This window comes from Aphis gossypii, chromosome 1 (genome assembly GCF_020184175.1).
Source record: "Aphis gossypii isolate Hap1 chromosome 1, ASM2018417v2, whole genome shotgun sequence".
NCBI classification, from domain to species: Eukaryota; Metazoa; Arthropoda; class Insecta; order Hemiptera; family Aphididae; genus Aphis; species Aphis gossypii.
In genome coordinates, this window is record NC_065530.1 from 89217334 (window position 1) to 89285339 (window position 68006).

Genomic DNA, 68006 nt, shown 5'->3' on the forward strand with positions numbered 1-68006 from the left:
AGCCGTCGCACGAAAAACATTTAAATCTACAAAGACAAAGTTCCGAGAATAGTAAACATTCCGAAAAAAGGCGGTGCATTACCACTTATTCCGAATTTCCCTGGCTTATCAGCTCTAGGCGCTCTGACTGGTGGAGTTGCCAACGTTGTTAAGGTGGCTAATGAATTTAAGAGGAACGTTCCATCACATTTGGGAAATGGTTTATACCTGACGCCATATAAAGGCAACTCGTACAAAATAGGCGATGGTCTATATATCACACCATATAAAAAAAATGGTGGTGGGAGAGTAAAGACGAAAAAAAACTAATATCTACGTTACCCAAGAGAGCGTTGTACGATTTCGAACTTGTTGAAAATACCACATTTCATCGGCGTGTTTACTAGAGATAAGTTGCCCGTTCGTCCTAAACGATTTGAATCGGCGATTGTTAACTTGGACACTGAAAACGGTACAGGTACGCATTGGGTAGCGTATAAAAAAATCGGAAAAAAAGTAAAATATTACGACAGCTTTGGAAATTTAGCACCTCCGCTAGAAGTACAGAAATATTTTCAAGGATGCGATATTAATTACAATTACAACACAGAGCAGAGATTTAATACATCAAACTGTGGACACTTGTGTATACAATTTTATCATGTACACGATAACGTTAAACGGGAACTCGAGTGAACTGTCATGCGATATTTTTCCGCCCATAGAGGTAGAAAATACAGCACAAATATGTCTTTTGAGCTTGCTAACAAATAATTCAATTCCAAACATAGAACCTGGTTGCAATACCATAGGTTTTCGGAATATGATTGGACAAGTTGAAAACGTAATTATACCTACTGGACAGGGCTGGATCAAGGGGGGGGCTAGGGGGGGCTATAGCCCCGGGCCGCAAGTTTAAAGGGGCCACAGTGTGTCAACTCATTTTTTTTTTCAAAATATTATTATAACTTAATTTTTAATTTATGTCATATGAAAATGGACTATGGACTTGGATACTTCATTACCGACACACAAGACCCAATTTTATTGTAGGTATAATGGTCGTCGCTTCTTATTGTAACTCGTTATCGTCGTTATCGAACGTGATTCCGGCCGATCCGTCAACGCGATAAATATAATCAGTTAAATTTATTTTAAAAACCTAGTACATTACACGTTCGATGAACGACAAACACGTACTTTTGCAGCCCGTAGGTGCAGTACTGATTATGTTAGCTTAGACCGCAGACGCTAGCTTGAGATTTCCGATTGTTATTACTTTATTATCATATAATATTTAAAGCCCCTTTTAAAACGTTATAAAATTATTGAATTTATCTATCAAGTGTGATTTAATAATCATGTCTTTCCGAAAACATGAATCTGGTGCTTCAAAACGAAGAGCCCTGAAAATTAGAAATGAGTACGAAGCCAAAATTCCTAAATTGTCAAATTTCTTTCGACCAATTGAAAATCCTGCATTTGAGCAAAAAATGAAAAACACCGTCATCGAAATTGATACAAACACTGATAAAGTAAATTTAACATAATTAAATTAAAATATTTATTTTAAATATTAATACTATTTAATATCTTGTAAATAGAACATATTGACGGAGTTGGAAATAAATAAAGATGCTTCTTTGGAGCCAGAAATGAATGAAACCGTCGGCGAAATTGATATAAACACTGATAAAGTAAATTTAACATAATTAAATTAAAATATTTATTTTAAATATTAATACTATTTAATATCATATAAATAGAAAATATTGATAGAGTTGGAAAAAAATAATGATGCTTCTTTGGAGCCAGAAATGGATGAAACCGTCGGCGAAATTGATATAAACACTGATAAAGTAAATTTAACATAATTAAATTAAAATATTTATTTTAAGTATTAATAGTTAATACTATTTTATATCATATAAATAGAAAATATTGACGGAGTTGGAAATAAATAATGATCCTGCATTGTGGCCGTCAATGAGTGAAACCGTCCGAGAAAAATGTATACAATTAGGACCGGCATTTTTCCAAAATAAAAACAACGGATTTTCAGCTTCCTTACGAGATTATAAAAACCAAAAAAGGTATTTTTCCTGTAATTTTTTTATACGAACTTTGGTGAATGGAGAGAAACACGAACGATTATGGTTGATGTACTCTGAATCAACAGGGAACGTATTTTGTTTTGTCTGTATGTTATTCAATAGTAATAGTTCAATGAATCCTTTTGTAAAAAATGGATTTTCAAATTGGAAGAAGGGCGATGAAAGAATTAGTGGTCATGAAAACAGTTCTGTACACCAGGTATGCACGATGAAATGGCTTCATCGTTTGAATAATAAAACAAATATTAATAAACAGTTAACGAAACAATTAGAAGTAGAAGAAAATTATTGGATCGATATTTTAAAACGCGTTGTTGAAGCTATTCGTTTTCTTTCGACACGAGGTCTTGCATTTCGAGGTAGTCATGAAGTGATTGGAGTTACGGATAATGGTAATTATTTAGGAATACTTGAGTTGATTGCTAAATTTGATCCTGTATTGAAAGCACACATAGAAAATTATGGTAACAAAGGCAGGGGCAGTGTGTCTTACATATCAAAAACTATCTGTGAGGAACTTATTGGTATCATGTCTTTAAAAGTGTTTGATCACATTGTCGATGAAATTATTAAATCTAAGTATTTTGGTATTGTCGTTGATTCAACTCCAGATCTTGCCCATATTGATCAGCTGTCGATAATCATACGTTATTGTTTGAATGGTATGGTACATGAAAGATTTCTTGGCTTTGTCTCTTTTCATAGCCATACTGGCGAAGCTCTAGCTACGACTGTCTTAGAATTTCTCAAACGAAGTGGTATCGATATTGCCAACTGTCGTGCGCAAACGTATGATAATGCTGCCAACATGTCTGGAAGATATCATGGACTACAGGCTCAAATTAAAGATCTAAATGATTTAGCATTTTATGTCCCATGTGTCGCACATTCTTTAAATTTAGTTGGAGATTGCAGTGCAAAAGAATGTTTAGAAGCAATCAATTATTTTTCAATTCTTCAAAAATTATATGCGTTTTTTGCAGCCTCTACGCACAGATGGGATGTATTATTAAGAAACAGTAAAAAAAGTAGTAAGACTTTAAAAAGTCTCTCCAGTACACGGTGGTCTTGTCGTAATGATGCTATTGAAGCATTAGCTGGTAATTATGATGTGATATAATACGTTATCTGACATTTCTAAAGATATGAATGAAAATGCTGACACTCGTCATGATGCCAATTCAATTAAGAAAAAGTTAATAAAATTAGAAATAGCTTTTATGACTATTTTTTGGAAACGTGTTCTAGGCAGATTCAATGCTACAAGTGTTTATTTACAAAGAATTGAAATTGATATGGTTACTGGTAATAGTATGCTACAATCGTTGATAACATTTGTTGATGAACTCAGAAATGATTTTGACGCGATTGAAGATGAAGCAAAAATATTGAGTATCTCAGTTAATAAAGAATGGTCTAATGGAGGAAAAAACAAACGTAAAATTATTAAAAAATATTCGGATGGTACTACAGGTCATGAGAGTTTAAAAGGTAGAGATACGTTTAGAGTCAACACTTTTTTTGTTATCATAGATAAATTGCAAACCGAATTAAAAAAACGTAGCTCAGCTTATGACAATATAACAAACCTTTTTGGATTTTTGACTCGCTTGGACGTGATTGATGATAATTTATTGAAAAAATCCGTAAATAATTTAGTCAAAGTTTACTCTCGTGATTTAGAAGAAAGTCTATACGACGAATTGAAACAATTCATTGGTATGGTTAAAGTCAAGGAAGATAATAAATTAATAAAAAACCCAATTAACATGTTACAAATGATTGTTGAAGATAATCTCTCGGGCGTTTTTCCACATATTTATGTAGCGTTCCGAATTTTTTTAAGTATACCAGTTACTAACTGTGAAAGTGAACGATCTTTTTCTGCACTAACAATAATTAAAAATAAATATCGTTGTATGATGGGTGAATCAAGACTGACATCTCTATCTATTCTTTCAATAGAGTGTGAATTGACTATGAATATTTCATTTGAAAATATTATAAGACAATTTGCCCAGGAAAAATCCAGGAAAAAGTTTTTCAAACATAATATTATATAATATTAAAATATATGTGTATATTTTTTTATTGTATATGCCGAAAAATGTATAATATGATATAAGAATAAAATGTTATACTTATAAACAATGCTATACTTATTTTAATTTATATTTATTACAAATTAATAAATTGTTTTAGGTGAAAAGGCCTCAATAAAAGTAATAGCCCCCCTTAAATTATGACCATAATCCGGCCCTGCTACTGGAACGTATGAGTTGGAAGATTTAGAGTTTGTTATAAACAAGTTGAAGCCCGACTATATAACTTTTTTCGAATTAAAATCAGATGGTAACACGTTAAAGTGTATGATATCCTGTAGCCATGAGATTGACTTTTCAATCGAAAACAGTATAGCAACATTATTAGGATTTAGAAATGTTGTATATACTACTGGTACTACACACGAATCTGAAAATACAGTCAACATAATGAAAATAAACTGTATAAAAATAGAGTGCAACTTAATAACCGACTCATTTTGTGACGGATCGCCGAGCCAGATTATACATGAATTTTATCCGACTGTTGCTGTGGGTTATAAAATTGTTGAAGTGCCTAGACATTTAGTTTTTTATGGTCTTAATACTACTTCTATAAGTAAAGTTGAAATCATACTAAAAGATCATAAAGATCGATTGATAAATTTACGTGGTGAACCAATTACGATTCGATTACAAATAACACACGGATAAGATGGCGCTCAAGTTAATATAAATACTACTGTAATAAAAAAACCCGTCATTAAAGTGACTGCAGTTAAGAAGTCAACACCTATATCTAAACCGAAAAACAACGAGTTCAAGCTCACGAAAAATAACTTGGATTTTCTTCGTTCACTACAATAATGGATGATACATATTTAGATGTAACTGCCGGTTATGTCGACGATTGTAAAATAACTCAAATGCAATATCATTCGTTCACGCCGTATTCAAACACGTCTTTTTCATACAATGATGAAATTAGAATAAATATTCAAAATATGGAATCTTACACTCTACCGTGTGAAAGTTATATTTACATTGAAGAAAAGCTAAGAAAACCTTTAGATTCTGAAGGAGACGTACGTTTTTCGAATAATGGTTTGGCATTTTTATTCTCCGAAATGCGATATGAAATAAATGGAATAGAAATACAAAAATTGAAATCACCCGGAGTGTCGTCTTGCCTGAAAGCATACTGTTCATATACACCAAGTGACTTGAATACGTTAGACAATTGTGCTTGGGACTCGGGCTTGGACGGCGAAGATAATAAAAATTTTATGAGCAATGATGTATTTACCGGTTGTATACCTCTAAAACATTTATTCGGATTTTGCGAAGATTATAAAAAATATTACTAAATTGCAATCAACAACTGATTTTAAATCGCTCGTCTAACGATTTAGACGCATTACGTATGACGCAAACCATAACCCCCGAAAACGTTGAAAAAAATAAAAAAATTACGATTGAATTGATTAAAGTGATATGGAAGATGCCTATAATCAGAGTTAATGATAAAGAAAAATTAAAACTATTGAAAGTGATAGATTCACGTAAAACGTTATCATGTGCGTTCAGAACCTGGGATCTATGTGAATATCCTGTACTACCTAGAAATACTTCAATTCATGGACGATTAAGTCTAGCAGCTTGCTTGAAAAACCTAGATTTATTTTGTTTGGATTACAAACAGATAGAAAAAAAAATATAGAAAACGACGCTGGGCGCTTTGACCACTGCCAACTAAAAAATCTTAAGGTACACTTAAATTCTGAAGTGTTTCCATATGAAGACTTTCGTGCTGATTTTAAAAATAATACCATCAGTTTACTGTATAAAGCCTATACAGACTTTCAAAAATCGTATTACGAGAGAGATTATTCTGAACCATTGTTATCAAAAAATGTTTTTCAAACATATGTTCCAATCGTCGTTGTCGATTTATCGCATCAGAATGATAACGTAAAAGCATCGACCATAGACCTACGAGTAGAATTTGAAACGGATACGGTTATTCCTGAGAAAACTGCAGCTTATTGTTTAATTTTACATGATCAGATTATAACTTATAACCCGTTTAGCGGTGATGTTAGAAAACTGTAATTTTTATACATAAATATGTATATTATTTCTATTTGTAATTATTTTTTTTATACCTTGTAAATATATTATTTTTACTTTGTAATATTTTTATTACCTTATTATTAATAAATAAATTTTTTTTTTTTTAAAAATAACTGAGTTGTTTTTATTTTACACAAATACTATACAAATTTTATACAAAAATATTTTTACACAAAAGTACATTAAACAGTGTGTCGTCTTTTGGGTAGTGAGTTGGTAGTATTGTATTGCGGTCCGTATGGTCCATCATTTTCGTCTGTACAGCTTGTCTGTGATGGAGGGGAGATATCAGAAAGAATTTCCTAAAACATGAAATATTAAAATATTTGTTTTTTATAAAGTAGGTTTTGTTATATTACCTCATTAAATATAGTGTAAAATGATGGCGGTGAAAAAGGTTTCTCGTATCCCTATAAAATATAATATATTAATATTGGTATGAGAAAAATAAAAAAATATTTTTTTTCTTACCTCATCTTTTTCTAATTCGTCCAACCATCTTTGTGCGACATGTTCAGCTGCATGTAATTGAAGCTGACTTGTGAAATTGTAGTCATTTACATGTGTTGCAATGCAAATGTTGTTAATGCTTTTCACGCGAATTGTCATATCTTCAAGCGTTCTAGTTTCAACCTTGGTATTTGTTTTTAAGTATGATGCGATTTGATTAATTTGCTGTATTACGAGCGGTTTAACGATTTTGGTTTTTCTCTCGATGATCTCGAAAATTGACCACTCTAAATCTTGTAACTTTAATAAGTCGTTACGATTTAACAGTATGCGACATCCGTCTTGAATTTTAGATTCTATAATGAGCATATTCTCTCCTTGGTACACCATACTAGATATTGTAATTGAATCGGAATCCAAAAATAAATTACGCTTATACTTTTGTGGTTGTTCAAGTATAAATGATAAAATGTTTCCCATAAGTCGGAAAATACGTTTGAGAAAATCGGAGGAAATATTTACAAAACGTGATGGTGTTATAATGTGAATCACGGTGTTGAATTCATCTGTCGGATCGAGTCCGATGTTTAAAAACTTGCGAGATGAAAAATCAAGGAAAAAATTACTGCAATCGATTAGGTTAGCCGGTGGTGACGGAGGCACATATGTAAAAACATTCTTCTTGTAAACAGCACGCATGTTTTCAATCGAACCAGCCATATTCAAAAATTTAATCACAAAACAACGCACTTAATCGAACGAAGAGTGGTGATAGACTGATTTCATTTCAGATTTTGAAACCCTCACATGTATATTTTATGGTAGGGATTTCTTCTACAGGTTTAAAGTATGCATGTTAGAACATGTTAGATTATTGAATAATACTATTGTTTGTAATGCAGACAAGACTCTACATGCTTGTTATACTATAATTTTTCAAATGGTAATATGCCGGTAATATGTGATAACAACAGGGCTAGATAGCGTTATCTGTTGAATATATGATAAAATAGTTCTGTGTATGATAACTGTTGAATATATATTAATATGTGTACGGTAATATAGTATGGTAATATAGTACGGTAATATGTGTACGGTAATATAGTACGTGTACAATAATATGATAACCATGGTAGTGGCGGGGCGCGGTGGCGACGGGGGCGGGGGTGTCTCAGCTACGGCGGCGGCTCAGCAAGGCTCAGCGGCTCAGAAGCTCAGGTTCCAGAACTCTCATTTTACACCTACTGTCTCGTTTGAAAAACCAAAGTTAGTATCTCCACAGGATACTCCTTAAATGTTGTGAAAAATCTAAGTACTTTAAAATATTGTCTTTAATTACATTTAAAAATTCCAAAAATCAGAATTTGAATATATGCATAATTTAAGCATAAAAATGGAGGGAGCATGCTTAAAAAATCACCCTGTATATAAACGATCATGTTTTATAATATTAAAGAACACCAAAAGTGTCAAAACCTATTTAACAATTAATAATATTAATTCACCGGCCAAGGTGTGGGTGTATGTGTGTTGTATGCACAACATTAAGAAAATTATATTACCATCTTCTGTGCCGTTAAGCATCGTCCCGAAAACGCCCTCGGCGATTTTATTCTTTGCTACTCTGCCATGCTGTTGCCCGTTGAAGCGAAGAAAAAGTAATGAACAAGAGATGGCCGTGGCCGGTTGGGTTATTCACCGAACAGCGTTGTATAATTTTTTTGCATAATTTGGTTAAAAATATGTTTGGCCGGTGTACTTTACACATTTATTTTATTATATGCCGTTAATGAGGTGTTAATATTATACAGTGTCGGCCGGTCATCCAAACCACGGGTACTAGGCATACGTGACTGTGTGTGTGTGTGTGTGTTAAACTCGGTGTTGCCTATGAGCGGTGTCCGAGGGGACCGTGGGACGGAGAGCGCTGTCGCATAATGGTTAATAATTATTACTACTAACTACAATTTAAATCGTTACAATAGTTATTTGGGAACTAAAATTAATCAGTAGATAATAATAATAATATGTGTTAGGAGTTGTGCATTGTGGAACAAGATGAAGAGTTCTGCTCTATTTTAATTAGCTGAAATATCTTATCAGTGATAATGACAATGTTATTACCACAGAACAATCTCAATTATAAATAGATTTTATTTTCTATGTCCACTATTATAAATTATTTAACACTTTAAACTGCAATTCTGTAATATATTATTATAATAATATTATATTATAATATTATTCATCCATTAATCATTATACATTATGTCATAAAGTAAAAGGATTAGAGCTAATAATTTTTCCTTTGAAGAAAAAGAGTTATTACTTAAATATGCAATTGAAAATAGATACGTACTAGAAAATAAAGTGTCCAACACTGTGTCCTGAAAGGACAAAACCGGTGTTGGTTAAAGATTAGTGAGGCGTACAACTCGACCACATCAGGCTGTGTAAGTACTAAGTAAAAACTATAAACAATATAAAATATTATTTAATTACTATGAACTATTAATTATTTTTTTTATAAATATCAGCCCAGAGATGCTAAAAGTTTGCGACTAAAGTATGAAGGAATAAAAAAATTATTGAGAGGTATTTATTTTATTTATTCTAAATCTAACTTTAAAGTCTTCATCATTCTAAAACTCCATATGATTAATTCGTACTCGAATTGTGTACGAACGTCGTTGGTAATTCAAAAACTCGACAATTTCATCGTTGTCGTCTTCGACAAAAGCCAATATTGGCAATATCATTAATTCTCCCATTGTAATTACGAATTAGGTATCGATAATAGTGACGAACACTCGGAAAGTCGGAACACTGGACAGAATAGAATACGTGACGAATTTAGATTAAATATTAAATATTATTAAAGAAAACTATAATCATTGAAAATTGTAATTATTGCTGTTATCAATATTTATTGTTATTTTCAGTAGTTATTAGGCAAATAAGTTCTTATTCGGTGGAAAAAGTTCCCAATAGGTTATTTGTAATTTATCCTTCGAATAAGACTTATTCTGACATTGAAAAACCGGGAAATAACATATTTTTCTTATTCGTCGAATAACTCATCTTATTCGACGAATAAATATGATTGAAAAACCGGACCTTAAAGTTTTAACTATGAAAATGTGTGAAAATATTAATTAAAACTGCTTTGGTATTGAAATAATTATTTATTAAAAAATAATTATTGATAATGTTATAATTATTATATAAATAATAATTATACAGTATTATAAACATATTATTTTAATGTTATTAGGAATACGAGTATATTATACTACAGATATTATCAATATATTATTTTATTGTTACACACAAAAATATTACCTACATTAATGTTACAAAATATATTATTTGATTGATAATATAAAAAAATATTTTAAAATATTATTTTTGTAATATTATATTAATGTAACTCTTATGGCCAAAAAATATTTAAAAAACATTATTTAAACATTTTTCAAATCAAAAAATAGGTTTAAAAAAACATTTATCATATCATATTATTACAAAAATGATATTTTTAAAACATAAAAAATAATTCATTGCTATCTGGGTCGGAGGCCAGCACGGGTAGGCATGTGTGGTATAAATAAAAATAAAAATAAATATTAAATAATGATAATATAATGATAATAATAATAATAATGTACGGTACGACCCGTCGCTAATGAAGCTACGGGAAACCCATCCATACTCGAATATAAAATGGTAAAATACAAATAAAAAATGTAATTTTATGTACCTAATAAAAATATAATATCGAACATTTATATAATACTAGCTGTCCCACCCGGCTTTGCCCTCGCAAAAGTCACCTCAGGTGAAAACCGAGATTTTTTTATATTATATTAATAATAATAATAGCTGACCCGACAGACTTCGTATTGCTTACTTCATTTTGCACTTCGTTGCCCGTTAATAATGCCAATTCTATATGACTCAGACTTTGTTCAATACGTTATTTAATATTCGATGGATGATGTTCTAGATTTATCTTAAGTTTTCTGTTGCCCGGAATAAAAACTCTGATTCGCAGCAGTATATTATTAGGTAGGCAATCTCGGACCGAGATCGCGGACCTAGTGCTGTTTGTACGTAAGTGTATGATTTAACTCTAATAAAGTATCAAAGTTATACTAAGTTTGACATAATACGGTAGATTAATATAATCAATTAATACATAATCCTAACCTTGGCTTTGATTCTCCTACTATAACTTTTATTTTATCAGTTTTTATATTTATTACAGTCTGATTTTAGATGTTATGTTTATCCTTGGTTGCCCATGTATTGTAATATTGTAATTTGTCGGCAAAAAATTACTTTACATTATGGTTTTAAAAAAAAATATTTATATTAAAATATTTTATTCACCTCAATAACTCTTTATAAACAGTATTTTTAGTACTGCCTTTTGGGGCTAAAATAACCAAACTACTGGCAGAGCTAACTTTAGAACATGTGATATAGAACTGTCCATGTGAAAAACATTTTTCTCTCAAGTCAATCCCTGTCATGCTCAATGATTGTCCTTGAGACTTATTAATAGTCACAACAAAGCAAACTTTGAGTGGGAATTGTATTCTTTTTAATTCAAAGGGATAATCAGTTGGAATCAACGTTATTCTCGGGATTAAAACTATATCTCCTTTAGCGCTCCCAGTGATAACTATAGCGTCTATTACATTTTTGTGCAGAGCTTTAACTTGCAATCTTGGTTCCTTTCTGATCCAAATTTTTCATACAGTTCATCATTGAGGTACACCTCAATAAATACCAAAAATAATTGTCCGGCTGCCACCATCATACATTCGACAACCATATTTATTAGTTTTTATTAATTTGTAAGAATTTAAACAATTTTAAATAAGAATTAGAAATAACCGTACATAAACTGAGGTGCGTAAACGGAGATGCATTAATCTCTATGTATGAAGGAAAGTGTATTTTACCAATAATAAACGCAGAGCCGAACAAGGTATTTTACGATTTCATGTTATCATGTTTTTATACATAATAATTAGCTGAAATAATAAAGTGATAAATGTGTTAATACATAAATCAGGTTGTTATAGCAACCATTTATAAACAATAATTATAAACAAAATTTCCATCGTAAATTTCAAAATTCACGTTTGAGCAACCCTTTAAAATGCGGATCTCGAAAAATCCTTTCTTATTGCACGGTGAAAATATGAGAAGAACCTCTATTCCAAATTTCAAGTCTGTACGTTGAGTAGTTTTTGAGATACAGTGATCAGTGAGTGAGTGGTATTTGGATTTTATAAGTATAGATTACCACTCTATGATTTTACAAAAATTAAAAACATAAAAAATGTACATGCAATGTAGGTTATTTATAAAATATCAAAAAAATATAATTATTATTTATTATTGATTATCCACAAAACATATTTTCATATCTCCAAGAAAACATAAATAATCTTACCAGGACCTCTAAAAGGTTGCCTTTTATTGAACAGACGTACAAGGATATCTCAACAGAAATTTATCCAGTCACAAATAGTATTTTTTGATCGCCCCGTAAATTTTATTATTTGAAAAAGTTGATTGTCCATAACCCAGAAGTACACAAACTCCATTACTTCACTGATACTCAATCCACTATTTTTTCGACCTGTTTTGTCTACATAAGTAAAAAATAAATTTTCATTACGTACCGATTGGGTAGTTTGGCAACATTTTTTTTTACACCGGAAAACTTCTCTAACTTTTCCTCTCTGGTAAAGCTTTACGTCACTACCACATTTATGACATTGTTTCGCACAAAGTAACAGGCCATAATCTTGCAAGTATTTAACACTTGAGGCCTTAGTTAAAAAAAATGTTCAATTCAAATTTTAAAAAAAGTTGTTTCGCCACAAACGACACTAAACCGACTAATAACATATTAGCTGTTATATGATAAAATATAGGTATATATCATTATGAAAAAATAAGATTAAAGTGATAAAACATAATACATTAAATTAGTAGGTAATAAACTAATAAATAATAATGATGCGGGATTTTCTACCCAACTACAGGCAGGTATAACACATAACATTGGTAGACCACATACTATACTCTATACTCATATTAATTATAGTTAAGTAGTACGCAAAAAACAGGTAGACCGCATATTTGGAGACAGCCTTAAAATGTTTACGAAATTTAGGAACGATAACGATTTATCCAACAAACGATTTTAAAAATTTGTTAATATTCAAAAAGTATAAGTCATAAATACTTGGAAATTACACCAGTTATGATTTTAGATTGACATTTTCTTTAAATAACTTATTTTTCAATATATTTCGCTTATTTTAAGACTATTAAAAGGCATTTGAAATATACGATTATTTTATGTTTTAACTTAGTCAAAATACTTAAAATTAAATTTATTTTATTATATTAAATTTAATACATATAATGGTTGCTTATTAGTTAGTCTTATAGTGATTCAAAAGTCATAAAAATATATAGGCACAATTTTATTAGCGTTTGAAGTAACACAAGTACTCGAAAATTATTTTGTAGTAAAAAATGTAAAAATGTATTAAATATTTTAAGTTTGTAAGAGTAATGATAAGTACTTATAAGACTTACATATTGAAATCTTTAGGAAATATGAGGAAAATGACTCGTCTTGATGTTAATATGTAATTGTTAAATGTTACATAAGGAATCAGTTAAAAATTTGTAAAAAATATTGTATATTTAAGTAGCTAAGATTTGAAAATTGAATACAAGAATTTCCATAACTTCAGCTAACAATAAATATAAAATAAGTTGAGCGTTGGCCAATTACAAAAAAAAAATAAAAATCCAAAATGTATTTATAAAATAACGATTTACTATCAAATAACTTGAGATTTTTGTTATAGTAAAATATTATTTATTCATAATATTATTAAAGATCAAAGAAGTCTTTGCTGAGCCTACTCCAATCATACTTTCACCAAACTCTAAATATTTTCCTGAAGTAATGTTTAAGAAAATATTTGAAAACCCTACTATAGTTACCCTTCCAGAAGGTTGGGAATACAAAAAAAAAAATGGTGATAAATATCGTTTTGTTAGATATTATTTTGTGTCACCATATAATGATATCAGTTTTGGAGTCTTAGTTGAAAAACAGGTAAGGTTTGGAAAAGATATGGTCATTACTTGTAAGATACACAACAAATTATTTGATTTAGAACAATTTGGTATCCCTATACCCTGTTTACCATTAGTTACAAATATAACAGATTTGATACATTTACTCGATGGTTATAATTTTTGTATTGGTGGCCCATTAGAAGATATATATCCAGATATTCAGAATAACTTGACAAGTATAGGACTAAATCAGCGTTTGAGAAACAATAATTGCCTTTATTTATTAAATAGCAATGTACAAAAAAAAAGAGTTGTTTGCATTGCCTTCAATTGAATAGTGTATTCAGCATGAAAAAAAACGAATGACAGATGGCAAAAAAAATACGTTATCATCAAAAAAAACAGGAAATTATCGCATTAAGAAAAGACAAGCATAAAATCCAAAAAAGTGTGTTAAGAGCTAAATTTAGGATAAAAAAGTTAGAAGTTGAATTGAACACAGCAAAAGAACATTTAAGTACCATGTCTTAATTAAAACGATTTAATTAATAAACATAAAATAAATGATTCACAATCAACAATGATAAAAGAAATAATAGCGGCCAGCAATACAAATAAAAGTAAATTCAATATTTTTGTAAAATAACAATGATATGATAATCTTCAGAAAAATGCATTTTATAACAGCATGTATCTTTTAGTTAGAAAAATGTTTAATACGTACTGTAAATTTAATGTAAAATGGTATGGTGTGTTTTACATTAGAAGGTATACAAAAATATTTAAAAGGCCATATCATTAATATTGTGTGTCTAAATTGTTTATTAATTTTAGGTATTCAGTCACTCCATGGCTGGTGGGATCGAATTTTATCGACAGAGGAAGGTTTCAAGTTTGGAAAATAGTGAAGATACTCAACAATTTACAGTGCTAAATAATTTGTTTAGACAAAGGCGTAAAAGAATTTGGTCATGATTTAAAAGTAAATTAATACAATTAGGTAGTGATAGTATATTTTATTTATTTAACTATATCTTTAATTGTAGATAATGGAAGATGCAGAGATATGGTTGAACAATTGGGAAAATTGTGTACATAATCAACACATTCATCAAAATGAATTTTTAACTATGACGACAGCCGAAGGATTAAGATTAGAGTTTAAGATCAACAATTGAGTTAACAACATATATACTATCCGAATGTGGATTCGATTACGTGCTCACTGGGAAAATGAATCAATACCCTTTAAAAGTAGTTTAAATCCTTATATATAGACTTAAATAATAATTAATTAATACTTGGGTGAAATTGTACGTATCTTTCAAAAATTCTTTGGAATGATTCGCCAAACCGCTGGACCTAATGACCATCTGACTGGTCCTACCTTTTTATATCTTTACAGAATTCTATCATTATACTCCTTAATAAAGCCGGCCTAAATATGGTAATTGCTGGTATCCCGACAAAATATCGCCGGTAAAATATCGCGTGACCAAAATATCGCAACTAGAATATCGTGAAACCATTTATCGTAAAGAAATAATACATCGTGCGTACATTATTATCGCGTCTGTAAATTGCATTTGACTTAATCTTATCTAATCGTATTCACCTTTTAGCTAGCAATGCATTGAAGTATACTGGTTTTTCATTTTATAATTTCTATTTAGTAATACTTTGTACTGTCACTGTGTCACTGTGACTGACGATTTTACAGTTTTACAGAGTTTTTTTTTATTTATTTTAATTTTAAATGGAGTTGAATTTTTTAAAAACTGCAAAAGGCAAAAATGTATTAGTTCATAACGGATATACTTTTACAAAAGAAAAAGATGGTGTTGATTCCAAGGTAAGATAAATAATATGACTGTTTATAACATTCTATGGTCGTGTCTATAATAGTGGGTACCCGGAATAACACGGCCGCCGTAATTAGTCGTCCGTCGTTTTCGAGCCGGGGTGGTCCGTGTTAGAATAATCTGTGTTGTCCGTTAATTATAAAGACCGGATTTATATGCATTTAAAATTTTAATTTTAATTTTGCAGTGATAGTTATTTATTGATTTTATTAAAATTTTTATAAACAAAATGTAAGATGTATTACATATAACAAATATGCACTATAAAATGTTGATATTTAATGAATTTGTAATAATTTGTGGACACTAATTGACTGCATATATAATAGCAACATGCATTTTATGCAAAATCTGGTCTTTAATTATTATTATATCAATTTTTATTTTTATTTTTATTTGTGTGTTGCCACATTTATTTACAATTATTTATTAATTTCAGATTATTTGGAAGTGCAGTCAATATGCCAGTAAAAAATGCCGTGGAAGGTGTCATACACAATCAAATAACGTTGTTTGGTACTCTGACAATCACACTCATTTACCAGAGGCATCCAGATTGACTGCAATCCAATTTATCTCAGAAATAAAAAAAAATGCAATAACTTCTTCTAGTACTTCAGCGTCGGTTTTAGCTTCAGCTTCAAAAGAACTTAATAATTTCTTATATTCCAAAAATTGACTCCTTAAAAAGAACAATTCAACGAGTACGGAAGAAGCAATTTCCAACTTTACGCCCTAATTGTGTAGAAGAACTAAAAATTCCTGATATATATCGAATAACAGATAAAAAAGAAAAATTTTTATATTTTGACTCTGGAAGTAAAAACATGCTTGTTTTAGTATTTTGTACTGAGGATAATTTGAAAATATTAAAAAAATGTTCACAATGGTATGCGGATGGAACATTTAAATCTGCTCCGCCACTTTTTAATCAGTTTTTTGTAATTCACGGAAAATTAAATGACGGATCCATATTCCCATTGATATACAGTATAATGACTCACAGAACAGAACAAGCTTACGATATTTTGTTTAATTTTCTAGCCGATGAACTTGGAGAGTTCGAACCAGAATCTATCATGACAGATTTTGAAATAGCTTCTAGAAAATCATACAATAAGTGTTTTCCATCTACAAAACAACGGGGTTGCTACTTTCATCTAATGAAAGCTATTTGGAAAAAAATACAAACAATTTCAGAAATGCAAAAGTTGTACAAGGAAAATATAATTTTCTCTTCGAAAATTCGTTATTTTGCTTCTCTGGCTTTTATACCACCATCAGATGTTTGTGATGCTTATGAAAAAATATTAAAATTAGATTTTTTTGTTAAAAATAATCAAATTATTTTTCCTTTCCTAACATACTTTGAGGAGACTTGGATTGGTACTAAAAAACGAGGGCGAAGATATCCTCCGTTATTTCCTATACCTCCATGGAATGTATATGTGGCAATACAAAGTGACTGGGATAAAATAAACAATATATGTGAAGGATTTAACAACGGATTTGCTCATTTACATTCTGCTCAACATCCTTCAATCTATAAATTTATACATGGTTTGAGCCATCAACAAAATCTAACGGAAATGAATATAAGTCAAAATATAGTAGGAAATCCAAATACGCCAAATAAAAAAAACAAGACAGTCAGTTGGGCTGAACGAGTAAAGAAAGTTGTAGCAGATTATCATAATCGAGAGTTTGAAGATTATCTTCAAGGTATTTCATTGAATATATACTAAATACTTCCATTAATATACATAGGTACTTACCTATTTATTATATATATCAATTTTATTAAATAATACATATTTTTATCATTTTTATCAATTCTACTATATATTAATCTAATAATATTATATGCTTGAAGTATATTATTTATTTATAATTAAATTACTGCTTTATTTCATGCTGGCGATATATATACTGGCGATATTTATTTCATGCAATATAATGATTTCGCGATATTTTGGTCACGCGATATTTTGTCGGTGATTCGTAATTGCTTAATATAGGATAAGCATGCGCCAAAATTTTCGGTTTCAGAAATTTTTCAAGGTAATGAGGAAGGTGTTGGGACAAGTAAACTAAATTCTTTGCAATCAAAGATCGATATGCTAGTTAAAGATGGCCAATGAGAAGCTGATAACATATTTGAAGATCACAACTACAATAGTTCCACAGCACTAGATTGCATAGTTAATTATGCATGAGGGTATATTTCAAAAAAGTTGTCTAAAAACAATACATGCTTACACTGCCTGAATGCTTTAAAATCTTCTAGCACTTATGTCGATGTACCAGTAGCTGAACTTGTTGACTTAAAAACTAAAGATGGCTTAACCCATCCTAATATTCATTTATTTTATTTATTAAGTAGTGTAAAACAATCATTCACAAAATATTGTGGGAAAAAGCATGATTTTGATTTAGTTATAGAAGATATTTATGAGAAACATAAATGTACATTTCCATGTATACTTCATAAAAATAATATTCTAATGTCTATTATTACTAATTATCTAGTCATGCGCATGTGACATTTCTCAGTAAAAGATAATAGGAAAGAAAATATAGCACAAAAGAAAAAGAAATTGTCCAAAGTATTGCATGTTTAACTTAGCTTTTGTAATGTAGTATGAAGACGTGAAATATTTTCTTAATTTTTGCTAATAAATACTTAAAATTATCTTGGTTTTACTTTTCAAAAAAATTGAAGCTTATGAATTTTTGCTTTTCAGTTCATTGGTTAGGTTAAAAAAAAGGGTAAAAAAAATTGTGTTTGAATCCTAAACATTTTATTTATTTTTTTCTCTTGATGATTTGATTGATTCGAATTTGTTGTACTGAATTTATTTAGTTATAATTTATAATTTATGTAATGCAACTTTAGCAAATAAAACACCAGAAGAGACGAGAATTTTAAGGCAAACTCTGAAGGATCAGGCCTTAGAAATTTATATAAATGGGTTAAAAATGGATTTACAAACGATATTACGGGCTAGGAATCCAGAAACGTTGGAACTGGCAATGCAAATGGCTAGGCAGTTAGAAATAGAATTTAGCTTTAATAAAGAATTACAGAATAATGAAAATAAAATAAATCAGAACGGAAATACAAATAATTATCAGGGAAATAATCCAAACGGACAAAACTTTGATTATAAGCAAAATTTTAACCGTGGTCAGAATAGACAAAATCCGAATTATTATAATAATTTTAATCGTTATAATAATAGTCAATATAATAATAATAATTATTATAACAGTAACGTAAAGCCGATAACTTGTAGTTATTACAATAAGATAGGACACGATAGTGTTAGCTGTTATAGTAAGCAACGGGATGAACGTAATAATGTAAATTGGACGAGAAATGGTCAAGTGTCGAACGGGAACGGCGTCCGTTCGATCAACCAGATAACGGCCGTAACGGAGGAGTTGTCACTCAACGATGTTTCACAATCGTATCAGTAATTAGTAAAAATCACATTACATTACAATCACCTAGTTTTAAAAAAAATACAATAGATCTTCTTTTAGATATCGGTAGTGAAATCAATTTAATAAAAATAAATAAATTAACAGGCGAAACATTAGTAAACGAAAAAGGAAAAATAAATTTAAAAAGGCATTAACGATAAAATAGTAACTACCATGGGTAAAATTACAATAATATTAATATTAATAATAATAAAATAAAAGCAGAATTGCATGTGATCGATAAAGAATTTCCAATACTGCGAGATGGAATTCTAGATCACCACTTCCTGTTACAGAATAACGCGATAATAGATGTTGCGAATAATATATTAACAATAAATGATGACACTCGTCGCGAATTAAATAAAAATAAAATATGTTTTACATTTAAACCACGAACGGAAACGATAATATCCATACCAATAGCTGATCCGATAATGAAAAATAAAAATATTTTAATACAGAAACAAGAATTAATAAATAAGATAAAATAATAATAAACATAGACATAAAGTATATCTTATAATCTCCTTATATAATAAAGCGTGAACAATAGTTCGTTTCACTATGAAAAGATTGCGCCTCGGTCGCCGTTTTTTTCTTCCATGGCCCGCCGCCGTCGTTATCGCGAAAACATACGGTTCTCCAACGCCGCCGTCTCGATAACGCGTTTTTCTTAGGTTAGGTTCGATTATTACGCGGGTTTTCGACGATTTTAACAATTTTTTTTTTTTTTATCGGCTGTTTGTTATATTATAATATGTTGTTGTATTTTCAACCCGTTTTACTTAAATACCTATAGGTATGAGGGTTTCAACTTTCAAGTGTACGTTGCTTTGGGAAACGTTATATTTAATAGACGATTAATATTAATATAAGCTTTATTACACACGAATTATACGGAATTATACAGGTATATATGATGGCATACTCTTCATTTTTTACACACACACATATATATAAAATTGATATGTTTCATTAATAAAAGCCCCTGAAAGAGTTAGGTACAGGTATAGTTAAGTAAGTCAAAGTTGTAATTGCAAATATTCTTAATCATACCTAATAGTTTCTGTAGGAAATGTTTATGACACTTTTGTTATATTATTTTATATATATATATATAGTATATAACGCATTTTCGATTTCCGCTCGATTATTATGCGGTTTTTCGAAAAATGTTCGATTTTTATTACGATTTTCATACTTTTCCGAACGTTTTCCGTTCCGTTCCGTGCGTTTTGGAGTCTTCCGAGTACGACGACGTTTTCCTTCGAATTTTTTTTTATTCGACTGTTTTTTCCGATCTGTCTGATAATTTGTATATTATAATACAAAATGATGTTGTTTTATATTCAACCGTTGGTTGTTTTTTTTGCTGTGTGTTTCTAGACGACATTTCACCAAACAATGCAATGTTCGTGTACATGATTATAATATGTTATAAAAATACCTATAGATATGAGTATTTCAACTGTACGTTGCTTTGAGAAACGTTAACGGCTTATTTTGTAGATTTATTATTAAATACGTTAAATAGATGTATGATTAAGGTATTTAAGTAGGTAGTGTTACAGATATACATTAAATAGATAATTAATAAGAATAATTAAGCTTTATTACACACGAATTATACGAATTAAAACTGAGCTGAACGAAAAATTCGTTGCAACACAGAAACGGTTTAAGTGCTCGAGATTCGGCATTAGTATCTAGCTTAAACTGTAGTCGATAGGATAAGGCGTAAGTTCCCCGTGGTAGGTAATAGGAGGTAGCGGGTAAGATTCCCTCTCTGGCTGTGCCTTTGGCGCATTTTTACGGCGACGCTCTAATTAACGTCTCTTCCGCCCGTATCCAACAATTTTTTGCATTTTTTTTTCGAGTTAGTTTTTGATTTTTTAATTTGAATTTTGAAAATTAAAGTTATTGCTTTCTCTTATACGATAAATACATACGTCTACGATTTTTTTCAATACCATATTATTACGATTATTATAAGTATATATACATATAAAGTGTAGACGTGTAGTACGCTACAACGCGTTTAGGGAGTACATTTTGAATTGATATGTTTTATAAATTAAAAATATTTATCTTTTACTTAATACTTAAAAAAATGATATATGTTTTATAGTTTCTTACACTTACATATCAAAAACAATATCTGAATTTTGACATTAGGAGGTATGAAACTTATGGATTTAACTTTCGGACATAGATTTACATCATATTATAATTATAATGACTGATAGCTAGACACTCAATTACCATTTTTCGTATTTATTTCTCGACTTCAATACTTTTCTTACTTTTTTAGTGTATGATTTCTTTTCTAGACACCCGATTACAATTTCCGACCGAATTCCTGATAACACGATTTTTACACAACCCCCTCGAAGGCGCCGAAGGCGGCTTCCACCAGCCCAGAAATCGAGGCACACCGACCCCCTTGAAGGTTAAGTTAGGACCCCCTCGGCTTCTTCCAAACCACCGGAGGTTAGATTAACTAAAATTGTGACTACTATATTTTTTACGATATTTTCTTTACAGTCCCGACTCCGACCTAGGGTATTCACTTAGACCGAATTTCACAGTAGAGCGAGGCACACTTACACCGAGGCACATCGACCGCTATTATTATAAGTATATATACATATTATTAAGTGTATTACTATAACGCGTTAAGGGAGTACATTTTGAATTGTTATGTTTTCAATTTTTATGACATCTGATATGTTTTATAGTTTCTTATATATCAAAAACAACATCTGAACTTTGACATTAGGAAGTATGACAATTATGGATTTAACTTTCGGACATCGATTTACATCATATTATGATGACTGATAGCTAGACATTCAATTACCATTTTCACTAAATAAATTTTATAATATAAAAACCAGGCATGCGACGGGACACGGTATGAGATTGTTCATATACATATATATTATACATATTGGTATCATAACCTACTATTCACACATTGTCCGCGATCCGACGCAGTAGGATTGCCTACGTGGTGGGTGGGTTTAATGGCGTTTAATTCGATTTTTCCCAATGATAACTGACAACTCGACTTGAATACTCAAAATATGTGTTATTCGACTTTATACTTATTATCCTATAATACAACATTAGACTTTCGACGTCGGGGCGCAGGTGGATTGTATTGTCAGATATAGATTTAGGATACAGATTTAGTTACGTGATGTGATGATTAATAGCTAGACACTCAACTACCATTTAAGCTAAATACATTTTTTTATATACAAAAAGACAGGGCATGCAATGGGAAACAGTATTACACCAGTTTAGGACTGATAGCTAGACACTTAATTCTTTTCTAGACACCCGATTACAATTTCCCATCGAATTCCTGATAACACGATTTTCACCCGACCCCCTCGAAGGCGCCAAAGGCGGGTTCCACCAGCCCAAAAATCAAGGCACACCGACCCCTTCGAAGGTTAGGTTAGGACCCCATCGGCTCCTCCCAAACCACCGGAGGTTAGGTTAACTAAAATTGTGACTACTAGACTTTTTACGATATTTTCTTTACAGTCCCGTCTCCGACCTAGGGTACTCACTTAGAGCGAATATCACTTAGATCGAATTTCACTTAGACCGAATTTCACAGCAGAGCGAGGCACATCTAGTCCAACCATAATATCATAACATGTATTTAGTATTTATTATATAATATGAATGTAATACATTATACTTTCAAGAAATAATCAACAAAACAAATAAATATAAATTCATGAATAGATATTAAAATACATATAATAATATCGTTTATTATAAGCACTAAGTCCTGTTTTATTTATTTTATTTTACTTAATAAGAAACCGGTAAAATAATGAAAGTGTGTTTAACCAATTAAAAAAAAAAATTACGCTGACAAATAAGACCAGTATGATGCTCAATCATTTTAAATTTAAGCATATACTATGTATAATGTATAAGTATACTGTATTTATAACAATAGAAAATATTTTAATACAGAAACAAGAATTAATAAATAAGATAAAATAATAATAAACATAGACATAAAGTATATTAAGTAATAAAATAATAAAATAATATAGAGTAATAATTGATAATTTATAGGTTAATCGCTGATATTGAGGGGAGTATTGTGCGATGAAGAAACAATAATATTTTACAGACTAAACAATAACAGTATCGAACTATAAAAAACGACTTGGGGCACAACCGAAAACATAACTCTAAACGATGAAAATGACACTTGCGTTACTTTAACCATAGGATGCGTATTTGCTATAAGACCAACAATTATCGTATTAAATAAAAATTCAACAAAATGTACACTTATAAAAACATGTGATATACAATTGAAAACAGTAGGAGTCGATAATAATAAACTAATAGAAATGCCCGATCGAATTAAACAATTAAATTTTATGCATACAAAAGAACCATATATCACGAAACTAAACAAATACAAATCGTCAACAACTACAACAAACAAAACAATTACAATGAAAGAAATAACCGATAATATAACAATAAATGCAGACAATTTTGATCACCTCGACACAATGAATGATAGAATAAAAAGTGACAATGGAACAGAGTACTTAATTACTAACGCAACTGATACTCCACCTCTGTCAAATTCGGGAAGTAATAAATCTAAAGTACAATATTATAATTTTGTAATAAGTGTAGTGATGAGTACCTTAATAGTGACTATAATGTTAGTAACGATAGGCGTACTCTATAATTTTAAATGTGTAAACCGACACCGATACAAATATATAGGAAATTTAATACAGGAGCAGGGTATAGAATTAAATGTAATAAAAGAAAGTGATTTATAAAAAAAAAAAAACAAAAAAAATATAAATACAATTTTTAAATACTACAAGACACGTATATAGAAGTAATAATTAAGATAAAACAGACAATATTAAGTAGAATTAGTAAATTAACCTTATGTTTAAGTAAATGAGAAGAATAACGTATAAGTAACCTATTGAATAATTTAAGGTTTTGTGTATAATGACGATACAAAGACAATCGCCATACACTATAGAAAAATTTAAAAAATGAGACCAGTATAAAATAAAATTGTTTAAATTATACAAAAAAGAGACATATCAATTCATAATAATGAATTTCGAGTTTTCATTGGTGAGCAAGACAAGCATGGTAGTCATTTTCGGTGCTATATAAAATAGCCTAGACCGATTTAAAATTAGGAAACTTGAAGGACGACTTTTATTGTTACCACTTAATGTAGAAGCTCAACCTATGGGTGAGAAGGAGCTTCAGGTAGCAGTGAGAGAGATAAAAAGAGTTTTTAGGGTTAAAACCTATCTGAGAGATGCTTGTCTAGACCAATAGAAACAAAGTAAAAAAAAAAGCGGGAGATGGGTACCGTTCTGCTGTACATTAGGGGGTGGGGTTGACCTCAGACTAGGGTAGGTTAAATTCGAATGCAATGATAGGTATCATTACGCGTGTGAAGTTGGGGTACCAAAGCTAGGGTACCAAAATCTAGTGATAAGAAACCTTGTAAGCACGGTTGCTTTTTATTATAATCAGGGCGCATGCCATCTATATTGCCGTTAACCACAAGATGGAGCCATGAAAATCACCTTAAACATAGTAATAACCATGACAAATTAGATAGGTATCATCACAGTTTAGCGATACGCAGCCCCCGTTCAAATATCACTTCACTTCGCCTACATCGTAGTTCACCACTTCTTATTGGCTGACATTATTATTGCCGCGTAAATACAAAATGTTATCAGTTTATCAATTAATTGTACATCTAAGAAAATGTATTTCATCATTATAATTCGTGAATTGTTACCGAATTTATTCTGTGTTACAGGCTGCAGCTATTGTGTTTTTTGCCTTTTATGGTGAACAAGTAGACAAAGTTTTTGGAAAAATGCCCTTGTGTATTTTGGAAAACCGTATGAGTGGTGCTAATTTTCGTAAAAATTACAGTCGGAACCCCACCGTGATTTTACATAGGTTTCCGAGGGACACTCAAATGCGCGAAATGTGGATCAACGAAAAACATCAAATATGATTCAGGTTTTTATTTAATTTATAAATTTATTATTGCAACTAATTTATTTTATCTTAAAATTAGCTGTTGTTTGTTCACTGCATTTCAATATCGACCAATATAAAGGAAAATTTCAGAAGAAGCGTCAACTTAAAAGTGATGCTATTCCTAAGTAATTATATACTAAACTAGAATACTTTTATTCAACATTGTTACAATTATATTTTGTTCAGTGCTCCTATTATAGATGTCAATGATCCTGAAAATTCTGTAAAAATAATAACTCCATCAGGAAAATTTTCAGTGTATGAAGTTTTTTGTAAAAATATATAAATACATTTTATTATAATTTGCCATTTAAATTAATTTAATATCATTTTTATTGGTTTATATTAAAGAGAACCATATAAAGGTTTCACTGAAAACATAATGGATAAATTATTGAATACCAGTAACAATGACACAGATTTAACACTCATTTAAAGTCCTGTAGGTACTTTTTTAGTTGAAGATTCTACAGAGAGGTATTTATTTTAAGTATAACTGTATCTATGTTGACTATAAATTTGTAGTATACTAATTAAAACTAATTAAATACTTATTAATTTAAAAATTGTGTGCAGATTTCCTGTAAAATGTTGTACTAAACTATTTAGCTCAGATGAATCTATAGAGTTGGGAGTTCAACCACTAATTGAACCAAATTCCAATGAATTGGTAGAAAAGTAATACATGTACTTATATTTTTATTTATGTTAGATTTATGCTATCAGTCTGTCAAGTACTTCCTTATTAGAAATGTTGCAAATTACTTACAATTTAATTTAATTTCATAACAATTCAAATTTTCAATTAATTATTATATTATTATGTGTGTTTTTATTATAGTTATATGTGTAGAAGTATTTGCTCATTAAAAAAAATAATTTGTTATTTTGGTGTATTGTTAGTTAAATGTCTTTAGTTTCATAATCAAAATTGTAATAATATTATAGTAACTTTTTTGTAAAAAAATTAACTAAAGGTTTGGTTAGTTAATCTTAATAAATAAGATATTTTAAAAATTATTCATTTTATAATCAATAATGAGTTGGTACGTTGGACAAAGAAATGTGTTATTTTATATGTTATTCTATGTTTGTTTAGTTAATACAATATGGTTAGCTTGCAACTTGTAACCAAGACTCTTCCTAAACATTAGTATATATTTTTGAAATCAACAGCTTAACAATATATTACATTTAAGACATAAGTTTATCATAATATTAAATTTGTAGTGAAATATTCAGTTTAAGGGATACAATTGATACATTAAGAAATAAAAACCAAAAGTTGCTTCTAATAAACTTCAGTTAAAAGCACAAATTGATTATTATAAAAATGAAATGAACCAAGAAGAGTTAAGATTTGAAAGACGTTTCAGTAAAATATTATCAGATTTGTTTACTCCAACACAAATCCAATTGCTCCTTCATCCTAGACTCAAGTGTCCAAAACGGCAGCCTGAAGATATAGCTTCAGCTATTTCTCTGAAGAGTGCCAGTTCCAAAGGATATAAGTATTTATTGAAACATAATTTTCCTTTACCAGTTTAATATAAATTATGTAATAGATTAAATATATTTATTAAATAATGTTTCGTAAATAAGTAGAATATTTTTAATTTTACTATAGCCATTTAAACCCTTCAGCGTTGGGTAACAACATTTGAAGTCCAATCTGGTATTTTTAACAAATGTATTACAACTAATGAAAGCAAAAGGTGCAAATTAAATATACATTTTTTATGATATGTCTATGGTACATCTAATTTTAAATACATTTAGGTGAACAACTGAAAGAGGTAGAACGAGTATGTGTATTGTCCTTTGATGAAACTTATATCTCAAAGCGAATTTGCTATGACCGTAAATACCAAAAAATGTTAGGACCTTTCAGATGTGTGCAAACAGTTATGGTTAGAGGTAGGCGTTTCAATATTATTAATTAACCCTTTAAACAAATTATTCACTTATATATTATACATATAAAATACTTAGGTCTATTTGCAAACTGGAAACAGCCAGTTTTCTACAATTTTGATACAGCCATGGTTAAAAGCTTATTATTTGAAATTATAAGTAAACTTAATGAGATTGGTTATAATGTGGTTGCAATGGTTAGCGACATTGGTTCTAAAAACATGGGATTATGGAAAGATTTGGACATATCCATCCATAAAACATCATTTCTTCATCCAATAACTGGTAATAACATATACACATTTGCTGATGTTCCTCATACACTCAAGTTGTTAAGAAATCATTTTCTTGATAAGTAATACATTATTTTACTTATTTTAACAGAATAGAATATTATTGATATTAATATTCAAATTTATTTTTAACTTTTCAGAGGTTTTGTGCTACCGAACGGTAAATATGTAGGGAAAAATATAATTAAAGAGCTATTGTCACTAAGTAATGGTGACTTTAAACTAGCATACAAATTGAGCGATAACTATACTTGTTGAGGGCACATCAAGAATGAATGTAAAACTAGCTGCAAATTTTTTTTCAAATACTGTGGCTAATGCAATTACTTATTGCGGAGGAATTGGTTTATTAGATTCTTTCAATTACAAAGATGTAATATATTCATACTATTTTTATATTATGTTTTAAGCAAATCATCAAATGTCCACTATTAATTATAGGCCGCCGAATGTATTAAATTAGTAAATGACTGGTTTGATTTGCATAATACTCAACATAAGTATGATAAAGGGTTACCTAGTTATGGACTTGATATTGAAAAGCAAAATGAGCTTTTAATGAAAATGAATGCATTCTGTTTAGCTATGAGGGTGAATATAAATGGTAAACTAGTAGTATGATTTGGTAGGTTCTGGAGCCTCATCCTCATCCCTCATCCTCATCACTCATCCCGCACCCCTCAACCCTCATCCATCGCCCGCCACCGCCATATCCACTATGTAACCGACATCAATTTTATGTTATCGCAAGTTATCATTATCACTGTTATAATTTTCTTATCAATATTATCATTTTCTTATCATTGTTATCATTTTATTATCAACTGTTATCATATATTATTTTAATAGCGTAAAGAAAAATGTATAAAAAATCTGGTCTTAGAGTTGAACCGTATACCCCCATTATATTCGAAGACGTCTTTACCCACTTCGACTCTGACTCCATTGATGATAGTAATCAAAACTGTTATACTTAAGAATAAAATCTAATTTAATAGTCATTGGCAATTTTAGCATACACATCCGATCAAATGTCTTTAATTGGTCATATTATAATAGTGATACTTAATAGGGTCTGTCGCCGCACATTAAGGTATTATAAAGAATGTATACACATCCTGTAGGCATCTAATTAAATGTATAGAATTTATTGATACTTGGTCACATTAGCTAAAATTCAATTTAATAGCCATTTAAAAGGGATTTACAACAAACACAATCGGTCAGGTATATTGATACTTAATAGGGTCTGCCGCCACCATACAATGCACATTCGGGCATCGATTAAAAGGACGTTTTAATAAATTGTAAAGAATGTATTGATAGTAGACACATTGGTACATATTAGGCACTTTCAACACCTTTTTTTTTTCCGGGTTGAAATCGACGACCAGGAGGGGACCGCATTCGCATTACTTCCTCCCGAAGACACTTTCAACACCTAAAATGAATTAATATAACCTACTCTAACAACGTATAGTCTCCTCTTATAATTTTAGAAAAATAATATAACATACAAAAATGTAAATTAAGTATAGAATCCCTCACAAAATGACCATTTATATTGAAAGACACTTTACTCGTTTTGACAATAATAGGCTTATTATCCACCTTCAATTAAAATATATTCACTCACCAGAATGTATTGTTAGTAGACACATTAGCATCGATATTCATTAACTCTATGTCCTAGCCAGGATGTCATATGGTACTTTCAAATAAATTGAATAAATGCCTACAAATTCGCACCATCTGCTAAATGTATTCACAAATAGATCTGATTATATTCTGATAGTTTTCTGTCATTAGGATATTTATTCAATTAACAAATAGTCTAAGGATGCCACGGACTTTTAATAATGTTTTTATAGTATATACCATTAGTTCTTTTGTATACATTTCCTTATATATCACTGAGTATAGCTCATTCGGTTTAGTCTGTTCCAACACGTTTACACGTTCTGACTTTTAAATTTTTACAAGTGTTATATTTTCGTTTTATCGTGTTTAAATGCGAACAGTGCCCATCGGAGTTTTCACGCAAGGACAATTTAACCAGACACATGAAAACACATGATAAAGTCTGCTTTCCATGCGTACAATGTGCTAAATCATTTAGTTACCAATCGAACCTTGTTCGCCATATGAAAAACACTCACAACCGTGTACGATGTGATATCACGACTCCACAAGTACAAGATGTACAACGAGGTGAAATAGAGATTGCCCCGAACATATTAGTGCCAGATCAACCAGCAGGCCCCTCAAATCAGCCTCAAAATTCGAATAATACACAAAACCAACATTTTTCTGAAGATGATTTGTGTATGATTGCAATGGACGAATATCAACCAGTACGACAGAGTGTCATACAGTTCGCGCCTCGCATTGCTCCACAGATTCAGATTGAAACTTAAATTTTCGTCCCCGATATCTAGGCCGGTCGCTCGAACATGGTGGCCGAGGACGAGATTTGCATGGCAGTTATAGACGAATTTGAAAATGAGGATGAGATTTGCATGGCAGCAATGGACGAATTTTAAAATGAAAAAGTTCAAGACTATAATACAGGTTAGTTTTATTTTTAATATTATAGATGGGATATAATTTTCAAAGATTCGTATAAATTTTATTTATATGCTGATTGGTTATCAGATCGTTTGTTAGATTTAATTTTAAACGATACATAAAACTTTTATACTATTATAGGAAAATTAGTTTTTTCTTTAGATTTATTAGGGTTTTTTTTTTTTTTTTTTTGAAGATTCTTACACTACATGTGTAAATGGTAAACGGGTTTCCACTGCAAACACTACCTCAGTAGCTAGGATAAAAAAGGCTCGTATGGACATAGTTAAGACTCCTGGTTTCACAGAAATTTCCTCGTCTGCGAATCAAAAAATCGTGTGGAATTATGTCAAAAATATTAACAATGTTCACAATTATCCCGACTTTCTCCGCTTGCTCATGCCTGAGCTTGAAAATGTATTAAAGACATGTCTGAAAAAACACCCGATAAAATATCAGGCAGCATACAACCGGCCCAACGTACCAAACTCGTCGGAGAACCGGGCATTCAAGACTTCGGCGGTAGAACTTTTTCCGGATAGTAACATTAGTACGATCATTAAGAGGGATTTTATAAAGTTGTCGAAGGAGGAGAAAGAATATAAGTCGCACGGAAGTGGATTTACATTAGAAAGTATAGATGGGTTATTGCTAAGTATATATAAATATACACCAATGTGCGGTTCATCGTACATATCGTTGCCGGCATATATTGACAGGAAACGGGCCAACATCAACCCTCAAAACACAGATCAGGAATGTTTCAAGTGGGCAATTTTGGCGAGGCATGTGACGGGGCATGCGGTATACCGTATCGGTGAAAATTATAAAAAGCACTAGGATAAGTACAATTTTGAAGGCATCACATTTCCCACACCTCTATCGAACATCGCTAAATTTGAGAAAAATAATAGAAATGTATCTATTAATGTGTATGGGTTGGACAAAAAGTTCCAGCCACCACGTAAATATCCGACGTACGAGGTGTATCCGCTACGTGTCGTTGATGAGGAGAAAGCCAACCACTTTGATTTGTTGTTGGTGACGGACGACGAAAACTCACACCATGTGTATATTTCAAATTTTTCTCGGCTTATTAGATCGCAAAAAACTGGACATGAAGAGAGAGTAGTGTTTTGTAAGAAGTGTTTCACATCATTCGATGACAGGCGGCATAAATACAAGTTGAGCGGACGGGGGCGTTAACTCAGCATAAGCTTATATGTGGTGCACATAACCCAATATTACCGGTGATGCCGAAAGAAGGTGAGTGTCTGCGATTTGAAGCATGGAGAAACACTCAGAGACATCCTATAGTAATATATGCGGATTTTGAGACACTGCTAGTTAAGACGGACGAGGTGAAGGGAAAAAATACGAAGATTGTTCACAAACATGAGGCTATAAGCTATGGTCTTATTGTGAAGGCGAGCAATGACGTACCGGCAGAGCTATTAGCGAGACACGAGATACCAACGGAACCAATATTATATCGAGGAAGTGAGAGTCAGCGTGATGTGGCGAGACATTTTGTCGAAACCGTGTCTGAAATAGCATTAAAGACAGAGAAATTATTGAAGACGAATATTCCAATAAATATGTCCGCAGACGACATACAAGTTCATGAAGCAGCGACGCACTGCAATCTATGCAAAATTGAGTTTACCCCACCTTCAGAGGTACTATATCGTAAGACAGCTGACCATTGCCATCTCACAGGAAAATACCGTCAAGCTCTCTGCAATGTATGCAACCAAAAACTACAAACACCCGTTTTTGTACCATGCTACTTCCATAAGTTGTCCAACTATGACGCACATCTGATAGTCACAGAACTTGGTTATGACACCCAGACTATTAGAGTGATACCCAACAGTGAGGAAAAATATATTTCGTTTACGAAATATGTGTCAAGTAAATTCCAAATCCGTTTCATAGACACTTTTAGATTCATGGCATCAGGACTATCAACTCTAGCTAAAAATCTTGTAACACCAGGTCTTGAAAACTTTCGTGAAACAGCTAAAGTGTTTACTGGAGACGATATCCCACTTGTAACTGGTAAGGGGGTGTACCCGTATGAGTACACGGATAGTTGGAGCAGGTTGGACGAGACGAGTTTACCGAGCAAGAGGAGTTTTTATAGCACGTTAAACGAGTCGGGAATAAAGGAGGAGGAATACACGCATGCAAAGGAGGTCTGGGACCACTTCGGTTGCAAGACGCTGGGCGAGTATTCGGACTTATATTTGAAAATCGACGTGTTGCTGCTTGCGGACGTCTTTGAAAATTTTCGTGGTGTGTGCATAAAGACATACGACCTGGACGCCGCCCACTATTTCACTGCCCCCGGATTAAGTTTTGACGCGATGCTGAAGTTCACAGGACAGAAACTTGAAATGTTATCGGATTATGACATGCTGTTAATGTTCGAGAATGGTCAGTATATTATTTTTTTTAAATGTACATATGATAATAATCTTATTTGTATAGGTATACGTGGCGGCTTGGTACAATCGAGTAAGAGGTACGCGAAGGCGAATTACATGAAGACCTCGGGATATGACGAAACGAAGGAGAAATCATGGATTGTATATCAGGACTGTAAGTATATTTTTTTCAAATCTTATTATTATTATTATTATTATTATTATTTCATACTTATTAATTTTTATAGGTAACAACTTGTACGGATGGGCAATGTCCCAATACATGCCTTATGCTGGGTTCAACTGGGTTGAACCCACATTGAATGGATTGGATGATCTGGACAATACCTCCCCCATAAGGCGAGTATACGAAGTTGATGTATCATACCCGAGACATTTGCACGATCATCATAATGATCTCCCTTTCCTACCTCAGAACAACGTCCCGCTAGGGTCAAAGGTGAAAAAATTGATGGCGACGTTTGAAAAGAAGAAAAATTATATAACACATTATAGGAGCCTGCAACAAGCGATTAAGAATTGCTTAATAGTTGAAAAAGTAAATACTTATATTTTATAAGATTTTTAACAGAATTTTAACATTTTTTCTTATTTTTACAGGTACATAGGGTTATACAGTTTAGCCAGTCGGACTGGTTAGCTAAATACATAGAGCTAAACACAGAGATGCGGAAGAAGGCAAGGAATGATTTCGAGAAAGACTTCTTTAAACTCATGAACAACGCTGTATTTGGTATGTTACTTTATTTATAGTATTTAAACATTTTTAATAATTTTTTTTTTATTTTCCAGGTAAAACAATGCAGTCAAAACGTAAAGAGATGAAGATGGAGCTAGTGTCATGTGATAGAAGGTTACAGAAGTTAATAAATAAGTGTACGTTTAAACACTGCACTAATTACAATGAGAATCTGAACGCTGTTGCTCTGGAGAACAAAATTATTAAATTTGATAAACCTATATATATTGGTAAATATACTTTTTTTTTTTTTTTTAAATTTCTCTTTTATCATACATTTATTATTTACAGGATTCGCTGTGCTGGACATATCTAAAACCCAAATGTATGACTATCATTACAACGTTATGAAAAAACATTATAAAGATAAAATCAAGCTAATGTACACTGACACAGGTAAATATACTTAAACTAATCTCATGTATATAATATATCATTTATTTTTTCTAGATTCACTAGTGTATCATATCAATACCGATGATTTCTACAAAGACTTGATTGAGAATCCCAACTTGATGGATAGATTAGACACGGCGGACTTGCCTCCTATCCGTCCGTGCTACACTACAGCTAGGAAGAAGGTGCCCGGGTTTTTCTCTGATGAAGCAAAAGGACATATAATGACAGAGTTTTGTGCACTACGTACATACGCGTACAACATATATACAGGGGAAGAGGATGTGGTGAGAGAGCAGATCAAGGCGAAGGGTGTAAGACAGCATGTGGTTAAAAATCATATGACGTTGGAGGATCATGTTAAGTGTTTGTTTGGAGAAGCTGGCTTGGGGGCGTATAAGGAAAATGTATCTATTCGCTCATTCAAACACAAGTTGATGACGATAAAAACGAGAAAGCTAACTTACAACAGTTATGACGATAAGAGAGTGGTATTGGACGATAAAATCCATACCATGGCTCACGGACATTATAGTCTAGGGTAAGTTTTTAATTATATTTTTAAAATTATTTTACTTATATTTATAATTTTATAGGGATGATGACGACGAACAGATTAATGATTGGCTAGATCATGAGATAGATGAATCTGATGAATGAGATTACTTCTAAATAATTAAATACTATGTATATTTTTATTGTAAATACCCTGTTTATATTTTTTGTTATTTATTTGTATATATGCTTTGTTATATGTAAATACTATGTGTAACCATATTTTGTTATTGTAAATACCACTCGAATAATTTGTATATTTTGTTATCTATAACCTTGAGCTGATAAATGTTATCACATATATTATGTTGTAAAAAAAAAAAAAAAATAAAAACAATGTTAAAATATAATTATGTTTATTAAATGATAAAATAAAATATTTTGTATAGAATACAATTACATTTTTGTTTAAGAATTATTTACAAACCATTTTCTTATAGCAAATACTTTATAAAATGTACATTGTTTAGGATTGTACTCCATATGAAAAATACAGCAAGGTAATGTTTCGTCATCGCATATTTGATCTAATCGAGGGAAGCCCAAGTCTTCAATGTTGATGAGTGCTAGTTAGGTGATGAGTTGGGATTGTTGAGTTTTTGGATTGAGATAGGTTGATGAGTGCGGTATATACTCCATAAGAACTTGTTTTTTCTGTTCTCCTTTGACGTAAATGCAGTTGAACTTTAATGAATTCAATATTCTACTTAGCTCCTCGTATTCAACGTCGCCGTAATCTATGGATAGTTGATGATAATTACGTTCCAGCCACTTATTAGTCTTTCGGCTTTTGTTGTCCTGCATAGATTTTGAATTCTTGAAAATCCAGTGTTGAGTCGTCCATGTTTCTGTGTCCACTATAGACATCTCTTTAACCATATATTTACTGTTGAGTCCAAGTACGCATTGCATGTCTAAGATGGCCGAAGACATTATGGCTTGTCTTTGTAATACGTTTCAATAGTATTAAGGCGGCTGAATATAGCAGGTATTATGTTTTTTAACACTTCTATACTTTCTTTGATTGATTGTAATGATACTTCACCTCTTGTCATATGCTCAGCTATCTATACACACGTTAATTGTATTGTTTCCGTTTGTTCTTCTTGTACTTGAGCGGATTTATGATTTTCTTCGAGTAAATGCTCAATTTTATCTAATTTAGCCGAAAACGATTTAATCGACTGTTTGAGATTTGAAATATTTTTTTTGTTTCGCTGGACTGAGAACTACCAAACACGTCCATGTCTATAACTCGACTGAAGTTATTTTCTAATGTCATGGGTATTTATCCAACTATTATGAGTGCTATCAAAACCAAGCCATTTAACATAAATTTGCTTCCCCTTCTTACGTATAATTTTCTCTACTAAATAGTCATTTGGATAATTTGTTTTTAATAGTTCTTCGGAATAAAAGCAACCGGCGATCGGTTTACCGGTATAATCTTGCAATTGATAAGTAGTGGGTAATGTATCATTAATTTTAATAATTTTAAATATTTCTGTAGACCAGCTCAGTAATAGCCTTTTGTAAACACGCCTTTTTGTGTACTAATACGAACGTTATCATCAACTTTAAATTTAATTTTTCCATCAATAATTTTACGTTGCTTTATCATCACCGATGATGGATTTGTATCAGCTTGCACCGGTGTCATTCCTATAGTTCTATGTTTTGAATTATTATATTCGTTAATCAATGATGGTAAAATTGAAACCCATTCATGTGATCCTCGTGCCGTAAATTCTTTATACATTTTTTCTTTCAATGTACGGTTGAATCGTTCTACAATACACGCTTTCATAGTACTGTAAGTCGAATATTTATGTATGTTGTGCTTCTCCATCAACGCATCAAATGTAGAATTATAAAATTCTTTACCATTGTCGACCTGCAATAGTTTTGGTGTGCGTTTAATCAGTATTTTAGACATTGTATTTGAAACTTCTTTAGCGCGTTTTAGATTTTAATGCTATTGCCCATGCAAATTTCGTAAAACAGTCTATGACACATAGAATATATTTGTAACCTTTATTTTTTTTCGAATATGGTATCATTTCAACAACCAAATCAGCTTGTCATAGATCATTTTTACCGTATACATTTATTCTTCGTCTAATATAATTTTTTCTAGCCGGTTTGTGTAATTCGATGGCTATATCTCGTTTAGACATTTGGTATACGTTTTATTAAGCCTGCTTCACGTAATTCTTTAAAAATGGAAAGTATTTCGTTGGAAACACCTGTATTACCAGCAGCTTTAGAAGCTAAAAGTAATCGCAAACGATCGACTAGCTCGTTGGGATCATTCCAGTATACTAAGTTATGTTTTTGTAGTTTCACAGATAGTCCACTGCCAGATGGAAATAGATTTTGAATTATATCAGTGTATTTATTCCCACCTTTTTTAATTTTCGAACCGTCTACTGTTAAATGAGCCGATGTTTGAATTAATATAGATTTATAGGTTTTTAAATCGTTGCTGGTGTATAATTTCGGAGATTTCGAAAATATTAAATTTCCAAGTCCTGGTGTTATTGGATAAAATGAGTCTTCAATAGTCAATGTATTATCAACAAGCTTAATTTCTTTTTTGCCCAAATACATGTTTCCGTTTGTATTTATTTTAGGTCCGTACGTCTTGTCTATATCGTAAGACTTAAACCAGTCGGTGATCTCAAAATCTTGATAATCATCTGCTTCCTGAGTAGGTGGAGCCGAAGTAGGTTGAACTTGTAAAGGCTTATAACCTTTTAGGTCGTTTAATGGTTCGATAATCGGACTTAATGTATCTGATACCAGTGAATGAATTTCGGCTTTTCCATGTTTTAATTCTGAATATTTTCGTTTAATGTTTTCTATGGCTTTAATCAGTTCTCCGAGTACTTCACCATTGCCGTCCATGTTTGCGAATGACGAATTTTCATAAAAAACACCATATTATATAATGACAAATGTATCGAATCCATGGCGATATCTTCCGCTGTCGCGTTCACAGTCTTTGTTTATTACAATAAACTCGAATCTACCCTTATGCCAACACGATGTACAAAAATCTTTAAATTCTGTATACGACATATCACCAGAGCAATGCTCATTGTAAACGTGTTTTAAGTTTGTTTCATCTTGTTTGAATAATACAATAAAATTAGCGTTATCACGCAAAAGTTGTTTTGGGACTTTTGAATAACTCAGAGCCAGATAGAATACATCTATTAAATTATGCCGACCTCTGGAAAAGTAAGTTCTTGCAATTTTCTGATTTTCCGAAATAATATCGTCGAAAATAAACACCGAGTTTGGTAATGCTTCTTCGGGTGGTAATACTTTTTCATTTTCATAGAACGTGAATAAACCAACATCAGTGCCCGATAAAATATCTTCAAGTATTTTATATTTAGGTTGATCTAATGTTTTAGAGTATATGTAAACGTTATGAAATCTTATTCCGTTTATATTTGTTAATAAAGTAAAGATTAAATTCGTTTTTCCACAGCCGGAAGGTTCCACAATGAGTGCACGTATCGTATTAGGTAGAAGCGCTCCATGCCTATGTTCTTGAAACGATGTAGGTGGGTCCACGTTTTCAACGTCAGTTTTATTTTTTGCTTGATGAATTTCATTATAAATATTTTTGTAACGATGAGAATGCGATCAGTGCACAATGTCACCCGCTCGAAGAAGTAACAAGAATAAAGGTGGTGGTCTCAACAACACACTTATAAACAAACTGCCGATCGAACTTCACGTGCCTGGTAAGCTTATTAAATCCTATATTATAATAATATAATAATAATAATAATATTTCTTTATAGGTTATCAATACTGTGGACCTGGTACAAATTTGAAAAAACGATTAGCTCGAGGCGATAAAGGTATAAACCTACTGGACTCTGCTTGTAGAGACCACGACATAGCATACAAGCGTAGTAACTCTATCACAGATTGTAACAAAGCTGACCATATATTAGAACAAAGAGCCTGGGACAGGTTCAAGTCAAAAGATTCTAGTTTAAAAGAAAAAGCTGTAGCTTGGGGTGTGACTACTGCCATGAAGACAAAACGAAAAATCGGTGGTGGTTGTGGATACAAAGCGGCGATCAAAGCAGCCAAAAATGTTATCAAGAAAAATATAGGTGAAAAAAACTTGTTGAAATTGAGCAAAAAATGTGTAGCCGTAGCACGAAAAACATTTACAACTAAGAAAACGAAAGCTCCAAGAATAATAACAGTACCGAAAAAAGGCGGTGTGTTACCGCTCATTCCGATTTTCGCCGGTCTATCGGCTTTGGGAGCTCTAACTGGCGGTGTTGCTAACGTTGTTAAGATGGCAAATGAATTTAATAGAAAAACGCCATCACATTTAGGTAATGGAGTATATCTCTCACCGTATAAAGGTAACTCATATAAAATAGTAACACCTAATAAAACTGGAAGGGGTGTACAAACGAAAAAAAACTAATAGCTACGTTACCCAATAGAGCGTTGTACGATTACGAACTCTTAAAATTCACTCGTGATATTCCTCATTTCATTGGTGTGTTTACCAGAGATAAGTTGCCAGTTCGTCCTAAACACTTAAAATCTGGGATTATCAACTTGGATACGTCGAATAGTACAGGAACTCATTGGGTAGCGTATAAAAAAATCGGAAAAAAAGTAGAATATTACGACAGTTTTGGAAATTTACCACCACCACTCGAAGTACAGAAATATTTTCACGGATGCACTATTAATTAACCTGGGATCTATGTGAATATCCTGTACTACCTAGAAATACTTCACATAAAGTCTAGCAGCTTGCTTGAAAAACCTAGATTTATTTTGTTTGGATTACAAACAGATAGAAAAAAAATATAGAAAACGACGCTGGGCGCTTTGACCACTGAAAACTAAAAAATCTTAAGGTACACTTAAATTCTGAAGTGTTTCCATATGAAGACTTTCGGGCTGATTTTAAAAATAATACCACCAGCTTACTGTATAAGGCTTATACAGACTTTCAAAAATCATACTACGAGAGAGATTATTGTGAACCATTGTTATCAAAAAATGTTTTTCAAACATATGTTCCAATCGTCGTTGTCGATTTATCGCATCAGAATGATAACGTAAAAGCATCGACCATAGACCTACGAGTAGAATTTGAAACGGATACGGTTATTCCTGAGAAAACTGCAGCTTATTGTTTAATACTACATGATCAGATTATAACTTATAACCCGTTTAGCGGTGATGTTAGAAAATTGTAACCCTTGTTTATAATTTTAGACCTTGTAAATATTTTATACCTTGTACACTTATGTAAAAACTTATTCTAATAAATAAAAAAAAGAAAAGTTTTTAAGTATCACTCTTGTTTTTATTTTACATAAATCATTAATAAACAATATTATTCAAAAAACAGTTTCAGTTTTGCACTCCGCTTTTTCGTGGGCTTGCTGTCTAGAATAGATGGAGATTTGTTGAAAGACGTTGGACCGTCGTTTTCATCAACAGCAATGCTTGGTGGTGAATGGATTACCCGTTATTATACCATGGAGGGTACTGTGCAAAATTGTCTGAATCAAATCCATCAGCTGTATTGTCTAAACAGTCGAACGATGGTAGACTGGTAGGCTAAACAAATAATAATTTGTTAATATATATATATCATCGAAATAAATGCAAAAATTACCTTCGGCTTGGATTCAGGCTTGAACCAGCCATGATTAAAATAATTTTTAAACACTTAAAAAAATACTTTTAAACTCACTAAAATTTATAAAGACGGAACGAGCGAAAAATATACGTGTACAACGATTTGAGACTGTAGACGGACTAAAGACAACTATCAGTTGTTTCTTCATAGTTTGGTGTACAAGACATTAGTATAATAGCCGTGTGAATTGTCTCTACGATATTTAAGTTTAAATATTCTAATGTATCCGCTATTAAAGATCAATTAATACTGCTAAACATTTTAAAATAGTCCTATTAAGAATCAATACATTTAATAATATGCTTACCAGGTGGTATATGTCTCCAAGTATCAATACATTCTTAAATGACAATATAATATCCGGATTTGCTAATAATACATTTAATTACATACCTACCGGATGTGCCTACTATTAAACATCAATAAATTCTTTACATTTAATTTAGATGTATTAATGTGTCTGCTAAAATTGCCAATGACTATTACATTTAATTATATACCTACCGGATGTGTATACATTCTTTATAATACCTTAATGTGCGGCGACAGACCCTATTAAGTATCACTATTATAATATGACCAATTAAAGACATTTGATCGGATGTGTATGCTAAAATTGCCAATGACTATTAAATTAGATTTTATTCTTAAGTATAACAGTTTTGATTACTATCATCAATGGAGTCAGAGTCGAAGTGGGTAAAGACGTCTTCGAATATAATGGGGGTATACGGTTCAACTCTAAGACCAGATTTTTTATACATTTTTCTTTACGCTATTAAAATATATGATAACAGTTGATAATAAAATGATAACAATGATAAGAAAATTATAACAGTGATAATGATAACTGGCGATAACATAAAATCAATGTCGGTTACGGATAATGGCGGGCGATGGATGAGGGATGAGGCGGCGGCGGGCGATGGATGAGGAATGAGGGGTGCGGGATGAGGGATGAGGGGTGTGGGATGAGTGATGAGGGATGAGGATGTGGGATGAGTGATGAGGATGAGGGATGAGGATGAGGATGAGGATGAGGCTCCAAAACCTACCAAATTATACTACTTAAACTATCTAGTAAATAACTGCCTTTCCAAAGAGGTGAGTGACTTAAAAAAAAATTATTAATTATTTATTTAAAAATTTAAAAAATAAAATTATTTAGGTACCTACATACTTTTGTTTTATTTGTATGGGAAAAAAATATAATTTTATATTACATTATCATCTAGGAATTATTATTTCTAACAACTCTTTAATGAAGTTATATGAAGACATGAAAGAAAAATATGACATTTCTTATATGACATCAAGAAAATTGAACCAGGATATATTAGAGAATGCATTCAGTTATATAAAAGGAATGACGGGAAGTGCCAGTAACTTCATAACAGCTCTAGATTTTAAATACTGGTTTGCCTAAATCTATTAATTTGATTTCAATCAAATTAATAATTTAATATACTTTCAGTCTTCGTTTGTACATTTTGGGCAAGCACTCAACCAGTGTATTCTCACCAAACAAAAATACAGAGGATGGTACAGACAAAAATCTTCTAAATGAAAATATTTGCTTGACTGGAGATTTTCTACAAAATAATGAAGATTTATTTGATGAAACTGCCAATCAATTAGAACTTGGAGAAAATCTTGCACTAATGCCTAACGAAAGTCTAGATTTATTACAACATTTTGAAATGTCTGTAAGAATATATTTGCACAAACATATTAATTTAACTGAATCAAAATTATTTTTATACCTTACCCACCATTCCATTACTACATTACATCTGAAAGCTGATTGAATATATTTTTCTTCTTTAGGTTAATGCCGAAGATTCGTTTTCCAGAGTGGAAAAGCAAGCCGCACAATACGTCGCTGGATATGTAGCTAACAGATTTTCACATAAATATCCTCATTTAATTTCAAATTATGTTGAAAATTCTAGAGGGGACCTCAAAATCCCTTCAGATAATTTAGTTGATGCAGTGTGTGTTATGGAAACTCACTTTAAAAACCTTCACGGTGATGGACTGTCAAAAATATCTGGGGTGATGTCATATTTGACTAATGTTCTAAAACCTAAAATAGGGTATCTGAATATTCCTGATGAGGTATTGGAATGTTTGATTCGTACAAGAACGTTTATTCGATTGAATAATTTAAATGCAACAATTCTCTATGGCAAAAAACCATGTAAAAATAATAAATTAAAAAAATTTACTTCTTAATTTATTAGTTATAATATAAATATTAAATATAGTATAGTATCTACCTATAAAGTATACATTAGTTGTTGATATTTAATATTATATTGGACTACCTAAATGCCTGTTAAATTATAAAATAAATATAATTCATAATAATTATTGTAAACACACAAAATCAATACAAAAAATCGAATTTCGATAATAATAATGATAACATGACGAAAAAAATCAACCAATCAGAAGTGGAGAACTACGACATAGGCCGGAGGTGAAGGAGATGCTCACAACGCCCAAAACTAGTACGACTGTGATGATACCTATCTAATTTGTCATGGTAATAACTATGGATGGGAAGTTTAGGAAGTAAATTGGCAAAGTATGCATGCAATATGCACAAAAAAAAACGAGAATACAACAAAGTATGCAGAACATTTTTTATATAATTATTTATTAATTATTAATTATTATACTATTTATATTAAGTATAAAAAAAAACTAATGAATCTATAACCTTAAGAGGACGCTACACACAACAAACGAAACGTATACAACGGCCGAGAGAATGCGCTGTTAAGTGTTTTCGCGATCCGCAAGCACGCGACGTTTAAGCCACGCCTACTAATCGTAGTTGGCCGCCGGCAGACGATTATGCTCACTCGGAGTCGGGAGCGACGTTTATTATTTTCTGAACCTTCGTGTAGGGCGGATCGCGTAAATATACACGTAAATGCAGCCGTAATCTTTTTAATATCTGCGCGCCTGCGGTTAGTTACCTACGCGATTTGTATTTATTGCATTATTAGATATATAATATATAATAGCAAATAATATATAAATATTACTTAGTGCTTACTTCATAAAAAATATTATATATATTAGCTAATTTTTAAAAATAATCTTAAATAATATTACCTAAATATTAAATATAAGATTTCTAGTGTTGGTAAAATATTGTGTAAATGTATTTTACGTTATAATTTTTTATGTTTACTTGGCACCTGCTAACAGGTATACTTTTTATCACAAGTTATAGGAATAATTCTATCTAGATACTACCTTTCTACCTAGTCCCAAGGTACTAAACACTTCTCTTACTTCATACTCTTATACGGACGATTTACGAATCACACATATATACGATTCAAGCGTGCAAGGGGATGCAATTAAGTACATAAATAATGTCGTTATATCTGAATATCATCAACTACATTAAGGAAAAACTACATGTATTATATATATAGGTATAATAGGTATATACTTTAGACGTGTAGACTTACCGTATATGTATTATATATCTTTAAAATTTAAATAAATAAAAAATAACACGTTTCACATTTATTAAAAATATGAAAAATAATTGATGAGAATCAAGATCACATTTTTTTTAAATTATTATTAGTTGTGGTCATAATTTTAATAAGACGTTCAGGCTCTTTAATATCGGACTTCAACATTCTTATTGGATAAAGTGGTTGAATTATTTCAGGTAGCATACAATCCATATAAAACCTAAAATTATAAACAAATTAAAAATGTATTTACTTAAAATATTATACCACGACTCGCGAGTACCGTCGCAACATTTATGATATACGCGCGTACTCTTTTAACTAATTTCTAATTAAAACTGCTGTTCACATAAATGTATACACTAATTATATGTGTATTATATAATTTGTTTTCCATTATACTTCGAATCATTTTAAACACATTATTACTTCCTAAAATAATTACTGTATGATAATTATTGAAATAAAAATAAATAAATAAAAAATATTATGTTAGTTTAAAACTGTTAGATCATAAAAGATTTTTATTTTTAGTTTTTAATTTTTTTTTCACATGACGGTTTGCTGCTAATTTTTCGTTTTGAACTTTTTGTGCCTCTAAAATACTAGGTGGATCCCTTATGTCCTCTACACTTAGTCTTCTTCCAAAAAGTGGATCTACTATTTCTGGCAGAATGCAATTTGTATAGAATCTGTAATAATTGTAAGCATTATATCCAAAATATTAATTATAAATATTAAATAAACAAATAAGTGATGTTAGTGATGTATATACAATTTCAGTTTATTAGCCATTTGTGTATTCCAAAATTCATTGTCATACAAAATTATTTCCACATTTGTCCAATTCTTAGTGTGGATAATAAAATAGCACTTTTCTTTTTGTGTAATGTGTAACTGTCCAATGATCTGATAGTAGTAATCATGGTTTTTTTTTAATTTCATTTTTTTATTATTTTCTGATACAATACAATACTGCAACTATATAAATAATACGATTATTATGAAACCTTAGGTATATAAAACATAAATTATTATAACTTACAAGTTTATTATTTACTGCAGACACTGCATCTACAGTATCTCTTGCTGTGTATGGACATTTTATCTCTATGATTGAGTTTGATTCAACTAAACCATCTAAAAATAAAAAATATTGTTTTTATTATTTATGCATAGCAAAAAAATTAAAGTACATAATTTATTCGAAATTAAAACTATAAAGTATACTTTTTTTGTAACAATATTAATTATCGAATAAGTAAAAATGTACCTAATTATAAATAATAAGTAATAACTTTATAGTACCTGGACTTGCAGCTAAGTAAGGTAATTCAGGATCGACAATAAGACCACATAAGGTTACTTGCAAGTTGAACATATTTTGAAATTGTGTCCTTGCATGTGACTCAAATTCTATTCCGTGATCCATTTCTTTGGACTTAGCTGGAAGTTTGTACAACATTGAATGGACTTTCTTTTTACAGCTTGTGTATGGTTTCATTTTGCATAACTCCCCAAATTTAGATGCTGTAAGTCTAATTTTACGTTCTTGGAACCACTCAACATTTTTATTTTGGTCTCTTGTTTTTTTCTCGATATCTTTTTTATTTACAAGTGATAACTTTTGAATAAAATCAAGTTTTTTCTCATTTAGCAGTTCCTCGCTTATTGTCTCAATCAAAGGTTCTGCCAGACCATAATCTTTATCAGTAGCTCCGAAGTGTAATTTCTTCCTTTTTGTCCTTTCATAAACTAATCTTCTTCGTCTCATAGCGGTATTAGTTCTTACTCTACTAATATTTTTTAAAATTTTTTTACCAATATTTCCTGTAGTAACATAATAAACTAAATACAAAATGTGAAAGGAAGAAACTCATTATCTTAGAGTAATTATTGAATAAATATCATTTAGATTTGTTCTTTTAAAACAAACTGTTTTATATCAAATTTAAAATGTAACAAAATAGAAATATTCCAAAGATAACAGTCTATAATTACAAACTTATTTTACTCAAAATCAAGTTTATACATTTTAATATATTATAGTTTACCTGGACTAGTCATTAAAATCTTTTTATGAACTATTCTTAAATATTTTTTAGAATTTTATGCAATAACAGCGGCTTCGATTCTTGTTTCAAAGTTACGACCTTGTGAAAAGTTTATCCTCTTTCCGCCTATGTGCTTATTGATGACACTGTTAAATTGTTCACATAAGTTATTAGTCACATCTTCGATAAGAGATGACGCATTGTTCACAAGACGTAAAATAATATATTTTATTTCTCTCATCATTCCGCATTTTTCAGCATCTGGAACCAAATTTTTTTCACCCACTTTACTTCCTGAACAAAATAATCATCACAATTTATGTGTTGTCCTAATCGGTGATATGGACCATTTAAAATATCTTTTTTTAAATCTGTAAGGTAAAAATAAAAATGTAATTTAACTTAATGTTTTATAGTTTTGTTAGTGGGAATCATGTACCTGAAATTTGATCTTCTTTAGATTTGTTACTAAACTTCCTGTAATGAACCGCTTTAGTCACGTCCGAACGAAACCGTAAAATATTTGATTATATATGTTTTCGTAATAATATGGGATACTCAGTTTTTTTCCCTAAAGCTGTCATTTTCTGTGAATAATTTCGTAACAGATGATTGGAACATTCGATTTTTCTGATATGAAAATTAGATCCATATGGTAAGACTTCATTTAACCGTTTTGTCACGCCACTGTCTCCATCACCTGTAAAATAAAGCACTTAAAAAGTCCGTCTTTCCTAAGTCTTTAACCATATCTTATAGAAAATAACATAAGTATATTTAATTGTAATTATTTATTAATTTAATTATTACCAATTAATTTATTATATTTTAAGCCATGCATTTGGTAACTATTTAAAAACCCTTCTAATATGCCATCGGCTTCCATTCCAGTAGAAGGTTTATTCCAGTTGAGGAAACATCTGTGATCTGGTTTGTCTTCGTTTCTTGCGATTGCTCTTTAACATACAGCACAATAACTATTACGAATACCAATAAATAATATTTTCCCAGTTTTATACCCAATAATCGTGGCCTGTCAAAAATATAGTTAAATGTATTTTATATTTTCATTGAAATCATACGGAGATAATTACTGCTCCAGATAAAGCGTTATATTTTGTCTTGTAGCTCCTTTTAGACCACTGGCCATCTGCAATGACAGTGCACACTGGAGTTCCATCTTCATCTATATTTCCTTCTTCTAATGCGATTTTTCTTTCTTCGTCTCCAGCTTTTTTCATTTCGTCCCAGGCGGTTTCGTGTACAATATCTCCCATTGTATTTAATACTTTTTGATAAGTAGCATTTACCATTGACGGAACATCAATAATTGCGGAAAGTTCATTTAATTGAGAATATCCTATACCTGATTTTATGTAAATTATATAATTGTAAAAAAAAATTAATTTAATTATCATCCAGTCTCCAGATGAAGAATATGAACATAAAAACCTACCAATAGCTAAAGTTGCATTCAACAAAGCTTTATTAATTGGCATGTATAATTCTTGAGGACTTTCGCTGTTAATTTGGTCCACTATACCACACATTTTACACCGAAAATAAAATATTGACGAAAACCCTTTCATAATTTCATTTTCAAACTTCATATCCATAAACGAACACCCAAAGCTACCCTTGTGGTTACTGTTTTGTATTTGATTAAAGATATGACGAATATCCACAATTCTCCTTCCTTCAAGTTGTCTAAATAATAGTATTTTGGATAACAAAAATAACTACAAACACCTTAATTTCTAATATTTTTTCACTATAACACCATTGTATACATACTTTGATTCAGTTATTAGTGATGAATCTTGAAATGTTACGCTCAATTCGTGATTTACGACTGGTGATTCTATTGGTTCTAATAATTCATAACTAGAATATTATACAAAAATATTCATGTATAACAGTTGTTTTAAAATTCTATGTATTTTTTAGCTAATAAATTTTAACACAAACATTATAGAAATCTCGATAAAATTTGTTTTGATTGGTCAAAACTTAAAAATGTATAATACAAAGTTCCTCGTAAGCAAAGCCGTACCCAGAAAAATTTAAAATGTATGTTTTAAATGCTTTTTATTAATTACACCTACTTTGATGTAATTGATTCATTGGAGTCAAACAATTTTAAGTTTCTTGATGTAGATGGTGTAGATTCATCATTTCCTATTATGGAAGGTGCGTCTGAATCTTCAAAATTCAATGTATTTGGGTTCACTGTATTAAGGGTGTCCAAATAAGAATCATCCTCTTGCTCAGAAGTAACTTTTAATCTAAATGTATTTTATAAATTTCAATTGTCTATAAATAGCTCAAAAAAAGTCAAAATATTTTGAAAATCAAATCACGTAAAGAAAATGGCGATCTTAATAACTGGTGAAATTTTCAAGTATCTACGACTTATACTATTTGAATAACAACAAATATAAAAATTCGTTTGAGGCTAAACCGTTATTTAACGCGGTTTTGTAAAAAAAAAAAAAATTTTTTTTCAAAAATTTTGAAAATTTAAATTTCAAACACTCATAAAATTTTTTTGTCTTAATCTAGTAGAGTTTTTTTTACAGATAGTTGAAGAAAAATGTATGGAAAACCTTGTACCAAATTTTCGAATCTTAGTTATAAAAGAAAAAAATTTTACGATTTTTCAACCACAAAATTACTTGCAAATTTTCGCAATTTTGACATATTTCCTATAAAATCGAACTTTAAGCACTTACAAAAAAAATTGTGACTAACAATTTCGGATTTTTTTTTATCACTTTAAGAACAACTTATAAGAAACCTTGTGTTAAATTTTCAAGATTTTCTGGCCGGCCAAAAAAATTTTATCGTTATTTTAAAAAAAAATACTAAAAAAAATTAAAAATTTCAATTGTCTATAAATACCTCAAAAAGAGTCAAAATTCTTTGAAAATTTAACTGTGTACGGAGAACGCTAATATAACATTTGGTGAAAATTTCAAGTGTTTACTTCGATTAATTTTTGAGTTATAGCAAAATAAAAAATTCGATTTTGTCGAAAACTGGTTTTGCGTAAAAATTCCCGTTTTTCTGTCATTTTTTTTTGTTTTTCTCGATTTTTTTGAAAACTGTTGGAAAATATTTACTTTTCACCTCTATAATGCACCAAGGATATCCACTTTGCCATCGGAAACCACCCCCAAAGTTTGAAAGTGAAGCATTATTTCGATTTATTACTTGCAAATTTTCACAATTTTGACATATTTCCTATGAAATCGAACTTTAAGCACTTACAAAAAAAAATTGTGATTAACGATTTCGGTTTTTTTTTTTATCACTTTAAGAACAACTTATATAAAACCTTGTATTAAATTTTCAAGATTTTTTTATCGTTATTTTAAAAAAAAATACTAAAAAAAAAAAAAAAAAACACACATCATTGTAAAATCAATACATTCTTCACTCCGTTCAGAATCTAAAATTATTTAAAATATAAGCATATCTATATATTAACATTAATTTATGTTAATATCTTACAATATGTATAATATTATATAAAACCATAAAATATAATATACAATTTTTGTCAATAATAATTAAGTATAATAGTAATATAAAATAGGTAATTTTGAAAATTACACGATACAAAAAGTATAATGTATTACGTTTTAAGTTATACGTATCGAAAATGATTAAAATCAAAATATGTAATATTTGTCATTAATTATTTGAAAAAAATTTAATAGTTATACAATTGCTATAAAATAATGGCATTATTATTTTATGTTTTTATATAATATTATACATATTGTGCATATTTTGAAAGCATATTTGTAGTTTTTTATGCACATAAGTGCATATTTTTAGAGCATATTTGTACTTTTTTAAGCGCATAAGTGCATGCATATTTAGTACTTTTTTAGTGCATTAAGTTCCAAGCCTTAATTATAAGGAACCGTTTATTCAATTTTTAAGCATTATTTCGATAAGTTATCATCTGACAAACACAAAAAAAATACACATAATTCTAAAATCAATATATTCATCACTCTGTTCAGAATCTAAAAGTATCAATATTATAATTTATAATACTGTATCAGAATATTATTCAGAATAACACTGTAAAATAATTAACTTACCTTTCACTGTCTTTATTTTGACGACGAGTTACTAGAATACGTGTTAATCGTTTTTTAGCAACACGTTTTACATTTTTTTTGTTTGCCATATTATTATAAAATAAATGATAAAATCGCAATTACAAAATGGTAGTTAAATAGTAAAATCACTAAAATCGTGTACAGAATAAAAAAAAAAAAATCAACGCGGACAGTCGTGAATACAAGTTCACATGACGTAGACGTCTTCAATGACCACGAGAAAGTAATTTGCTTATAACTATAGTCTATAATTCAATAATAATTCAGACAATTCAGTAATATATTGAGAAATACTATATATCAATAATTACAATATATTATAGTAAGTATTCGAGTATACTATCGATAATCATTGATATCATATTATTGTTATGAATGCATGAATGCGTGTTTCCAAGTACCGCCGCTCGCGACAGTGCTATTTTTATCGATATCACTGCCAGACACTGCACGCCGCTAATAATGGGTATATGGATTAGGGGAGAAGGGTTACCGCCGCTGACAATAAACTTGCCAATACCGCTAGGCGCAGCACTGGACGGGAAAAAATTGAATAGGAAATCAACTGTTACGGCATAAAACATATGCACTTAGATTGTAAATAAATCACTTTGCAATGATTTTAGAGTAAAAACACCTATTATCGAAATGAAAGTTTACAATATTTACGAGGGCATCTCATCGGGTATTTTCATTATGTTAATTACACTGTTTGATATTACATTTATAAAATACATTTTTTTTTGATTTTTTAAATAGCTGTATCTTTTTTTAAACTAAATATTTTTTAAAACCCCGATGAGATGCCCTCCAAAATATTGTTTTATTCCATTTTGATAATAGGTGTCTTAGCTCTAAAACCACTCAGGAACAAGTAATTTTGAATCTACGAGAACGTGTTTTTAATACTGAAAAATGCCGGTGTAGCGTCCTCTTAACTATGTAATTCATTTTGTGCATTTATTAGTGCACGGCCGCGGTACGACGATCGATTCACGGTTTTTGATTTTTCCGACCGTGTTAAGGTCGGTGGCGCACTCTTAAACCTACATACTACGAAAGCCCGGAAAATTTTGAATACGATGAAAATTAATCTAGCACAGCCCTTTTGGGGACATAGTAATAACCGTCCGACCATCCCAGGGTACCAAGAGTGCACGGCCGCGGTACGACGATCTATTCGCGGTTTTTGATTTTTCGGACCGTGTTCCATCACACTAACAATTTTAGTGAAGTTTCTGTAAGAATATTTAAAGAAAATGTACTGTGTAGAGTTAAGGCTTATAATGTTGTTTCAATTGTTGATTTTTACTGCACCAAATTAGAAGATTATTATAGAAGGAAATTTCAAGAATTTTCAAATGATAGAAAACCCACAGCACGTAAATATTTTGAAAAAATTATTAAACATTGTGACTATGCTTCAAAAGATGAAATATATGTTGAAAATGAAGAGTATTATATCCCAAGTGAGGAAAATAAACAGCTCATGTATTGTGTTGAACCTACTATTGGTATTTGTTCATGTAAAGTTGGAATACATGGGAAATTTTGTAAACATCAAGGTATAGTTTACAAATATTTTAATAAAACTGGAGTTAACTTTCCTCCAGTAACCATAGAAGACAAATACTTAATAGCAAAACTGGCATTAGGTGAAAAAGTACCAAATAAGACATTTTATGAGGGCTTATTACCTGCAGAAGTAATTCATACACAGTCACCTATATCTCACGACATTCATCAAGATCCAAATAAAAAAAGTTCAACAGAAAGTATACAGATTGAAAAAGAACACAATCCCAATTTAGAAAAACACGATTGTTTATCCATATTAGATGATGTTACTCAGAAATTGTCTAATAATATAATAAAGTATGGTGAATCAACTTATGAGAATTTGTTAAATTTTTGTAAATTTACTGCATAACATTAAAAATTGTGTAACTAATGCAAAATCACATTAATAAAAGTATATTATGTATAAATATTCTTATATTATTATTTAAATATGAACATATTATTATTATTATTAACTTATAACTAATTCCACAAACCTATACTAAAGTATTACTACCATAGGTGTTTAGTTTCCTTTTGAGTTTGTTCTCATATTTAATTTTTATATTAGGTTAATTAACAAATATAAGTAAAAATATTAAATATATTTATTATTATTAATCATTATATTTCCAACTAACTTTGTTTGTTATTATGTTAATAAAATTAATTAATGTAATACTACACTAGTAAAAGTATATTGAACTTATAAGTTAATTTACTTTAATTAAACTATAATACATCAATACAATATATCATAATTTGAATTTGAAATGTATACAATCATTACATCATTAATGTACATCATTCAAAATAATATAAATTTAATATATATATTATAAAAAAAAAATTATTATTACATTTATGTACTGTTTTCCTAGTTCAATATATATTCAATATATTTTATATTTTTTAAATAAATAATCAAACATAATATATCAAGTATAATTTATTAAATAGTAAATAATATATAGTAATAAATCATAATTTAAATTTGAATTCGGCGCTAAATATTTCAGACTAATGAGAATGCCGTATTTCCCTATGGGTTTTATTTGATGTGCGGAATGTTAATATGCGTCCCGGGGGAGAGGGGACCGTCTATCTAAAACTGTGGTACTTCGATACTTTATTTTACTGATCTTTTATTTTATGAGCCACCATAATTTGGTGGCTTCCAAAAATTGTCCAATGGCGAATTGGAAAGAGAGTAAGATTGATTGTAATATACTTACTCTCATATAATGACCACTTACTAAATCGTGGTTTGTTATATTTTCATGTGTTCTATTTTCTATGTAGACTAGTCTTTTTTTTACTTTTATTTTCGTGAGTTTGGGTTGTAAATATTATTGTTTTATGATGTCAAAATGTTTTATACATATCTTGCTATTATATTTTAAAATTTATCACTCCGATTTGAAAAAGTATGCCATAGTAGAATAACTCAGAACCTTCATCTTATATTAGGTTGCCCATCTGAGCCATCTCGTGTATTTATTTATCATTATATGGTTAGTCAAAGATAATCGGTAGATAGCGTCTAGTTGTTCGAAAATAAATTATCTGATATTAATTTAATACGGATTATAAACAGATGGGATTGACCATCATAATATCGCTGTTCGTCAAAAACGTATACTTATGTTTTTACCGGTATTCGGAAATAAAATCCCCGGAATAAAAACCCCGGATAAAAAATCCCCGGAAAATAAATCCACAGGAAAAAAAACCCCCGGAAAAAAAATCCCCAAAGTTTGCTTTGTCGAGTTTGCAAAGATTACTTATATAAAATAAATATATAATTGTACATCCTAAACGGAAACAAATAAATGTCGGTGTAGCGTCCTCTCAATAAACGCGATTACGATGTTATACCGACTGATCAATTAGTTTGAGTCCAGAACCCATAATAGCTGTTAATCGCATTATCGACACATAAAGACGTTATCTACTTATCGAAATCATTATAGTAGTACGATTGACAAATAATAAAATGATCGGAACAAAATTTCTTAAGTCTAGAAAATATTGTTGGCGATCTATTTATTACTGCGGGCCTATATTGTTAACGATAAATTATACGGTTAAACCTTAGATGGTTAGTATACTTCTATAGTTCCTGTACATAGTGCAGTATAGAGTACCTTGTCTCCGAGTAATTTTTATATCTGTGACTGTGTAATTATGGAAATACTTAAATCCACTCAAGGAAATGACAAAGTTTGTTTTAATGATTTTACTTACGTACGTCAAAAAGATTGTACATTTTTTATCAGATGGAGATGTTCAAAATATAGTTCATTTAAGTGTCCAGCTATTTTAAAAACATCACATACAAATAAAAATCGACGGGAAATCCACGATCATAATCATTCTGCAGATCGAAATGGTAAAATGTATTTAATTATTATATTATCATTTATACGTTCCTAATTTTTCGTTTTTTTTTAATAAGTATTTTTTATTTTTTTATATTTATTTATTTATTTAATTAATTAATTAATTTAAAACATTATGTTATTTAATTACTGTACTATTTTTACTAAATGGCACTTACCCGTTTATAATAATATATACTTATTTATCAATATTAAAAATAATTATTATTTATATATATATATATATATATAGCTATAGCTGACATAAAAATTCAAAGGAAAATTAAAAATAAAGCCTTAGCGTCAAATGATACTCCGGGCCAAATATTTTCCGAGGCAATCGAAAATGTGGCAGTAGATATTTTAGCTGAATTGCCTAAGGAAAGTCATATTAAACGTACCATTAGAAACCATCGAAGTATAGACAACCATTAAATACTAAATGTATAAATAAATAAACCATATTTTGTTTTTTAATCTATATATTATTAGGTGTATAATTTTATTTCATTGCAAGTTCAATTTTGAGTTGAAATGGCTGACTCATGTTGTCAGTTTTAAATTTCCGACTTATTATTTAGTTCCATTGACGTTTTGGTAGATATTGTTATGGGCTACGAGATATCTATAGGATATCTACGAGATTACAAGGCTAAGTTAGTATGACCATGCCTCGTGTCAAGGGTAATGCGGATGCTACTATGACCATTACACGTGTCGGGATAGTAAGCGCACCAATAATTACAGTACACTAATGATACATTTGAGATGTTATTGCACATTCTCAAATTCGTGTCCAAATTTGCAACAACAACAACAAGGACACCTGGTTTCGCCCAGAAGGCGACCACACGACGTAAACAAGAGACGCACCACAATATAAAAGGGAGCCCGAAGATCAGCAACGGGAGATGTACCAAAGCTATCAACAACTGAGCACTTTCACGTCACTCAGCCACTTATTTATTTGTTACATGTATTTTGTTTGTATGCAATAAAACATATAACGTTATTAAGTTTAACTTTCATTCAAATTAACCATTTGGATTCAAATCTGATACTGGCACGCAACAATTTGGCGCAGTCGGTAGGATTCACTTTTCAAGGAGGCAAACTGTCAAAGGCTACCATCAACAAGGAAGACTTGATCATTCTTTCTCGTTGATAACTCCAGAAGAGAAGACCATTCAATTCAACGTTGCAGAAAGTATCAGACAGGATGACAACATCAACGAACGTCGCATTATTGTGAGTGAATAGTTAATTAAATTATTACACGGATATATGTTACAAAAATATAAAACCTAAGAAATATCATTTAAGTAACTGAATATATTTAAGTAGGTCGTAAAAAAACTATTTAGGAATTTTTTTTTTTTGATTATTAAAGGGCAATTGATTTATTTGAATTATTGAGAAATATTGAGTTATTATATTATTATTGAGGGCATATTGAGTTATTTGAGATATTATTGAATTATTATATTATTTTGAGGGCATATTGTTGAATTATTGAAATTATTATTGAGGGCATATTGTGAATTATTGAGATTATTATTGAGAATTATTTTGAGGGCATATTGTTGAATTTTTGAGATTATTATTGAGAATTATTTTTGGGCATATATTATTGAGATTTATTATTGAGTTATATTATTATAGTTGATTGTAAAACGTATCAAATGAGTGTGAAAGCAATTTATGGAGAACACAGGTACATCTCCTTTGGAAGTAGCTAATCCATCGAATAAGACGTCTTTAGAAACTCCAGATTTGAGTTTAGAAGTATTAAATAAAACCCAACAGTTGATTAATTTGGGAAGCCCTAGTAGAAGCCCTAGGCCTAGTAAAAGCCCTAGCCCTATTGAAAGCCTGAAAGAACGCCCTAGTTTATTTAGAAACCCAAGTGAACGCCAGAGCGCGAAAATAAAACACAGCTTAGAGAGAAGTTTAAGTTTAGACAATAAAAAGGTTACACGTAGCAAGGTTACGGACGATTTTGAACATACTGAGTTAACGTTCGGGAGAAAACCGCGTGTAAAGAAAATGGTTACCATAAAATTAGAGGAAGCATTTAAGCTTATACCTATGTGTACGGGAGAAGACGATATCTATCCGTTCATAAATGCATGTGATATGGCAGTAAATTTGGTTGAAGAAAAATGCGCACCGACTTTAGTTAAATATATTATAACAACTAGGTTGTCCGGTAGAGCATTAGAAATGATAAAATATAAAAACGTTGCTTAATGGGTATACATTAAGAGTTATTTATCGGATGCTTTTGAAGATACGACAACTGCTTCAAGTTTGCAGATACAATTAAATTCCATTAAAATGCGTCATGGTGAAGACGTCAATGATTATTGTCATAGAGTAGAAAAATTGTATTATAAATTATGTAATGCGTGTACACTTAATAAAGAAGAATCAGAATCAAAAGTAATTCACGAAACTTTAAAAGAACAAACATTGAATATTTTTATAAAAGGATTAATAAGTCCTATAAGAACAATTGTAAAGGCACGAAATCCTAAAACATTAGAGGTAGCTAAGCAATTGGCAAGGGCAGAAGAAGTAGAATATAATTCAGAAAGAGAAAATAACGGATACAGGAACGATTTTAATAAAGGCAATTATAATGCTTCACGACAAAATAATAATAATTACCAACGTACAAATAATACAAGAAATTATAACACAAATAATCATATCGGTAATTTTCAATCAGATAATATATACCAAGGAGGTTGATCAAATATAGAATACCTGTAATAAAGTGGAAACAATAGTACAGGACTTTACGATAAGTTAATAACAAATAATAGAGTAGAATATAATTAGGAAATAGGTTAATAAAAATTTTGGAAATATGGTTTTATTCGAAGGTAATGTAAAAGAAACTATAGGTACACTTTTAGAAGCATTAAAAAAGGTATTATATAGTGACAAAAAATTACAAAACAATAAAATTTAACATTAAAAATAAAATATGAAATAAAACGTAAGTTAGGAATTAATTTGTTTTACCGATTAGTAAAGTAATAGGTAATACACCGTATGTAATACAGAGCAATCTTTATATAATATTTCTATTAACATAAAAAAAAAATATTTTAGATATTGTAGGTCCATTACCAACGACCTTGTCTAGTAATAATTATATTTTAACAATGCAAGATGACTTATCTAAATACACGCTAGGAGTACCAATACCTAATCATCAGGTAAACACGGTCGCGGAAGCTTTTGTTATACATTTCGTGTGTGTACATGGAATACCGGAACGATATTGACAGATCAGGGAACGGATTTCCTTAGCAAAACATTTACGAAGTTTGCAAATTGTTAAAAATAAATAAAGTTAATACTAGTCATAGTAATTGAAGTAAAAGGAGATGAAAATATAGTTATACAACGTGGCCAACGAGGCATTACCATACAAAAAAACAATGTAAAACAATATTATAACGATAAAGCAAATGAATAATTAAATATAAGATGATAGTATAAAAATAAAAAAAAATGAAAATGAATAGATTAAGAAAGGTCTATTAAAAAAAAAAAAAAATTAAAGTTAAATAAATAGTAATGAATAAACTAAATATGAATGACGAGTTAGAATGTAAAACATAAGGTCAATGTTACGATACATATTTCGTAAGACTAAAATCAGAATTATAGTTTGCATAAACTAAAACCGCAAAAACGTAGAGTATACGGAAGAAAAGAAAGTAACTATACTAAAACAATTCATGATCTATGAGAATGGATGTAGAATAATATACCAATTATAAATATTTAATCATATTATCATAAAAAAAAACAACGATATGAAAACTTAATAAAGCATTTTAAAATATTAATATTAATTTATACCTATGTGTAGATTCAGTTATTCAGTTATTTAATTTGGTATGTGGGTAGAACGTAACATTCGTGTGTAATATTAATTAATTATTCACAAATTTATTTTATTATTTTAATTGTATTATTCAAGGTGAAGGAGATTCAAATATTAAAAAATATATATATTAATAATATATACTGTACTAACATACTTTATATTGTATTCTTGATTGATTTAAAATTTGATATAACTAATATTATTATTAAGTTACCAATGTAAAACTGAAATTGTAAGTGTAACTGAGTGCATTTAAGAAAAATTGTAAAGATTTCTGTCTTGCAGACATAAACCTTTTTTTTTGTGGGGAGGTGTTATGGGCTACGAGATATCTATAGGATATCTACGAGATTACAAGGCTAAGTTAGTATGACCATGCCTCGTGTCAAGGGTAATGAGGATGCTACTATGACCATGACACGTGTCGGGATAGTAAGCGCACCAATAATTACAGTGCACTAATGATGCATTTGAGATGTTATTGCACATTCTCAAATTCGTGTCCGAATTTGCAACAACAACAACAAGGACACCTGGTTTCGCCCAGAAGGCGACCACACGACGTAAACAAGAGACGCACCACAATATAAAAGGGAGCCCGAAGATCAGCAACGGGAGATGTACCAAAGCTATCAACAACTGAGCACTTTCACGTCACTCAGCCACTTATTTATTTGTTACATGTATTTTGTTTGTATACAATAAAACATATTACGTTATTAAGTTTAACTTTCATTCAAATTAACCATTTGGATTCAAATCTGATACTGGCACGCAACAATATCTTAAAAAAATGATGTGTACGCAATCGTAATTAAAATATTTCCAACACTGTAAATCTTGTGTATGTTATAACTATCTTTAATTATTTATTAAATTAGTTAAAATTGAACATGAATGTACATTGAATTACATATGCACGTAAAATAAATTATGTTAAGCCCCCCAAAAAAACTGATAACATGATACCACGGGTGTTATAATACTAGTAAAACTCTTCGATATTAATAAAAAAAAAATACCTAATAATAATATAGTAGTAATAATTTATTCTAAGCAATTATGAGATCATATCGCACGTAAAAAGTCTTACTAGAAAGAATAATTATATAATAGTATAATATAACCAATGTTCGGACTTATCTAGATATTTATCCAGATAGTTTTTTGCTCATATTTTATCTTATCTAGATAAAAAGTTATAAGGTATCTAAACGTTTATCTTAGATAAATAGTTTACTAATCTAAATAAATTCATCTAGATACTTTTAGATTCTGAACGGAGTGATGAATGTATTGATTTTACAATGATGTGTGTTTTTTTTTTTTATGTCTGTCGACAACATTTGGAGCAGTAAAAATGCTTCGATTTTTGACCTCAGCCCCTCTTTGAAAAGGAAATTGAATCTAGTTGGTACTTTGGGGGGTCAAAAGTTAAAAATCTTCAATATTTTTAAATGAATCGGGAAAAACCCTAAAAAAATGAGGGAAAACGGGATTTTTTACGCAAAACCAGTTTTCGTCAAAATTAAATTTTTTATTTTGCCATAACTCAAAAACTAATCGATGTAAATACTTGAAATTTTCACCAAATGTTTATATTAGCGTTCTCCATACACAGATAAATTTTCAAAGAATTTTGACTTTTTTTGAACTTATAGACAACTGAAATTTTCAATTTTTCTGAAAATTTTTTTTGAAGTGTCGATAAAATTTTTTTTGCCCTAATAATAATATTAAAATATAATATATTCTAGACTGACGAATCATCCCCGTTCAGAATCGTTTTTCGTATACAATGATTTTACCTATCATTGCATTCAAATTTAACCTACCCTAGTCCAAAGTCCACCCCGCCCCCTAATGTACAGCAGAACGGTATCCACTAACCGACTTTTTTTTATTGATGAAAATCGTAAAAAATGGCCAAACGATTTTTAAATTTTTTTTTAATGTATTATTTATAAATAATCTAATTTATAATAATATGTACAACTATCGTAAAATAACGACCGTGTTTACTCATTTCCCATTGTCGCATGTCGTAGCCTGTAGAAATTAAAATGTACAATTCGTCTATTTTAGGAATCGATGCTTGCCGTTGTCTGGTTATTATCGACGGTTGTCTATTATGGACTTTTTATATTTTATACAATTAAAATATGAAGTATATAGTTACAACTTAAATAAAAAAATCGGTCGCCGAAGCCCTCAAAACACACTGACAATGTTACAGCCTATGACTTATCAGCGACAAACACAATATACACAATATACCAATATAGGTAGTCAATACGCATTCGAATTTTTTTAGATTTTATTTATAGTTTGGTTTGTTGAGTGTTTTGTCTCTGTAATCTGTTCCCGATAATCAATTGTCATTTATTCATTTTTCTGTCTTCACTGTCTTCAGTCATCAGTGTATCACGTTATCGATTTCGGCATTTGTTAATAAGTCAGAAAAAATATAAATTTCAAAACGCTACCGTTAAAACATATATATGTATATTATTAGATTATACACTATATACATTTTTCAAAATTTTTAATTTTATTATAATCTGTTGGCTATGTCTATTATAAAAAAATGTTGTTATTATTATTTTTATTTATTAATTATTATGTAAGTACCTATTGCCCAATTAAAATATACTTAAATCTAAAAAAAAAGTCGGCAAATGGGTACCGCTCTGCTGTACATTAGGGGGTGGGGTGGACCTCGGACTAGGGTAGGTTAAATTTGAATGCAATGATAGGTAAAATCATTGTATACAAAAAATGATTCTGAACGGAGATGATTTGTCAGTCTAGGATAAATTATATTTAAATATTGCCATACATTCTAATTTGAAACAAATATTTTATTTTTCAATTAGGACGCATTTGCAAAAGGCATGGTTAATCAATTTTGACTTTAACTTTAGATATAAATACAAACAATTTTATAAATTTTGAACTACAAAATAATTTGCAAATATTCATGATTTTGACGAATTTTTGTCAAAATTTGAACTTCAAATGCTAATAAAAAAATTGTGCCTATGTATTCTTATAATTTTTTAATAACTATAAGAATAACATATGAGGAACTTTGTATACAATTTTCAAGTATTTTGATTGGTCAAGAATGTGATTTACTTGTTCTGTATAATATGTTGATCCATTAACATATAATAATATTTTTTACACACTAAAAAAAATAAAATGAAAAAAAAAAAAGTCGGCAAGTGGGTACCGCTCTGCTGTACATTAGAGGATGGGGGGGACCTCGGACTAGAGTAGGTTAAATTTGAATGCAATAATAGGTATCATTGTATACGAAAAACGATTCTGAAAAGAGATGATTTGTCAGTCTAAATATTTAACGTTAGATATAAGTATAAATAATTTTAAGAATTTTGAACTACAAAATAATTTGCAAATATTCATGATTTTGACGAGTTTTTGTCAAAATTTGAACTTCAAATGCTAATAAAAAAATTGTGACTATGTTCTTATAATTTTTTTACCGCTACAAGAATAACTTATGAGGAACTTTGTATTAATTTTTCAAATATTTTGACTCCGTCAAAAAAATTTTATCGACACTTCAAAAAAAAAATTCTCAGGAAAATTGAAAATTTCATTTGTCTATAAATATCTCAAAAAAAGTCAAAATATTTTGAAAATCAAATCACGTAAAGAAAATGAAAATCTAAATAACTGGTAAAATTTTTAAGTATTTACGACTTACACTATTTGAATAATAACAAATATCAAAAATCGTTTGAGGCTAAACCGTTATTTAACGCGGTTTTGTAAAAATTTAAATTTCAAACACTCATAAAAATTTTTTGTCTGAATCCGGTAGAGTTTTTTTTACAGATATTTGAAGAAAAATTTATGAGAACCTGTACCAAATTTTCAAAACTTAGTTATAAAAGAAAAATTTTTACGATTTTCCAACCACAAAATTACTTGCAAATTTTCGCAATTTTGACATATTTCGTATAAATTTGAAATTTAAGCACTTATAAAAAAAAATTGTGACAAACGATTTCGGATTTTTTTTTTATCACTTCAAGAAAAACTTATAAGAAACCTTGTATTAAATTTTCAAGATTTTCTGGTCAGCCAAAAAATTTTTATCGTTATTTAAAAAAAAAAATACTTAGAAAAATTGAAAATTTCAATTGTCTATAAATAGTTCAAAAAAAGTCAAAGTTCTTTGAAAATTTAACTGTGTATGGAGAACGCTAATATAAACATTTGGTGAAAATTTCAAGTATTTAAAATATTCAATTTCCTTTTCAAAGAGGGGCTGAGGTCAAAAATCGAAGCATTTTACTGCTCCAAATGTTGTCGACAGACATAAAAAAAAAAAAAAAACACACATCATTGTAAAATCAATACATTCATCACTCCGTTCAGAATCTAAAAACTATATTGTTAAGTCAGATTATGGTACACCTATTTTAAAATTATTAAAAAAAATTATTTTTTTTATCTCTTTATCTAGATGAATATGAGTTTAGTCATCTTTCATCTCTATTTAGATACTTTTGAGTTGCATCATCTTTATCTTTATCTAGATAAAAAAATATTTATTTAATCCGAACACTGTATATAACCTATTATAAGGCCATGATATAATTATTAATTTACAAGTAATAAGCGACGGCCGGAAATCGGTAAAATAATTTAAAAACAGCTAGCAAATTAAATTAAACCACATTTATACGGGTCATAAACGCGGGAATTTGTCAAAATTGAGTGCGAACGTTCGCCGCTAGGATACGTCATACTCGTCTGAGGCAAAGCGCTAAAAATGTATTTTGCCGCGTAGCCGTTGAAAATGTTGAAATAGAGCCGATAGCCGCCGCCCGCCACCCGGTGGCCGTGTCCAGGGTAGTGTAACTCCATTGGAGCGTTTTGTACCGTATAGTTTCATCGTACAACCACCGTTAGCGCTACATGTCTTGGCGGCGATCCGGCGGTCGAGCACCGGTCGCCGACTGACAACGGTCTTTTCACTTTCGTCTCCCTTGTGGCGGCCAAACGATTAACGAATTAAAATTTCTTAATTACTTAGGTACTCTTAATCAGTTTAACTGTGTTTATTGTTTAATATTAGTATTTAATTATATTAATATTGTTATATTGTTTTTTAAACTGTTAAACATAATAAGTACTCACTACTCGTTTAAAATTAAGCCTACCAAAAATGCTTCAAAGTGTGTAATAAATGGCTGTCAATCCAGAGGTAAGTATTTTATATTTTCATAAAACGTTTTTACAGTAGATAATTATTCTTCAGAAAATGACTTCTTAAGAGGATACTACACGATCAATAATATTGTAAAATAATTGATATTGCGCAATATTATTGACGGTCTAGTAAAGATATTGAAGGATTCTACAATATATTGAAGAAATTCAAACTGGATTGGAAATTTATTGACACATATTATTGTGTAGTGTAGGAGCTGCTTTAGAGTACCTATTTATTATTACAGAAAACTGGGTATTTCCATTTTCATTTATTTTATAATATGAAAAAGATAAGTTATCTTTGAAATGATTTGATGCTATATCTAAATTAATATCATACCTGTAGACATTTTGTAGGCATTGTCCAATTAAATTTATAATTTTATTTTTATTGATACAATATTACATTATTACACATTTCTTAATAAGTATTACCCAAAATAACCTAACTTCTATAATATCTATAAATATGTATTATTTATGTAAATAGGTGTAGTCTGTCATCGTTTTCCAAATCCAAAAACATGACCAGACTACTTGAATGGATGAAAATTGTCGGATTGGAAAACCACAATTATTATGATGTGTATGCCAAAAAAATGATTTGTGCTGTACACTTTACTGCTAATTGTTCAAGCCCCGGAACCAAAAGGCTGAATGCCAACTCATATCCTTCGCTTAACTTGCCATGTAAGTAAATATTAAATTAATTAATAATTTATAAAATATATGTATGGTTCTTTAAGTAGTTCATCGTAGTCATAATAGTACACCTGCTAAATGTACTTCAAATGTTGTTTCTGACAATACACCAGTTTTTAGTGATGGTAAAGACAATTTTATATTATGCTTTTTTATATTTGTAAATATGTGACATAATTTTTTCTTTAGTGGTCATTCCAAACGACAGTGAACATGATGTGATGGATACATCTAACATATCTGGTTTTCATGTTTTAGAAACATCATTAATCGATGATGAACCATAATTGGTAAATTATAATTCTTGTATGCCTAGTAATAGTCTTCTTAGTATCAAGTTTTGGTGCTTTAAAGTATTTGCGTATTATTTTTGAAATACAAAAATCTAGCTGAGTGCTTATTTTATAATCTATAGATAGAACTGCTGATATTGTTGAACAGAAATCACAAAAGCTTTGCATGCACCAAAAAAGCTGAATAAATGCCCTGGTAATTGGGTTCTATTGCTTTTAAGTTATAAGTATTACTGTGAATTTAATGATTTTGTTAGTTAATTGGTATAATACTTTATTAATATTGATGATCAAAATATTATTATGCTTACTGCTTTCGACCGAGCACAAAAGAGTTAATGTATGACATTATTTAAAAACATGCTAAAATGTTTTGACTTAAATTGTACATGCCTGCTTATAATGCTTATTTAAATACTTCATACATCATGTATGTTGTAATTAATTTTATTGTTCAATACTAAAACAATTGTTATTTTTACTCCAGGTTTGCTTGAAAGTATTGGTGTAAAAAAATGTAGTTTGTTAACTCCAAAGTGCAGGAAACTTTATTCAGCTGCTAAAACTGTTTTTAAAAAATATCACCGTTCAAAAAGTTCAAAAAATCTTTTTAAATCGCGTCTGAAAGCTGCTAAAAAGTTTGCTGACACTTATTTGCATCAAAAATTATCTGACAAACTCACTGCAGCAGCTTCACTTTTTACAAAACTTCAGCTACGTGAAACAAAAAAGAACAATAAAGGTCAGCGATTTACTCTGGATGAGAAAATGCTGAGCCTTTCGCTGTACAAGAGGAGTCCCAAATGTTATAAGTTGTTGTCTCAGTTAATAGTTAATATTTTAAAAATTATTTAAAAATATAATTTTGCTGTGTGGGAAAAGGTGTGTTTCCTTATGAATATATTGACCATCCTAATAAATTAAATGAAACTTGTTTACCACCAAAACAGTTTTTTTATAATTCATTAAAAGATAAAGATATTAGTGATGAAGATTATGCGCATGCTCATAAGGTTTGGAAAAAATTTAATATAAAAACATTGGGAGAATATAGTGACTTATACTTAGCAACAGATGTATGTTTACTTTCTGATGTTTTTGAAAATTTTAGAGATCTTTGTTTACAAACACTTAAACTCGATGCTTCACATTTTATGACCGCTCCAGGATTTGCATTCGATTGTATGTTAAAACATACTAATGTTAAATTAGAACGGCTTAAACAGTATGATATTCAAATTTTTCTGGAGAACGGATTACGTGGTGGAATTTGTCATTCAGTTAAAAGACATGTAAAAGCTAACATTCCTAATATTCAAAATATTAATTATGATTCAAACAAACCTGTAACGTGGTTAGCTTACTTGGACTGTGTAAATCTATATGGAAAATCAATGCTATCTGCTTTACCTCATAAAAATTTTGAATGGTTTAACGATTTGACAATAGATATAACACAAATTGAAGATGATGCTGAATATGGTTATATTTTAGAAGTAGATGTTATTTATCCAAACAATTACATGACAATCATAATGATTTCCCATTTTTACCTGAGAATAAATGTCCTCCCAATTCAAAAGTAAAAAAACTATTAACATCATTAGAAACGAAATTAATTATGTAGTTCACTATAGAAATTTGAAACAGGCCATCGTTAATGGATTAAAAGTGAAAAAAGTTCATAGGATTCTGCGTTTTTCACAATCTCGTTGGATGGCACCATATATAAATTTATGTACAAATATGAGGGTTAAGTCAAGGAATGAGTTTGAACGACAATTCTGGAAACTGTTAGTGATAGTGTCTATGGAAAATGTATGGAAAATGTAAGAAAACGTATGTCAATGTTTCTAGTATCTAACGAAAAAAAAGCACATCGATTAATGTCGAAAACAACATTTAAAGATCGAACTATATACACAAAAAATTTAATGGCTATTCATATGAATAAGGAAAAAATTAAATTTGATAAGCCTATTTATGTAGGATTTGCAATATTGGATATTTCAAAGTCGATAATGTATGATTTTCATTATAATGTAATGAAAAATATGTATAGAAATAAAATTAACATTGTGTATTCAGATACTGATTCGTTAGTTTACGAAATAAGAACTTCTAACTTTTTCGATGACATAAAACGAAAATTATTTTCTTACTTTGATACTTCAAATTATCCGAAAAATCACTATTGTTCTAGTGATCATAGAAAAAATCAACCAGGTTATTTTAAAGACGAATTAAAATCTGAAATCTTATTAGAATTTATTACTTTACGTCCTAAACTCTATGCATATAAAACAAATAAAGATGAAGTAAAAAGAGCTAAGGGTGTTAAAAAATATGTTATTAATAATCACATGAAGTTTGACGAATATTTAAATATATTAAATGCATATATCAATAATTCAGCTAGTCAACAATTATGTAAATCTATGAATTTTATACAATCAAAACACCATTTTGTTTATTCTAAATCTATAGATAAAATTGCTCTTAGTGCGAATGACGATAAAAGGATTATTATGCGTGATGGTATTAATACTATTGCATATGGTCACTATCGTTTAAAAAAATAGTTTATTTTATTTTTTTAATTATGTAAAATTGATATAGTATTCAATAAAAATAATAATATTAATAAAATAAAATATAGGATAAATACAATTTAAAAAAACAAAAAACGTTATTTATTCATTATTTTTATTTTTATTACTAAAATGCATGTTTAAACAATTAGCTAAACAGTATAACATTTAATTTTTCAGAATGAACAAACCTAGAATATTCGTTCAAAACCTATAATTCCAAATTAGAAATCGATATTGAAAATCTGAGTGAACTCTATTTATTTTAGACAAAGTTTTACATCGATTGCCAGATTAGTAGGGATATGGTAGTAAAAAAATTAACGGATTTAATTTAATTATAACATTCGGTAATCAATTAAAAAATAAATTAACATAAAAATGAAATAGATCCAAACATTGTAATAATAAAATGGTTAATACAATTAAAATAATAAATATTGATTGATACATTTCGTTTATTTACTATTTTAAAGTATCGTTTACATCAATCCACGAATTATGACTGTTGTTAAAACCTAACCATTTAACATATAATTTGTTTTTATTTTTTTTTATAATACGTTCAATGAGAAAGGTGTCGGGAAAAAATGTTTTTTTTAATTCTTGTGTATAAAAACAGCCTAATATTATATTATTTGAACTATCTTTTAGTTGATAAGTTAATGGATCTGTATTTAAAATTTTAGAAATAGTGAACACTTCTGTTGACCAATTTGGTGTATAACCTTTACTGAAATTATGTTTATACTTAGATATTCTTACTTTGTCATTAATTTTAAATTTAAGTTTATTTTATGTATTAATTTGTAATGTTTTTCTTTTAATTGTAACCGGGTTGATCCGAGCTTCGTGTGGTGAACATTTTATTGTTGAATGTTTTGTATTATTATAATTATATACTAATTTAAAAATTGAATTTATCCAATTCCATGAACCTGTTGATGTAAAATATTTGTAAATTTTATTTTTTATTGTTCTTATAACGCGTTCAACCATACCAGCCTTTATACTACTGTATGTTGAATAATGTCTAATATGATACTTATTCATTATACTTTGAAATTCATTATTGTAAAATTCTGTTCCGTTATCTGTTTGTAATAATTTTGGTTGATTTTTTTTAATATTTTATTATACCTTTTGTACACTCCTTTGCTGTTTTACTTTTTAGTGCTTCTACCCACACATACTTGGTAAATGTATCTATAATAATTAAAATGAATTTAAAACCATTATTTTGTCTAGAATGTGGTTGCATGTCTATTAAATCAGCTTGCCAGAGATCATCTTTAAACCGTGTTACTACGCTTCGTCTAGGAAATATTTTTCTCGCTGGTCCATGTAATTCCTCAGCTAAACTGGTTAAGATTGTCATTATACTATAATATTTCTCTCGCGTAATTCTTCTAAAATTGATATAATTTCATTATTGACACCAGTATTACCAACATTTTGTGATGATGTTAGAAGATTTAATCTAGTTACTAGTTCATTCGGATCGTCATAATAAACTAATTGTGTTTGAGGTATTACATCTTTATATAAACCAGAACCTCTCTTAACCTTTGGGGTTGCAGTAAAATTTAACATTTTTTCATTCTTTGGATCTGTAGTCATAGAACTGTTTGCTGTTGGACGAAATTCAAATGGATCATTTGATATAGTTGTATTATTATGAATATTACTACGTTTAGTGTTAGATCTAGATAAATGATCGGTAATTTGT

The 68006-nt window shown here is 29.9% G+C and overlaps 5 protein-coding genes and 1 pseudogene across 5 annotated transcripts; 4 read left to right on the forward strand and 2 right to left on the reverse strand.

Moving 5' to 3' along the window:
- Positions 1-1796: 1796 nt before the first annotated feature.
- On the forward strand, positions 1797-4156 carry LOC126555918 (zinc finger MYM-type protein 1-like). The gene is made up of 4 exons (XM_050210989.1): positions 1797-1838; positions 1915-2072; positions 2196-3193; positions 3237-4156. The coding sequence occupies exons 1-4, from the start codon at positions 1797-1799 to the stop codon at positions 4154-4156; spliced, it is 2118 nt and encodes a 705-aa protein (XP_050066946.1).
- Positions 4157-5001: 845 nt separating this feature from the next.
- Positions 5002-5502, forward strand: LOC126555919 (uncharacterized). Its single transcript, XM_050210994.1, has one exon. The coding sequence runs from the start codon at positions 5002-5004 to the stop codon at positions 5500-5502; it is 501 nt and encodes a 166-aa protein (XP_050066951.1).
- Positions 5503-6386: 884 nt separating this feature from the next.
- On the reverse strand, positions 6387-7560 carry LOC126549128 (uncharacterized). The gene has a single exon (XM_050197652.1). It carries the CDS (start codon positions 7436-7438, stop codon positions 6632-6634), a length of 807 nt encoding a protein of 268 aa, XP_050053609.1. The 5' UTR covers positions 7439-7560; the 3' UTR covers positions 6387-6631.
- Positions 7561-16288: 8728 nt separating this feature from the next.
- Positions 16289-17447, forward strand: LOC126549168 (uncharacterized). Its single transcript, XM_050197729.1, has one exon. The coding sequence runs from the start codon at positions 16530-16532 to the stop codon at positions 17445-17447; it is 918 nt and encodes a 305-aa protein (XP_050053686.1). The 5' UTR covers positions 16289-16529.
- Positions 17448-27759: 10312 nt separating this feature from the next.
- On the forward strand, positions 27760-32737 carry LOC126555921 (uncharacterized; annotated as a pseudogene).
- An 11177-nt stretch (positions 32738-43914) lies between these two features.
- Positions 43915-45177, reverse strand: LOC126555927 (uncharacterized). Its single transcript, XM_050211016.1, has 4 exons — positions 44712-45177; positions 44449-44543; positions 44179-44384; positions 43915-44095 (listed from the first exon to the last, which is right to left on the reverse strand). The coding sequence occupies exons 1-4, from the start codon at positions 45175-45177 to the stop codon at positions 43915-43917; spliced, it is 948 nt and encodes a 315-aa protein (XP_050066973.1).
- Between the last annotated feature and the right edge of the window lie 22829 nt (positions 45178-68006).

Excerpts from the sequence above, each read along its gene's own strand:
- LOC126555927 (XM_050211016.1), bottom strand. The coding sequence starts at position 45,177 with ATGAGACGAAGAAGATTAGTTTATGAAAGGACAAAAAGGAAGAAATTA. Across the intron at positions 44,385-44,448 it reads CTGCAGTAAATAATAAACTT|TTGCAGTATTGTATTGTATC; the intron begins GTAAGTTATAAT and ends TTATTTATATAG. Across the intron at positions 44,096-44,178 it reads ATGGCTAATAAACTGAAATT|ATTCTATACAAATTGCATTC; the intron begins GTATATACATCA and ends CAATTATTACAG.
- LOC126555918 (XM_050210989.1), top strand. The coding sequence starts at position 1,797 with ATGGATGAAACCGTCGGCGAAATTGATATAAACACTGATAAA. Across the intron at positions 1,839-1,914 it reads TTGATATAAACACTGATAAA|AAAATATTGACGGAGTTGGA; the intron begins GTAAATTTAACA and ends TCATATAAATAG. Across the intron at positions 2,073-2,195 it reads GATTATAAAAACCAAAAAAG|TAATAGTTCAATGAATCCTT; the intron begins GTATTTTTCCTG and ends GTTATTCAATAG.
- LOC126549168 (XM_050197729.1), top strand. The coding sequence starts at position 16,530 with ATGCTTGTTTTAGTATTTTGTACTGAGGATAATTTGAAAATATTAAAA.
- LOC126555919 (XM_050210994.1), top strand. The coding sequence starts at position 5,002 with ATGGATGATACATATTTAGATGTAACTGCCGGTTATGTCGACGATTGT.
- LOC126549128 (XM_050197652.1), bottom strand. The coding sequence starts at position 7,438 with ATGGCTGGTTCGATTGAAAACATGCGTGCTGTTTACAAGAAGAATGTT.